Here is a 72089-nt window from a genome sequence, read left to right on the forward strand (position 1 = left end):
CTTTTGTTGATGTTCATCTTATGTCATCCTTTCAAGATACTGTGCATTCCATTCAACTGCTCTTCCCAACTCCTTTGCTGTCTCTGACAGAATTACCAGCGTCATCGGCGAACCTCAAAGTTTTTATTTATCCTCCCAGAACTTTAATTCCAAAATTTTCTTTGGTTTCCTTTTGTGCTTGTTCAGTGTACATACTGAATAACATAGGTAATAGGCTATAGCCCTGTCTCACTCCCTTCTCAATCACTGCTTCCTTTTCATGACCCTCGACCCTTATAACTGCTGTCTGGTTTCTGTACAAGCTGTAAATAGCGTTTCGCTCCCTGTATTTTACTCTTGCTACCTTCAGAATATCAAAGAGAGTATTCCAGTCAACACCGTCAATAGCTTTCTCTGAGTCCCCAGATGCTATAAATGTAGGTTTGCCTTTCCTTAACCTACCTTCTAAGATAAGTCGGAGGATCAGTATTACCCTGTGTGTCCCTACATGTCTCCAGAATCCAAACTGATCTTCACCAAAGTCATCTTCATCCAATTTTTCCTATATTCTGTAGAGAATTCTTGTTAATATTTTGCAACCATAACTTACTAAACTGATTGCTCAGTAACGTCCACACCTGTCGGTAAATGCATTCTTTGGAATTGGAATTACTACATTCTTCTTGAAGTCTGATGGTATTTCGCCTGTCTCACACATCTTGCACACCAGATGGAAAAGTTTTGTCATGGCTGGCTCTCCCAAGGCTATAAGTAATTCTGACGGAATATCGGCTACTCCTGGCAATTTGTTTCGACTTAGATCTTTCAGAGCTTTGTCTAAAAAGATTGTAAGGGTGATGCAGGTTATGGACACTGAAGCGCCAAAGAAACTATTATAGGCATCATTACTGAAACACACAGATACGTAAATATGCAGAATATAGCGCTGGGGTCTACAACGCCTATATGAGAACAAGTTCAAATGGCTCTGAGTACAATGGGACTTAACTTCTGAGGTCATCAGTCCCCTAGAACTTAGAACTACTTAAACCTAACTAACCTAAGGACATCATGCACATCCATGCCCGAGGCAGGATTCGAACCTGCGACCGTAGCGGTCACGCGGTACCAGACTGTAGCGCCTAGAACCGCTCGGCCACCCCGGCCGGCTGAGAACAAGTGTCTAGCGCAGTTGTTAGATCGGTTACTGCTACTCCGAGGTAGTGATGACGTGGGGATTTTCCCTTACGACCATTTCACGAGTGTACCGTGAATATCAGGAATCCGGTAACACATCAAATCTCCGACAACGCTGCGGCCAGAAAAAGATCCTGCGAGAACGGGACCAACGACGACTGAAGAGAATCGTCCAACGTCATGCAAATTGCTGCAGATTTCAATGCCTCGCCAACAATAAGTGTCAGCGTGGGAACCATTCAATGAAACATCAGCGATATGGGCTTTCGGAGCCGAAGGGCGACTCTTGTACCCTTGATGACTGCACGACACAAAGCTTTAAGCCTCGCCTGGGTGGAGTCTCTGTAATGGTGTCAGGGGCGTGCAGCTGGAGTGATATGGGGCCCGTGATACGTCTAGATAGAACTCTGACAGGTGACACTTACCTAAGCATCCTGTCTGATCGCCTGCATTCATTGATGGCCATTGTGCATTCCGGCGGACTTGGGCAGTTCTAGCCGGACAATGCGACACCCTACACGTCCAGAATTGCTACAGAGTGGCTCCAGGATCACTCTTCTGAGTTGAAACACTTCCACTGGCCACCAGACTTCCAAACACGGAAATTATTGAGAATATCTGGGACGCCTTGCAACGTATTGTTCAGAAGAGACCTCCATCCCCTCATACTCTAACGGATTTATGGACAGCTCTGCAGGATTCACGTTGTCAGTTCCCTCCAGCACTACTTCGGACATTAGTCGAGTCCATGCCGCGTCGTGTTGCTGCACTTCTGCGTGCTCGCGGGGCCCTATACGATATTAGGCAGGTGTACCAGTTTCTTTGGTTCTTCAGCGTGGTTAAACTTGATCAAAGCGGAACGTGTATAATTTGGAAATCAGCCCAAACGTACTAGTATTTCAGTCTCGACTCATTCAATACACTTTTATACGTAAATTTTTTTGTTTAAAGCTGAACGTTCCAAACGCGGAAACGGAATGCTAATTGTAAGACTTAATTAATAATTCATTGTATAATGCCGGAAAGAGTTTATACGCTACAACTGTATTGCAGTATACATTACTTATTCATGACTGCTTTTAACACAAGGACTACACATTTCTGACAATGTCGAGAAAATACGTAGGTTCGGCGCTGCGGGTGTCGACATCAAACCGCTTCGTTCTGTACAACAGCGAACTAGTTATGTGCAATGTCGGTACATCAAAGAAAATGGTTCTTTCGTGGGCGCTCTGCTTGTCGTCATTTCTCGCTTTCCTTTATTATTGATGTGCGTGGGCTCACAATGTAACATTGTTGCGCGCCTACGAACACTTTGCTAGAATCTGCAAATTGAAAGAGGTGGGCGTTGTTCCATTAAACAATGTTTTTACCGGGAAAGGTCAAGCATTCCAAAGAAATGCATTACTTGCATTATTCTCTGCCAGTTTCTGTTGACTACTGTCACTTAAAGTGATTACATGATGTTGAACAAATAGTATGAGCCACGAACATTTAACGAAAAGATTAAGATTATCGAGGAGAGTGAGAAAGACCAACTGTCTGTGCGCCAAACTAATTTATGATACTTTAAGAAGCAAGAATAAAATACGAATGAATGGATGAAAGGAAACGGGCAAAGGAAAAGAAAATCGAAGGGAAATAAAGAAATTAACGAGATAATGTGGGAGCGTTTCGTAAGCGTGCGAGTAAAATATTTGCCTTTGTGCGGTCTCATATTGCAGGCTAAGGCTTTGAAAGTCGCTAAAGAGCTTGGAAATACGGAGTTTAAGGTATCTACAGAATCGCTGGTCAGTTTCAAAGCTAGGGACAACATCGTGTGGACTGAAGTGTGTGGAGAAGCTAGTGCAGGAAAGTGTAACAACAGATTGGAGAGCAACAATGGACAACCCAACTAGAACCAGGAAGACGCGTTCAGTGCCACTGAGACGGAATTGTTTTATCGCGCACTGCCTTCAGAATATCCAACAATTCGAGATGAAGAGTACGCCGGTGGAAAAGTATCCGAGGAAATATTCGCCGTACTGCTGTGCAGAAACATATTAGGTGAAATGGAGAAGTCACTGGTGATTGGATAGGCGGCAAAACTGCGTTGTTTCAAAAACATGCAGGTCAGTAAGCTTCCAGTCACATGGCAAAGCAATAAAAAGGCGTGGATGGTAAGTGGTCGTATGGAAGAATACCAGGGCTCTTTCAGTGCCACAACAAAAAAAAAGTAAACCGTCAAATTCTCCTTTTCTTAGATAATGCAACCGGCACCCGAAAATCAGGTTACAAAGCTTGAAGTTGGCTTGGTTCCCACCAGGTTTAGCCAGCCACATAGCACGTGAACAAAGGGGTTATTTACACATGTAAGTTGGAAGAACCACCCACTCGTACTATAGCTCCAGAAATGTCTCAGTGTAGCCGGTAGACGATGGTATAAGGGGCGTACAGGATAACTAGACACGCTTTCCCAACCGAGTTTTGCGATGATTAAGCCGCTCCGTCCTTGAGCTGACTTAGTAAGCCGGCGCGTAGAATTCTTCCCACCTGGTCTATGGAGCTGCTCTAGTGGTTTTACACCCCCTTGCAGAGCCATAGCAGCACCGGCTAATTCTCAAAGTGCAATACTACTTTCTATGTTTTATTTAATGAAGCAGGAAGACGTTTTTTGTGGAAATAATTTTTACATGAGATGCCATTAAGGTGCGTTTAGTTATGAAACACCGTAAAATGAACTTACACTGGTTATATGCTAACTGTTAACAAATTGAGAGCATGGTCTACCACAGAACTAGATCGAAAGGCATCCTATCGACGACTGCCGACTATGGCGTACAGTCTGTAGCTTTAGTGTACAATCGGTATAGTTCATTTAAGATTGTACGTCTTCTGCTATGTCAAAGTTATTAATGCGTTTATTAATGTCAGCGTTTGCTAGCATTGTAAAAATTAGTGCAAAATCATATTTACGACCTTTAGATTCCTTCTAATGTCTGAGTGGCAAATGGAAACTTTTGTTAGCAAATATTTATAAATAATAATTGCTTGTTTCTAGATGTCTCCTAATATCTGAGTGGCAAAAGTAGCTTTTTTGGCAAATATTTATTAATCGCATTTACTTGAATCGCGCTTGAATAAATGTACTTTCGCTACGTATCTCTTTGCTGACTTCACGAGCGATTTCTGCATCGGCGCCTCTTCCCACTGGCTCTGTAAACGCCAGATGGCCAACCGCCTCTGCTAGCCAGTGTGGGAACTTAACGCTCTTTCGTTACTCCTTACGTACTGCAGCCCTGATACATTTACTTCACGTATGTGAAACAGCAAAATTGGAAATAAAGTAAAATGTACTCTTATAAACAATTAAGGGCTACCTTAAAAAGTCCCATTATATGCGATTATTGACGAACTTTCGTATTCTCAGTGTTGAAGAAGCCAGAAGTGCATTTGCCCTTTCACAGTCAGTTTCTGTTCTGAGTGCAGCAAATTGGATTGGCTTGGCAGTAAAGGAAAGAATATACTAGTCCGTTACCAAGTGCTTCAGCAAAGTGGGGCTTGGAGGTCAAGAACAAGACGATTCTGTGGTCATCGAAGCTCAAGAAAATGCAGCAGCACTTGCTGAAGTAATCAAAATGCAAAAATTTCATGTAGACTACATTCGGATTGATGATCTTCTGTCAACGCAGTCCCCTTTCACTTCAGCAACAGAGTTTACGGAAGTCTGCAACAGAGAAGATAATAAGGAAGAAACAAAGGAAGAAGAAGAGGAGCGAAATGACGTCCCTAGAAAAATTAACGCACCTGAAGAAGATATTGCACGCATAAACAATGTTATGCAATCTGCAGTGCTTATAAATTTTCTCAAGTTGGAACTATTGTTCAGTGCAAAAAAATTTTGAACACGAAATTCAAACATGTATCCTTCCTTGGTATGTGGCGAATAGTGAAAGGCAAAGCAAATGAACACGGGAATAATATGTACGTGCATACAACAATAAACGAATTTGAACTCAGAGTAAAAATATAGGAATGTAGTATTATTTACAACCTTCTAGTGTGCTGGAGTAATTACAGGGCAGCAACTTACGTTAATCAGTACAACGGAAAAACAGGCAAAGTTGCAAACTTCACTTTATTTGCTCTGTAACTGTTCATTTGCAATTTTTATGCGTATATTTTTGCTACCGTAACATATTTCTTCTAGTCTGGTAAATACCATTCAGACTGACTGGTTGATTTGAAAGTGAGTTCCGACCTGAAACTATTCATCAAGTAACTGAAGCGAAATTTGCGACTTTGGCTGTTTTTCTGTTGCAGTGCCGTATTGTTTATCAGCTAGTGTTAATAGTCTTGTGTTCTGGTGTACAATATATTGTAAATGAATACGTTCATGCAGGCGTGAAGGTGCATACATTCGTGCATAAATACAAATTTATACTTTTGTACATGATACCTGAATTTTTTTTGTCTAACTTAGTGAGTTTTGCGTAATCTGGACACACACACACATACACACCAACTGACACTTCTCTACCGCACCCAGTAATCTTTACTCTCACCATTTTATTACTTTTTTTTAGAGAAAATGCCAGAGTCAGATGAATTTCTGAAATTAAATTTTCCGATTTCGACAGTAATTGATATTTATTTTCCACTACTGGCCAGTTTCGACTATTACGCCAGTTTCAAGACGAGCATGAGAACGAACCACCAAATTTAATGTCTACCTGACATGTTCGCTCATGCACATCAAACATAGCTTAAAAATGGCGTAATAGTTGACTGAGTGCAATGGTGTAGTGTCAGTGTGTGTGCGCGTGTGTTTGTGAAAAACTTAGATCGTAAGATCCTTTTTTGTACATAATTAGGACACAAGTTTGTTTTCATGTTATATTTTCTACATTTAATATGTTTTATACCTTTGAGAATGAAAACATGGTCCAAGTAGGTTGTATTATTTTTATTATCAGTGCAATTGTCCAACTTCAACCGTGGTCATTTTCAACGACATATTGACACAGAAAAACTTCTTTGTATCTTTGTAAATCAAAAATCTTTAAAAAATATTTTAGGTACAAAAATTGATCACTCAAATGAGTGTCCTGTAGCGCTAAACTGTATGTCTTGCTGTAGGATAATTTCTGTCATTATTTAACAGTAAAAATGTGCCAAGTGTAATTATCGTCCTCCTTAAGCAAAGTTCTGCAAAAGTCAATGTACTTACCTCGCCATTAACAAAAGTGAAATGCTATGCGTATATATATCGTAGTTTTTACGTACATTACCGTGACCAAGAAAGTACTGTACTGTAACGTATTCTTGTGTAACGAAAAATACCTATCTCGTTGTAGCTGTACCACAAAAGTTACTACTAAAACATGTTTTACTTCCCAGAATAATAGAGAAAAACTGTGCAGATACAAAACAGATACAGCGCAAAAGCAATAATGTAAATTGTTACTCATTAATAGCGTCGTGATATAATCGTGTAGCTGTCAAATAAACTAATCACTGTGTCATCTGGTATCTCTCAGAAAGTACTTTAAATCCAAAATGTCTTTTCAAGTAAACCAAAATGTTGCATTAAAATCTCATTAGCAGTATATGTTCTAAGTATGTAAGCCTTATAGTCGTTACGTAATCGTGCAACGAACAAGCAAGGATGTACACACAATAACACTGTGTTGTCTGTTCACTATAACAAAGCATTCGTAATTACTGTCTAAATAAGTTCCCTAGGTTCCTAGCTGAATAGTTGACTTTGAAACATTGTCGCATGTTAACAGTTTCTAAGTGTGACAAAACATACTAGCAACGTGAATTGAAAAATTTTATGGCAAAGACAAGTTAAAAAGCAGATTATCTCTCAATAAACGGGTTTTACATGTGAAATGTGGTGTAAACCTTTACTCTTCCTAGTGCGCAGAGCTTCAGCTTCGACGCATTTATCATGTAGTACACATCGGTAAAGAATGCTCAAATTTTTCTCAGGGCTAGCGTCTATGTTATTTTTCTCTCAGCCAGTCGGCGAACATGGCTGCCTGCGGTGCCAGTCATTGTCTACTGTCTCTTTGTTGGCGCGTGTCGTTATTGGGATTAGGAGACCTACAAATTCACCTTGCCGAGAGGGACCTGCCCTGTTTGAATCCCGCCAGTTCTGATTATATTCTGGTCTGTTGTTAATATTATATCGTCTGTCGTCTTGTAGGTAGTTTCTGTAATTTCTTTCTTGTCGGTCACGTGGTGGAGAATTTCTCCCTGAGTCGTAACTGTGCGGTGGGCTGTTGCGTATCAAATTGTTCTGTCTCCCTTGATAATAATAGTTATGGTTCCTATATTGTCTGTTTTTATGATTGTCTCTGTCATAGTCATTACTGCGGAGAGGTGAGCTTTCCCTGTCATTATTATTACTCTGCCAACGGTTGTCATATGGGTGGTGTCAGTTTTGGTCACGATTTGCGTTGTAAGAATAGCCTTGTTGTGTCCAGTTATTATTTCTGTCGTCGCGGAACTGTGACAGACGTGACCTGTAATGATTGTTTTCCTGTTTTCGCATCCCCCAACTGTCTGTATCAATTTCTAATTCTTATAAAAGCCTCTGAAACCTTCGACGTCGTCTTTGCAACGTCCTGCCAAAATAATATGTTTCAAATGTTCAGGCAATTTGATTAAGCAAATGTGAATAAATTCTGTGGGGCTGTATGGGTTTGACAGATACTGATTCTTGTGCAACATGTCTTTAAAATATTTGACGTGACTAGAGAATGCAGGTTGTTCAAACTGTTTCATCATTATGATGCTATGTTTTACGCGATCTTGAGTAGCTTGAGACCAATATGCTGATAGGAAGGTATGATAAAATTCTCCCTCACTGTGACAATCGTGAATGACCGATCGCATTCTTATAGCTGGTTCTCTAAGTATCCACACATAAATTCTAATCTGTGTTTTAATGATCAGTTGAGAGGAAAACAATGAGAGAATTGATGAAGTCAGGCTTGTGGATGAATGTCGTTACCAGAATTCTTAAATGTTTTGAATTTATATGTAGTAATTAACAGCTTAAGTCAAAATCATCATGTCGGCGAGTCGCATATCGGTCATTGTTACGTCGTGTCCGCTGTTATATATCAAAATTCGGTCCACCTTGCCAATTTCTTTCATAATTTCCGAAATGCCCTTTGTTATTATTTTGTGGTTTTTCCGTATTTCTAAGTCCCTCTTCACATATTGAAGCGCGAGTGTCCTCTGAAATATGTAATTCTTGTATTATTTGTGCCAACTGATCTTGTACTTCCCGGATTTCTCTTCTGTGTTGCATATTAATTTGATTCTGATTTTGTTATTTCCTAATTTGTTCGTACTCTTCTGTGTCAGTAAAGACTACCAGTCTTGTGTCAGTCAGATTATATTCTACCTTCGTAGACAAATTATTTAGCTGATCCGACAGTTCGACTATTTTCTCTGATAATGAACTGATTTCCTCCTTGTGTCTTTCTGAACCAAGTTTCAGAGTATCTACTGTGTCCTTTAGGTTTTCCTGAGTTTTTGCAAGTTGCATAACCAGATCGGTAGATGCAACTGAGTCAATTTTAGCTTGTGTAGTGTTGGGGAGTTGGATGTCAACAGCACGTAGCGTTGTGCAATTGGAGTTCTTTTATGACTGCTTCGTGATTCTGTAATGCATTTTCATGCCGCGAAAAATAGGTTGAAAATGCTCACAGATTTATGTTTTTACGTCATTACAGACTTTTTGACATTTCGATTCGATTTTAAGCAACTCAGCAGTTAAACCTTCACGTGTATGTTGAAGTGTTTCTTTAATTTGTTTCTGATTTTGTTCCATTTGTTGCTGTGATTGTTTTTGATTTTGTTCCATTTGTTTCATTTGTTGCATTAATTGCAATAATAATGTATTAGTGTCTGGAACGTGTTTCTTTGTGTGTATTGGCAGTGTATTTGGACCGGCAGCATTCGTATTTTGAAAAGCAGAAAATGTGTCTTGATTTAATTAAGAAAAAGGTGATGACACAAAACCTGAATCTACGGTATTTGCAAGATTGTGTCCTGTCATTTCTGGTTCCTGGGGCGAGCTGTTGCCGACCGATGGATAGACAATACTACCCTGTTCACTAGCTGTTTCACTGTCTACACGATATTTATTGCCTGGTCCATTTCCCTATGCACAGTTACCAAATTACTATTCTGAGCCGGCCGGAGTGGCCAAGCGGTTCTAGGCGCTTCAGTCTGGAACCACGCGATCTCTACAGTCGCAGGTTCGAATCCTGCCTCAGGCATGAATGTGTGTGATGTCCTTAGGTTAGTTAGTTTTAAGTAGAAAAGCACAATTTGAAGAGGAAAATAAGAAAATACATTATAATAGCACTGAAAATAATATCCAATTAACTGGAAGCGTAGCTGCGAAATGCTTGGTGCAAATCTACATGCATGCCACAACTATTTTGCAGTACAACAATGAAGAACTACAGCTAGAAAGGACATTCTCTCTACAATTACGCGCTAGCAATAAACAGTACCTACACTAATTACACAAACTACAAGAAAAAATCAGAAGATTCCAGTGCGGTATCCTCGGCTAAGGATCGACATATGAAACGTCCCCTTAGAAAAATTATGAATTACTGTGATGGTAAACTTCTACGTTATTTGATACAAAGACAGCTGAGTAAAACTGAACGTACTCAGACAGTTCTCTCTTTACTTATTCTGATCATCACCAAACTGACAGACAATATTTTTTTAGCGCAATGCGATCTGACTTTCCATAATCCCTACAAAAAAATGGCCCTGACTAACAATAACCTATATCTTTCATGAATCACTTACCGCACAAAAATCTTCGTTACTCAAACTACTGCAATACAGCGAGCGCCAATACTGCCATCTAAATAAAAGAATAAAAGATTCTAACTACTGAAGGCACTAACTACTGATAGGCATAGTTAGCAAATGAAAGGTTTTGATAGAGAACAAACAATGTATTTACCTTAATAGCGTTCAAAAGTCAATATATATATAATTTTGTGACATCCAATAAACAAATTTCCTTTTTCTGACAGACACACGTCCAGATTGTCCGCTCAAAACTCTGGCATCTCTCTCTCCACATCCACCACTGCTGGCGTCTCACCTCCAACTGCACAACGCTACGTGCTGTTCACATCCAACTGCCCAACACTTCACAAGCGAATATTGCAACAATGAGTCCAACCAGCCACAGACTGCAAACAGCACAGTCAGTGATTTTCATACAGAGCGCTACGTGGCGTTACCAACATAAAAACGTAAGCAGTCTACTTACAATATCTGAAGCTTCCAACTGCATTTCACATTGTAATACATCGCTGATACATGTGGACAGGTATACATCGTATTTATGTGCATTTCTCAAAAACGATACAATATTTTACATGATTACTACCATAAGCCGACAGACGTCGCTCATGTACCGGCTGCCTTGGCGCATGCATCTTCGCGCCTCTTTTTGGTGCAAAATTAGCGATGTGAACTAGCAGTCTCCAGTGGGAAACACTCCTGAAGATGGCTGAATGGTTGTCAGCCGAAATATAGTGGAAAGAAGTCGACGTTATCACGCTGCAATCCCTAAACTTCATGAAATACTTTTTACGCCCACATACAGTTTTAAGAAAACTTCAAGCGACCCCTCTGCCAAACAATGAAATTGACGCTCATATTTATCCATCGTTTCATATCTTCCTCTTCCCTCCCCATCCTACTCTGCATCCGGGTTTCCCCCTCACTCCCCACCCTCCTGCTATCCCTTATCTTGTCATACAAAGCTCTAGCCCCCACCCTAGTCCCCTACTCCGTTTCCTACCTGCCAACTCCATACCAACTCTCATTTATACGCTGTATCTTTGGAAGTGTCCACGCCCTACGTCCCTGCAGAATCTCAAGCATTCTGTCCCCTCAAAATCATTTTTTTCCGGTGTATGGGTAGTACTTATACTCTTTTTGCGTTATTTTTAACATAAACACAAAAAATTGTTTGTTATACCGTTAGCGAAAAATTGTATTTTCACCCTTTTAAATAATTCTCTGCGATTTATATTTTCTGGAAACATTAGGATGAAGAGCAGAAATCTACTCTGTAGTCCATATGGCGACTTAAAATAACAATCTATATAAACGAAAATGAATAAAAATGTGAATATTCGCTTGTTCCAAATTGTTAATCTCCGAAAGCTTTTTGACACAAACTTGAATTCTAATACAGACGTGTTTATATATACTCAGCCATAGCTGGTCCCACTCCCATTTGAGAAAAGAGAAGGAGGAGGAGGAGAAACATCTCATTAAAAAACTTTGGTTCACCTGGCCCAGATGATAGTACCCTGTGAGAGCCCTTTGCCATGGTAACGACGAAGACCTCACTGTCACTGAAGGTGTGAATTGATCATCGGTGTGGCGGAACTGGCGAAAGAGGAGGCCCAGATCCACTCAGTGGCGGATACAGAAAAACCTCAAGGAGGGGGCGCTAAAGATATCTTGAGATACCTTTACTTTTATCATAATAGAAAATAATCAAGTCACATGCAAAGTTTAAGGAAGTTTTATTTAAACTGACTATACACATATAAAAGACAATGGCACCTCATGATATAAAAAAGTTATAATTGTGGTTTTCTTACTTAAATGATGAATTCTAAGCGCCTATTCTTTCTGACAAATTGGTTAATTACATCGTCAATAGGACAATCAATATCAGGGTGAGTGTTCAACAGAGCTAAGCCATTTAGTCGATCCTCCTTCATTGTCGACCCCAGCCATGTCCCTTTACCCTGCAGTGTTGAAAAACCTCTTTCTACTGTAGCACTAGATGCAGGTAGGCTAGCAAATATTTTGTACAGCGTTTGCAAAGTAGGATAGTCAGATCTTGGACAAACAGACAACGCTTGCAAGATAGAATAACGATCATTAAGGGCATTTATACTCGTTTGCTTGTATTGAAGAATCTCTCCCATTACTCTATTTTTAATCACAAAGAGTGATTCTTCTTCAAAGAACGGTAGTTCAGTTAAGCACTGATTCAATTTATGTGCCACATCATTACCGTCATGTTTCAGTAGTAAGTTGAACTTTAAACGACAAATATTCTCTTCAACATATCATTCTTTCATGTCAGTCGTAACATGGTCCAGTGTTGGAACAAAATTCTTCAATCTTAATATTTCTGCTTCTGAATATAAACTAGCTTTCAATTCGGCGAATAGTCCGAATTTATAACGTTACGTATCGAAGGTTCTCTGTACAAGAAAACAGTAGAATATTCGTGACGTTTCTCGAAGAAATGCCAAACAGAATAACGTATCAAGATCACTAGAATGTCTGCGACTTTTCTCGTAGGTATAAATAGTTTAGACAAGAAGAGAATAGAAGCTTTCGAAATGTGGTACTACAGAAGAATGCTGAAGATTAGATGGGTAGGTCACATAACTAATGAGGAGGTGTTGAATAGGATTGGGGAGAAGAGAAGTTTGTGGCACAACTTGACCAGAAGAAGGGATAGGTTGGTAGGACATGTTCTGAGGCATCAAGGGATCACCAATTTAGTATTGGAGGGCAGCGTGGAGGGTAAAAATCGTAGAGGGAGACCAAGAGATGAATACACTAAGCAGATTCAGAAGGATGTAGGTTGCAGTAGGTACTGGGAGATGAAGAAGCTTGCACAGGATAGAGTAGCATGGAGAGCTGCATCAAACCAGTCTCAGGACTGAAGACCACAACAACAACAACATGTCTTAGCTATCTATGTTTCAGAGAGAAACGTTTAAAATGCGATGAAGCGAACGCGCGTGCTACCTTGGAAAGTACAACTACTAGATAACTCGATTCATTCGAGTCGACTGACGAAATAAAAGAACCGAACGAATAGCCTGCGGGCTGACTGACTGGCGGAGGCGGCGCGGGTGGCAATAGGGTCAGCTCCGCAGTGGGGGGGGGGGGGGGGGGGGTGGCGCCGCCCATATGTATCCGCCACTGAATCCACTAGTGTCTGTTTTGCAACGAGTGGCGCCTCCAATATGTATCCGCCACTGAATCCAGTACCGTCTGCTTTGCAACCAGTGGCGCCTCCCATATATATCCGCCACTGAATCCACTAGCGTCTGTTTTGCAACCACTGGCACCTCCCATATGTAATCGCCACTGAATCCACTAGCGTCTGCTTTGCAACCAGACACATATGGGAGGACATCGAAAGGGTGCAAAAAAGGACAGCTCATTTTGCATTATCACATAATATGGGAGAGAGTGTGGCAGATATGATACGTGAGTTGGGATGGAAGTCATTAAAGTTAAGACGCCACTGGTTGCAAAGCAGACGCTAGTGGATTCAGTGGCGGATACATATGGCAGGCGTCACTGGTTGCAAAACAGACGCTAGTGGATTCAGTGGCAGATATATATGGGAGTAAGTGTCTGTTCATATAGCTGGTGCGACTGATGCATGCCCTTCTTGATCTCAACAATCACGTCGTAAACAAGATCACTAACTACAAATGTTCAAATGTGTGTGAATTCCTAAGGAGCAAACTGCTTAGGTCATCGGTCACTAGACTTACACACTACTTAAACTAACTTATGTTGAGAATAGCACACACATCCATGCCTGAAGGAGGACTCGAACCTCTGGCGGGAGTGGCCGCGCAGTCCGTTGACATGATGCTTCAAACCCCACGGCCACTCCACGCTGCACTAACTACAAAACAAGTTTAGTCTTGCATAGGCATGATGGAACAATACAAAAGAATTCCACTACCATAGGCATCAGTCTCTATTCTGAATTTTCCTAGTCATTGGATTCTGGGGGACCAGGAACATCACGTGCAGAAGACTCTAAATCTCTAAGGCCAAAACAGAAAAACTTTATAGGAACTCCCCACACAAACACTTTCTCCAAAGTAGGTAAACTCGAACAGCTAACAAACACGATGGAAAAATTTCACAGAAAAATTCTTGCGATAGAAGAAGCAAAATTTAGCGATGAAAATAATTTTGATTCAGGAAACTTCCCAATCTACAAAGGAAAACCTGCAGTTCAGCTAAACAAGGTACCCAACCAATTTAGCGCAGCTTTTGTTGTGCAACAAATCAATTATGAATTCAGTAATAAACTTTCACTCAACATCAGAAAGAATCTCCACAATCTCAGTAAAATGTGGAAACAAGGCATACACACTGATAAATGCACATGCTCCCACAAATGGCTACAACAGCAGAGACCCATAAATAATAGATGACTTCTGGGAACTTCTGGAGGAAATCTGAAGTAAAATCCCTGCACATTACTAGAAAATTCTATTGGAGATTTCAGAGTGTGTGACACTTGCACAGAGTGACACTTGTGTGGAGAGAAAATGTGTTGATATTCGCACAGAGTGCGGAACACTGTAGGTAGAGGACAGAATGGACAGTATATTCCAGTAGTAGGATACACCGGCCTGTCCACCAGTACCTGCGATGTATATTAAGGCCAAAGCCCAATTCCTGCACTAAGTTCCCTGTCCCCGCACCAGTTCGTAGTGTGCGTGGCTTTCTCCCAGAGTTCAGTACTGCAGTTGACCTCTGACTGGCAATTGGTATTTCGTATGTTAATGCTGAAATAATTGAATACACCGAGACCACTAAAGTGTTTTACTGATTTACGACGGGCAGGGAACTACACAAGACCCCACCGATTTTGGAGGAAAATTCTTCCCAGAAAATAATTTACTAATGAACGATGGCAGCAATATTTTACTTGCAAATGATACTCGTAACTGGGGGCTGAATGACAGAATACTGGTGTTTGCCAGCGAAAAGGGAAAAGCTTGTCTATCAAATTGCAAATAATTCTTTCTGGACGGTACGTTAAAGAGTTCGAAGAAGCAGTTGAGACAGTTGTTTATACTCCTTGCCGACCTTAATAGTTCTTGGGACCAAACAAACACCATTCCAGTTTTTTACGCTTTGTTGCCAAATAAACAGTTTGTTTCCTGGAACAGAGATTACTGGTTGCAATTATCATTTTAATCAATGTATGTGGAAACAAGTTCAGTGTTGCGACTTTATTCCATCCAATAAGAGAAATGAGGAAATTCCCTGCGTTCTGGTCTAGTACATCTTCACTTGAAATGTTGGCTGATGATTGGCTGCTTATTCAGTAGAGCACGCCACAGACCAAAAGCTTCGGGACATTAATGATTATTTTCTGGACCAATGGCTGGATAACTAACATATGCAACAGAGATGTGAAATTGCACTAATAATTTCTCGGAAGAATGACACCGAAGAGCAAATACATTAATATCAAAACTTCATCCGAATGTTTACTCACTAGTGAAAAAACTTCGAGAAGATGCAGAGTACCACGGCCACCAATTAGACCAAAAAAAACACAAGCGAGAAAAAAAAGAAAAAAAGAGTCAGCAATGAAGACTGACGAAACAGTAGCAAAGGCTTTAAAGAAAATCCAGACTGATGGAAACTTAAAACCTTCCGATACACCAGCATGGGGTCAACCACCCACTCACTGTCACTCATCTTAAGGCAGCTGGAGGCCGCGTCCCGTTACCGCTTTCTCAGAGCTTGAGCCGCCCTAAGCTGCCTATTGTCGCTTCCCTTCACTGCTCCCCAGCTGGCCACGGTCACTCAAATACTTCCCTGGGATAAACTAGCCTCCAGTAAATCGACGCATTTCCACAAAGTTTTCATATCGTGTGAATTACTTTAAAACCATCAACCGACATTAAGACATAAAGCTGGTTAAGTGTCTCCTGAAATTTATAAATATTCCCTAATGAAGACTAACAAGACTATCACAAAGGCTACAGCTTTTCGAGGGATATTCGCAGAATTTGGCTTGGGAGGTTCTTAGAATCAAACTTTTTGTGGGTGAACATCGAATGCAAAATCTTTGCAGCAGAAACGCAGGCAAATGATATGCAGTTAAATTCATACTTCTCCCTTCGTTAGAATTTGCTAGGATATGACCAAACCAGGATGAAATTGGTAAACACCAAATAAAGTATCATAAAAAAGTGACCGGTCGTAGTTTTGCAAAATATCAGCATATGCTGTAACACATGTCATAGACAACAGCGGACTGTTGACATTGTGGCTAGGTGAGCAACACCGCTCACGCTCGCTCGCCGCCTGGGTTGTGAGCGCTCGCGGTGGAATGACACTATCACACTTCCTTACGTAGTGTAGCACGGCCGACTGGTAGCACAGGAAGAGTGCAAACAATGTGCTGCCTTCAGAGGAATGGCAATAAATAGGGTCGGAGTAGCCTTATTGTAACACCCCACCCGTCACTTATCTGGTTTTGGCGTGTGTTCGCCACAGGAAGTTGACTAACAGATCAACAGAGAGTGCAAAACTGCCGCAATATCGGATAATGCAAAGAAAGTAATAAGGCCCTGTGTGACTGCGGTGGCAGTGATTTTAACTCACGACCTTCCATCATCACATTACATGACTCTCCTAACAGGCAGTGGTAATAAATTGCGTTTGCGTGGAGTAAAGTGCGATAAATCAAAAGTAATTCCTAGCAACTGACCCAGGCGTAATGCGAAGTGCGAGAAGAATTCTACAATACACGGCTCATGAAACCCTCGTGGAAACTTTGCCGACGTGATCCAACAAATTAATCAGTGGCCGGAGCGGGCGCAATATCACCGAATACAGCATGGCGGAGTGGCGTCGTTTTGTGGACGTCGGCCGCCCTTGTGGTGCTGCAAGGCTGCGCTCGTCTATTCACTCCTAGCTATCTTGCTCAGTACATAGCTGAACCAAAACTTCCTATCTCCAAGCTCAATCGTTCCATTTGCTAAGTCCTAAACTGCAGAGATGCTCACTCTTTCTCAGGCAAGCTGAGTAAAGAACGTCACGTCCACACTCTAGGCAAGCTGGGAACGGAAGATTACTATGGACACGTCTCCCAGTCTGCTCTTTGCCTCGGTTTCCCCTCCAGCAAAATCACTTACGCCAATTGCAGCGCAAGTCGCATTAATTATGCATCGCTTCCCAGTGCCGACCAATGCCTGCTCTGGGAAGTGAACAAATTCCCACAAAATTTCCCTTCCTCTCAACTCCTGCTATTTAGCTCCTCCCAGGCCATCCATCAAGGTTAGCGTCTGCACAAAACACCAATTTTTCCGGAATTCTGACTCCCAGGAGAGTACTTCAGATTCCTTGGTCCTACGTTCCCATCGGAGGCTGGCGTATTTCATTCTGTCGCTCTTCACCTGATTTACTTCAGACTCTGTGGACCGCGAATTCAGCGTGAAGTTGCTATAGTCACAAACATGCATATTTTGACCTCTGTTGACCGCTCCTCCGTAGCTTTGCGCGGCTTTCTCACATGTTTCACCGAAAACGGGATGGCAGACATTTATCAACAGGTGTACAAGTTCTCCATCTGCTTCCGATACACCAGCATGGGGTCAACCACCCACTCACTGTCACTGATCTTAAGGCAGCTGGAGGTCGAGCCCTGTTACCGCTTTCTCAAAGCTTGAGCCACCCTAAGCTGCCTATTGTCGCTTCCCTTCACTGCTCCCCATCTGGCCACAGTCACTCAAATACTTCCCTGGGATAAACTAGCCTCCAGTAAATCGACGCATTTCCACAAAGTTTTCATGTCGTGTGAATTACTTTAAAACCATCACCCGACATTAATTATTCCAATGCGTCCATACTATACCCTCTACAAAATGCATTGTGCCTTGTCAGTCATTTTTGTTCAGCTCTAATGTTTGCTCTACGTGAGTTAGGTGATCTTTAATGATTTCATGTAAGGGGCATAGTTCTTGCCATCTTACATTATATACGAACATACAGTATATATGGTACAGTGCCCAAGGAGAGACTCTTCTACTTTGCCAATTACAAATTTTAACGTAGTGTCTATTGCGTAAAGATGTAGCAATAACCAAGTTTTGAAGTCCATAACTTAATTGATTTTCGAGTTTTGAACCTTAAACATGTTTTTAATTGTATTCTTGAAAATCAAATTTTGGTACTCACACCACAGTTTTCACATGCCAGATTTTCTAGGTACATTCATTAGACATGTTTCAACAGTTCTGTGTATTCATTTTATGAGAAATATTAACAATGTGTTCCCAGTTTTCGTTTAAAAATCTCAGCTTGAAATTTTCTTTAATTATAGGTACATAAATGTGTTGATAATAAACAAATTACATTTTCTATAATATTAAGGCATTAAATATGCAAACACTTCCTGCAAAAATTTCATTCAGACTGGTTAATATTTATGATAAAAAAGTTGACAGCGAATTTAGAAAAATATTATGGTAAAATGGATTTCAACAGTTTATCAGAAACTGAATGTTGCTACAAGACACACCCATTAAAATTCACCAGCATGATAACATTTTCCATTCCTGATTATATGTGGCTTCATCTTGTAACTTCAAGATCAGGGTAGCCTTTTCCTTGAATTTTCTAAATAAAAATCTACTCTCAGTCTTCTTGAGGAGGTGCAGTGGTTGGGATATCTCATTGTAGGCCGATGCCTGTTTTGTTGCAGTGTGTCGATTGTACTGACCAGGACTTCAGTGTATTCCATAAATTTATATTTACACAGTCAACAGGCAAAGCAACTGCTTTCCAACGACTGGAACAAAGATTGTTCTATTTGATCGTGGTGATATAAGTAAAAAATTATCTTTGGCATCAGCGTGTCACAGCCCCTTATGCAATCCGTATTTCAGACATTTTTCTTAGACGTACTTGTAATACGAATACAGCCAAATCGTTTCGGGATTTGAGAGTAAACACTCTAAAGATGTGAACTAGCAATTAATTTGTCTTAAAAAACTGAAGTTTTGGGGTGGAGTCTCCCCTTAAAATGGAGCGTAGCTCTTTTGAAAGCGATGAAAAGTAGCATGGCGGTCGGGTTAGTAACTTCAAAGCTGCCGGACACATGAACGTCAACGTATCACGCGGGAAACCGAGTCTACATGTTTGTTATCTGTGATGATGTCTTGACATTCTTAGTGTTCTGTTCATGTGCTTCAGAACTTGGAACACAACGGAAAAATTCAGTTTACAAGAACATTACAATCCATTCCTTGTAAAAGATAATGGTTACTTGGAAGATGAACAGGGGAAGCCGATGTGAAAGAGAGGGAGACAGCTTTAAACTGATACGACTGATGAAAATATTCATCACAAGGGAACAGAGAAATAAATGTGACTAATTTTCCCAACATTTCCAGTGTGAAACTATATTTTTGTTTTCAGGAGGAACACTCAGCGAATGAATCTGCAATTAGACCTAGTTACAAATCTTTGCGTTTCAACCTGCAAAGGGTTGCACACTCAAACTGATTTCCAGTTTATGTTGACACTGTGGAAACTCGGCTACAGTCATAACTTACACATCTACTGTGTAATGCCTGTGTGATTAGTTTCATAGCAAAATTAGTCTCATAGGCCTCTGCTTCCTCAACGTAAATTTTCACGACTTTAGAAGTCTGCAGCTACAATGATATCGATGTTTAGACTTACATGTACGCACTGCCTTTTTTCGCAATGAAGAGAACCAAATCCACATCCAACCACAGAGCTCACTGGCAGACTTCGACTTGAGAGTTTGTCTTCGAATTAGCATTAATCGAAAATTGGTATCCCACATTGCTCCTCTAGTGAAAATTATAGGTAGTATTCATTGGCGTTCTGTGTTTTATGTTTAACGTTTAGATAAAGTGATAACGAAATATAAATCTACATTTCGTCTTAAAACGACAGTGATCATAAGGATGCAACAGGTGTAAGAAACACCATTTTTCTTACTTAGCTGCCCTCCATTCCTTGAAACATCGAAATATTAAAAGAGGTGCTGAATTTCGTTGTCAGTTCTCATTATGTTAAATTTCATTGTCAGCTCTCACTAATAAAACAGTCACAAAAATAAATTATCAGCGAAACGCGTTAATGAGCCACCTTGAAGCGATAGATGGTTGCTCAGTGCTGTGGTGTGAGTGCAAACCAGCTCACACGAGCAGCTGTGCTGAGCTGCCTGTAAGTAGTAGGTTTGTTTCGCTCCACATTGCGGTTTGTCTACGTCAGGGGCAAGTATATATTCAGGGGCATGCATTATTGTTCTCTTTTGATTGACAGCTCTTTAACCTATTGTTCTGCTAAGAGGAATGTGACCCCCTACCGATAATCCGTCCTTTTAATTGACAGACCCTTAACCCATTGTTTGGTTAACTGGTTTTCCAAGAAACTCTCACCTATCCCCCTACCCCTGCTCCTCTCCCTCCTCCTCCCCCATCTCCCTGGGAACTCCACAAACTGATAAAAGCACACTTTTGATGTCAGTTTGACTGACTAATTAATTAAATCGATCAATTAATCAACCCCACTGCGCCTGAAATATCTCTAGCCCCCTTCCTCACCTAACCCACCAGGAAATTGGTGGGAAAAAGACTTAGTTGACTGGCCATTTGGCGGGAAATCGATTGCAGTGTGTGAAATAGTGTTTAAATAGTATTGACAATGTGTGGAATATTATTCAATTAAACAATTTATGCAATACAATGTGGTGTTTTGGATATAGTTTATTTATTTATTTAAGGAGTTTGCCATGAAATTGACAGAATTTAAACAATTTACAGGATACACGCTGGTGTATGGAACAGCATTTAAAGAATTTATCACGAAATCTATTGTATATGGAATATTTAAACAGTTGCGGCGCTTTCAGTTCTGATCGCACATGGAAACGCTGAGTAGGTTTGGTTGATATTTCCTGCCAGACTCAGGGATGTCAAGGTTCTTATTTTTTATTTTCCTCTCTCTTTGGAGCACATTAGTGTCTAATCACAGATGGGCACATCAGAACGATTGCGTATCTAAAAATTCATCACTTATTTCAAGTCCCACAGTCACTTTCTGCAGATGGACAGATTACGAGAATTTCAGAAGCAAACTGTTCTGTGCAGATCGAGAAATATAAAGCAATCATATTGCACTGACAGTTAAACCCTGAAAAATGGGTCTACAGATCAAGAATGGAATGAAGTGCAGTGTAGTGCCCACTGTTTGGGGTCTCTCGTACATGTGTCTGTCGTCAGGGTGCTGCCACAAAGGTCAAAACTCCCCAGTGTCCTAATTGCAGATCACGTTACTAAATACCACCAACCACGGACCACATATCGATCTCCTTTGATCTCACAACTCCCAAACAAAGCATGAGGTGGCGACATTCTGTTGAGTAGGAAAATCCAAACTTGCTTCCTCTACCTGTCTTTTTCAAGAGGCCACTCCCTATTTGTCTGTGTGAAGCAATGTCCCAGAACATGTATATGGAGGTTTCCATCTCTCCTCAGAATACAGTCTTCCTACTGGCTAATGCTAGAGACAAAGGGAGAGCTGACGCAATTTCAGTATAAAAAATAGAGTGAAATAAGCCCTTTGTGCTGCCCTATCAAATTAATTGTTTAACAATTTACAGGAGTCAAATAGATCGCTTAAAGCACTTACCTCCACCTTACCATCATCCTTCTTCTTAATAAAACATATTTTCAATGCCTGAGTATCACACACAAACATTATACAAATCAAGAAATGAAATTTCCACCACAAATAGATCCTAACGCTAAATATATCTGATATCTTGTGTGCACCAACATTTGAGAGCAGAAACACCCTCCTCCACGACAACGTTCCACTAAAAGTATCTGGTGAAAAAAAAAAATCCTACCGATCGCACGAACTATCGTTCGCCATCAACAGGGTGGACCCTGTCGGCAACAGCTGGGAGAGAGAGTCACACCAGCACAGGCCATGCCTGCCTGAATGCATGCATGCATGCAATACAACTATTGGAAACACGAATGGGTTTTAAAAAGTACTATGGAATTGCTTATCTGGTTCCCTCTGTTACAATTGGAAGCAGGGAGGAAGGTTCTACTGTATGACAGAACAGAGACAATAGCAAGTACCACTGCAACACAGAGTCCAATGCAATGTATTGAGAAGCACTAAACATGACATACTTAAACTGCGATCCAATCAATAATAATAATTTTTTCATCACTAGATCTCAGAGATCACTATCAATCAGGAATCTGACGTCGCAATTAGGTTTTTAAAGCACTATATAGCCCCTAAGCTGCTTCTCTCCACTACGTTCAGAAGAAGGAGGAGGAGGAAGGTTCTGCTGTGTGACAGAATAGAGATATCGGCAAATACCATTTCAACACAGATTCCACTGTAATGTATTGAGCAGCACTAAACACAAAACACTCAAACGACGATTCAGTTCATAGCAGCAGTTGCTATGAGTAGGTGTTGGAGATCGCTGAAACACTCTTACATCCCATGTACTCACCTTCCAGATGCCCAAGCACACCAAGCTGCAGTTCATTACCAACTATCAGAAGTCAGTGAGAACTGCCGCCATGATTGCAGCCGCGGTTGTGGATACACGTGTGTGCCAGAGTGCACTACCCCCAGACATGGAGGGCATCTGGGAATGATATGGAGTGATAGAAATTTGGACGTTATCAGTATGTCCATTGCAAATACCCATCTTTTGGATCTTCTCCCACGCAACACACACCTCAGCTTTTGTCACGCTCACACTCCGCACTGATCACTTCTCCAGTATTCGTAGCTGTGCGCACGATCAGGCAGATTGGTGCATTCTGTGTATCTGTCTCAGGTTGAGCTAATCTGTCACTTCAACTCATCGGCTCCTCGTGACCGCCCTTCCAGCCAGATGCAGTGCACTGCAAAAGAAGCACCTGCAGCTTGGACATATATGTGCTGTGAACGCCCACCCCCCCTACCTCAAGTTTAGAAAATCTACTTTACCCAACCCGATACAGCGATGTTGTTGACTATAAACCCTGAATTTCCCACTCAAAATGTAGATTTCTCCCTTTTATACATGTCACTTTCGAAGACAGAAAAATCGAGCCATACACGCTTTTCCACATCACTGAAGTATCTTTACTTGTTATGAAGATCCTGTAACAGTATGGCACAGGCTATATTTCCTCTAAGCATTCTCTTATCAGAGAGGAAAAAAACTTTTCTTGTCTATTAAGTCATGCATCACAGGATTACAACACTGAACTCATTTTTGGCTGCTAAGATTTACCACTGTCACAGGACGGCACCTCACTTTCGAACTCTGTCTTAAGATAACCAAATGCCTCGTCACATACGAAATCTCTTAAGGTAAAAGCACAGTGAGGTTGTAAAGGTCATTTTTATACTTTGTATCGCTTTATAAATTGTGTAATACATCTTATTTTGTCACTATGGTCGTCTCTCCCCATCTAGGTGGAAGACTGAAATATAGTTAAAAGATACCGCCGCAACAAAAAAAAGTCGGATCAAGAATAATATCTGTGGTACCCTAGCCATCACTCCACCCACCAGGTGGCATGTCACTGATATCAAGTTAATTCACTAATTAATGAAGTTGATCATGAGAGTCTCTTTGCATGGCGAGTAATTTTTCTTTTTCAGTAGTCAGTTTACACTCACCAGGTAGTTCTAGTATGAATTTCTGGAGGGATGATGATACTTTTAGGAACACTATTGAAGAATGAATTTTGAAGCTGACCACAGAAGGATTCTACCTCTGGGAACATACATTTTACATAAGGACTGTACTACTAAAAACACAGTAACAACAATTATATTGTTGTCACCGTACATAAGAAGCGGTCCTGGCTGTACAGGCACACACAAGACTTTCTGACAGTGTTATACTGTCTGGTAGAAATGCTGTCTGTGATTTGGAATCAAGTCTATCCATTCAACCAAATATTTACATTGGATTCTATGGAAATGTCCTTTAATAATTACAGCCACTGGTAAATCATATTCTTGACACTCTCCCATCTCGAAACAAGACACCTTTTTCGAACCTATGTGCTACAGTAAAACTCCAACGTGGTTTTAGACAGTCCCACTGCATCTTGTAACTGCTCCTCATTCTCTGCCCCCCCCCCCCTCCCGCCAATCAATGCAGCTTTGTCCACGTAATTGCCCCAACTTAACTCAGAACTGAATGGAAGTCAGATAGTGCTATATCTAAGACCTTCTGCGTCCCATAGAGAAACAGATTGAGCTGAGTTAATGCAACAGGACCACGTTTTGACCACTTGGTTGAAATTGGAACATGTTGTTGTAGCTATTCCAACCGTATACAGTGTGCAAGACCAACGCCAAACGAAGCTTACTCCTGCAACATGAGGTAGTAGAAAAGATACTATAAGCAGTTAGGTAACTGGAAGACGATTGACACTTTTGGTAATATATTATAATGCATATGCAAGCTACATACAGTTACTGCAGTCCAAAGGGGATCTGCATCCCTCAGGGTGCATTCACGTCTGTCATCCAAACATTCTCTCTATCATCGTTATTTCGGAACATCCAACAGAGAAAATCTACGAATTATAAAAACTCCACTTATGTCATCTATCAGAGAACTCAATAAGATATTACTACATCTCTCTCTTCCAATATATATATATATATATATATATATATATATATATATATATATATATATATATATATATATCGAAAACAAACACCATCTGTGTGCTGGCACTGACCATATGTGGCGATCCTATTAAATATACAGATTCACTGAAGCAGGTGGCTCGTGATCGAATTTGCTTCCACAGACCAATATAAAGTTTTGTCACTTGTACTGTAGGAGGACCATATCCCACAGACTATTAGCCACGAAAGATGGTCTCCGTTTTGTTATTTGATACATTGTTTTTTCTGCTGATGTAACTCATCCAAGCAGTGTATGACTACAGCTTTGTACATTGCCATGTATCTTGCTCTTTCCACCATAATTTCGAGGTCTGTGTCAGGTTCTAAAACGAAATTGACAAGCTTCGATCCACTACTCTTACAAAAAACAGGACATCGCACAGTGAAAATTATGCTGCTGCCCCCACAACATACAGACAGAATGGTTGAAATAAAAGATGGTTGCAACATATGGAAACCGGAAGAGCGTTGCGGCATTGTATACCATTTCAAAAGAGCAGTGTAACTGATGACCTCCACATTAGAATCATCTGTCACAGTGGCGGGATACCTGATGTCTAGGTGTTCCATTTCAGTTGGTCCCTCATACTGCAGTCATGTACGAGTTTTGGTGCTAGCTATCCTGGGAAGGTGGTGCTTCTCCACCAAGACTCTCTCTCCAACTCAAACAAGTGATGTTAATCAATCATTAAGTGCTAATCAACAGCGTACCAGTGGAAGGACGGGATAGGAAAGACACCATCAATGTAGTGTAACAAGCATAAATGTTGACAATGCGATCAATTTTAGCAGTTTTACCAATTTTTCCGTAATTTCAACACTGACCAGTGACGTGGCAGCATGCTTCCCAATTTCTGTGTCATTGCTAAACCACCCCTCCTCAGCTTTGCAAGTACCGTGTACTAGATTGCGAATGTAGGCAGATGACGGTCCAGTACGTCCAGTCATTGTTAATTCTTGGACATATATTTGTATATATACAGACAGTGTCCTATAACAATCTATATATTTCTAGCACTTCGATCATAGTGCTTAATTTACGATTGCCCATCTCTCCCTACAAATATGGGAGTCATAGACCATTATCACATCCTTAGGATAAAATCAGAGCTTGAAAGATCTCCTCACATTGACTAACCCTCCCTGCAACACTGTCATCCATTTAATCTGCAGTTGGCCTGAAGTAGACCGCTACATTTCATGTCTCGTGAAGGCGCAGAGCGAGCTGAGTCCGTGACCACTGTTTCACACCAGACTTACTCACGGCACCCATCCAAATTCACAAAATCTCTCCAGGTACTCTCATGTCGAGGAGGTTACTTCCCCTTATCGGTGTATAGTAGGTATGAGAATGTTGTGATAATATAACTGACTCTTATGAAGGAGAGGCGTGTGGTTTTTATGGTTGATGGAGCTCCAATAGGATGGAGTTTGAAGCATTTTACGTAAATCGACTGCACTATCAATTCTTGTGTTGGGGTCAGTAACAAGAAAGTATTTGTAAGAGAGAACATAAACACAGGCATTCCGATTGCTACTCAGTTCTGCACTTAAAACACATTATAATGCTAGAGCGGTGTGGTTTCTGACCTATTAGTTGTGTGGAATGCAACACTGTTAACATTCCAATGTAATAAATATATTCCCATCCCATGACCTATTTTCTCCATGCAAGTTTCACTACGATAAACTATGGTGACAAGCTGTAAACGTCGAGAACTACTACAATGCGCACTAAAAGAAACATCGATTCTTTGTAACACAGACACTACATAGGTTTCTAGAGGTGCATGGCGCCTTCTGTTTATGAAGTTCAACCTGAATACGGTTTGGAAATTATGATAGTTCACAACAAATGATCATTGACAGCCGAAAATGCGCAGGAAGAAACAGTGAAATCTTACGAGGTAGTAAACAAATGTTCAAATATGTGTGAAATCTTATGGGACTTAGCTGCTAAGGTCATCAGTCCCTAAGCTTCCACGCTACTTAATCTCAGTTATCCTGAGGACAAACACACACACCCATGCCCGAGGGAGGACTCGAACCTCTGCCGGGATCAGACGCACAGTCCATGACTGTAACGACTTAGACCGCTCGGCTAACCCCGCGCGGCGGAAATAAACACCACGATCAGTAGCCAGAGGAGATGTAACAGTCCTACTGCAGTTTACCACCACGCTTGGTAACCTTCCTCTTGCACACAGAAGTCATGGCCCCATGTTAGGCTGTACTGCTCATTTTCGAGGTAATATTGCCTCTTTTTCTTGACGTCATGTATCTAGAATGCCTCCTTACTCCACTATTAAGGTGTGTACATGTAGCATCAATCTATTCTCCTCCTCCAGAACATACAGTTTTATTGATTTTCAGAGCTACTTATTTCATGATATTTTTTCTCTAATTTTATGTATTCTCAGTCAATTTCCATAATTTTGCTATGTTTTCGCGATTTTGTCTATTTCATCGTATTCGTAGTGTATGTTTTTAGCATCAATTTCTCACCATTGTGATATATTTTCCTCCAATTTTACGGATTTTATGTCATTTTTCATATTTTTTGACAGTTTTTCACTTGTATATTGTCGTATTTCTGACATTTCCAATTTTTGTTTGATTTTCCATGAGAATATTTGCGCGTCTAATACACCAACCTACTAAAAACTCCTAAGACTTGCCATTGCTGTGATGATCCACTTCCATCCATTTAGGTTATCATGAACATGAAAAGTGTAGTAACAGCTATATCGTACCTATATGAAACTGAAGAGTCGATTTACATCCAAGATGTGGCAGAGAAATGGGCTGCTTCACATAAATCTTCGTTCATCTAGAGGAGGGTACAAAAGAAGACGGACACATTTCATCACACATGAGCTGGAAGTCCTCTGATGACTGGGAGGTTTGTTGTTAACGATCGCAGGAAGCTAGTACTCTAAGTCACACACAGAACATGCAGTTGTATATGAGTCGAATGCAGGTTATGTCACACAATTGATGCATCCCAACAGAACAATGGGAAAAAGTGGTTAAATGACCTGCAGCATCATCTCCCTCTCAACCGATCACTCCACTACTTTCTGTCATCCTGTAAGGCAGATGCAAGTCACTTTAAAGGTAGATGGCTCTCCTTTTTGCAGGAAAGCATCAAAGACAACAGTCAGCTTGCATGTACCACCATTATCTCAATAGACATACAATAGAATGTTGCCATACAGTAGCTGTTTGTTAGGTGACACCGCAAGGATGTGATTGGCGGAGAGTACAGAGAAGCACATTGTAAATTCTGTTTGTTATGGTTTAAAACACATAATCACGCCTGCTGTTATTGCAATCACCCCAGCTGGTAAAACAATGTTCTTTAGCTGAAGACACTTTACAAAAATTTATAAGGTGGCTGCCGATGACTCTGGGGTCACACCTAGGTTGTGATCCGTCATATAAATTTATTACTCTACATTTAGTGGTCATTCTCGTTAAACATCCTATTCCAACCGTCTTATCGCTGTCGACGAAAAATGACTGCTTCCCTGGTTCCATGTGCTTCCAGGTGAACTTTTTCTAGTATTCATTTTGCAGAAGACAAGCAAATACTCCCTCAATTTCCCCGCATTTCTGCGTATTTTCCCTCAATTTATACGTATTTTCCGAAATTTTGTTGATTTTATGTCACTTCTGTGCATGAGATCATTACATCACTTCTCGCTCCATAATCTAAAATTGATTGCAAACGTAGTACAGATGTCAACACCTAGCGCAAATACAATATTTCTTCTGGTCAGACGGCATAGTATAGCATTGTACTCAAATGCATCCAGTCACCTCCAACCATATTTTACAGCTGCAGTGGTTTTGCTCTATTTTCTGTATGACTGCGTCTGTACATGTATTGTGGTTGGCTCCCATGACACAGTCATCCCGCTGGTGGATTCAGCTTCAAACATAGAACACATCTCCGGATGTAACGACTGCATGGTTGAAAGATGTGCAGTCGTAATGGTAAATTAAACACTATGATCAAAGTGCTAGAAATATGTAGATTGGTATAGGATGCTGTCTGCTGTGTATATATGTATGTATGTATGCATCTACATATGTTTGTAAAATCATGTATCTACATTCGCAATCTAGTACATAGTACTTGCAGCATGGTGGTGGTGGGGGAGAGGGGTTTAGCAATGATACAGAATTTGGAAGCATGCTGCCACATCATGGAAAAACTGGTAAAATCGATAAAATTGTTTGTACTATCAACTCTGATGCTTGTTACAGTACATCAGTGATGTCTTTTCCATTCCATCTGTCCACGCTGTTGATTTCCACATAATTACTGACTGACATCGCTTCTTTGAGTTGGACAAAGAGTCTTGGTGGAGAGTATAATGGTCACCTAGTCGTAGATATTGCTGTAATCGCACTATTTCACTCCCATTTACGGAGCTTGTTAGCACTTGATGTTAGGTTGGCGCCATTAAAATGTGTTGTGGTAATCGCTGCTGCTTACTGGATCGCTGCTGTGTCTCGATGCTAATGCTGGCTCTAAATCTGGTTGTCTAGGGGTAAAAAGATGAGGTCCCGTGTTTTTGATGTGCTTTTGATTATAAATAATGAGCGAAACCAACGAATATTTAAACTTCAAATATTTATTACTCTGGTGGCCATCTTAATTCCACTGTCCACCAAAGACAATGACACAACACAAAGTAGCACTTCTTTTACAAGTTCTTTGCCATGTTTATCCACCTCGAACAATAGCACACATACACTTTACCAAAGTGACATTCAGACTCCGCCCCCGACCCTTCTTGCTGTTTGTATTTATAACCTTGTCAAAGAACTACTAAAAAGAGATATAGTTTATAAGTCACATGTACATCTGTTATCGTAATTTGTGCAGAAAAGTTATTAGTTTATATCGAGTGACATAATTTAACTGGTTATTAAAATGATAGACAGATTTGTTGACTTGACAGAATAATTCTTTGTTACAAAAGGCCGTTTTTTAGAAGTTTGTCAATTGACTAGTCTAATTTGCATAAATAAGTAAATAACATGAATTATTGAGAATTACATTGGTTTTCGTCTAAAATAGGAGTGTTTACGTGAATACTGAGTGAAAACGGTCCTAGTGAACAAATAGGTTTCACTGGGTGATTTTTATTTAAGGAGATCCAAAATATGTAAGTTGGCCACTATTTTTCGTACTTCATATTAATTATTTAAGATGAACTTAGTGTTTTTACATGATGACATTTGCTGTATCAGTGATCAAGTGATATTAACTTTTGTGTGGGTCAGTTATTCAGTATAATTTAATGGGTTGACTGTTTATGGAGACATGTTATGCAATCATTGTTAACGTACACAATTACTTTTCTATAATCATAAATACTCGTTAAACTTGTTGAATTTGGAGGGTATCGCATACTTCGGTAAAGTAAAGCCTTTAATAGTTTCCGTTACAAGGGGCACCACCTTCCGGGGATGGTTAGCACTGAAACCGTGGTCGCTACATGACTACAGTACGAGCGATCATTCAAAACAGAACACCTAGACATCATCAGCTATCTCATCACTTTTAAAGATGACTTTAAATGTAGAGGTCATCAATCTCCCTCGGACAGCTGTTTCAAAACGCCTTACAAAGCCACAAAGCTCTTCCAGTTTCCCCATGTTCTCCGATAGTTACGTGGACGTAGCTGAAGGGACTGCGGGGCAGAGACTGAGGATCAGGTACAAGATGCAGAGGGTCTGTTTAAAACCACGTTGGAGTATTACTATGGCCGAGAAGATCGAAACAGGTGACTCATTTCGAGATATGAGAGTGGCATGAATTTGATTCACCAGTGACTGTAACCATTAAAAGACGTTTCAGTAGGATCCAATGCAAGATAGACTTGATCCCAAATCACAGACAGCATTTCTACCGGAAAGCGTAACTCTATCGGCAACTCTTGTGTGTGTCTGTAGATCCAGGACCGCTTTTTATGCAGGGTGACAGTAACACAGTTGTTGCTATCATGTTTTTAATAGCACGGCCCTTAAACGTATAATGCCGACAGTAGAATCCTTTCCTCAAAAAGGTCATCGTCTTCCCTCCAGGGGATCCTATTTGAAATACCTGGTCAGTGTAAATCAAATACTGGAAAAGAAAAATTATTTGCCATGCTAATTGACTCTCTAATCAATTAGCCTATCAACTTGATATCAGCGGCGTGCCACCTGGCGGGTAGAGGCGTTGACTAGGGTATCATGGATATTATTCTTGACGTTTTCTTCATTGCAGCGATTTCTTTTGGAACAACATTTCAATCTCCCACCTACACAGGGAGAGACGAGCATAGTAATAAAGTATAATAGTAATATTACCGAATTCATAAAGTGACATGAAGTATAAGCCTGATTTTACAACTTCTCTGTGTTGTTACCTTAAGAGACTTCGTATGTGGCGTGGCATTTGGTTACCTTAAGAGAGAGTTCGGAAGAGAGGAGACGTCCTCTGACGGTGGTAGATCTTGGCAGTCCATCATGAGCCAAAAATGAGTTCAATATTCTAGCACTGTGATGCATGACTTAACAGAGAAGAAAAGTTTTTTCCTATCTGATGAGAGAATACTTAGAGGAAATATAGCCTGTGCCATACTGTTACAGGTTTTTCATAACAAGTGACGATACTGGAGCGATGTGAACAAGCACGTATGGCTCGATTTTTTCTGTTTTCGAAAGTGACTTGTATAAAAAAGGAGAAATCTAGATTTTGTGTGGGAAGTTCGAGGTTTAAAGTCAACGACATCGCTGTATCGGATTGGGTAAAGTGGATTCTTTAAATCTGAGGCGGAGGGACATGCTGGGGCGGAATTGGCTAGAACTACCATATATGTCCAAGCTGCAACTGCTTGTTTCACGGAGTACTGCGGCTGGCTGCAAGGGCAGTCACGAGGAGCCGAGCGAACAGAAGTAATGGATTAGTTCGACCTGTGATGGGTACACAGAATGCGCCGACCTGTCTGATTTGCCCACAGCAGCGAATGCTGGTGAAGTGACCAATGTGGTGTGTGAACGCGACAGAAGCGGACACGTGTGTTGCGTGATAGAAGATTCAAAATGATGGGTGTTTGCAATGGACATATTGATAATGTCCGAATTCCTACCACTACAGTCGTACCCAGACGCCCTCAATGGCTGGGGGTGGTGCACTCTGCACACATATGCATCCACAACTGGAGTTGCGATCGAGGTGGTAGTTGTCACCGACTTCTGATGTTGGTGCTGTACTGTGGCACTGAGTTTGGGCGTCTGAAAAGTGCGTACCTGGGATGTAAGAGTGTTTCAGCGATCTCTGACATCTACCCATGGCAGCTGCTGCTACAGACTGGATCTCTTGTTATGTGTGTCATATTTAATGTTTCTCAATACACTGCAGCAGACTCTGTCTTGCAGTGGTATTTACTGTCTCTGTCCTATCATGCAGTATGCCTTCCTTTTTCCGAATGTGCTGGAGAGAACCAATTTAGAAATTCTATGGTGCTTTAAAAACCCAATGATGACATGAGTTTCCCGATAGCGACCTCTGACATCTAATCACGACAACCTATTAATACAGATTGGATCACTGTTTAAGTGTGTCATGTTTAGCGCTTCTCAGTACATCACATTGGACTCTGTGTTGCAGTCGTATTTGCTGTTGTCTCTATCACGCAGCAGAACCTTCCTCCCTCCGTCCGAACGTTGCGGAGAGAACTAATGTAGGAATTCTGTAGTACTTTTAGAAGCTCAGTCGAATTTCCGATAGCTGTATTTGATGCACACATGCGTTTGGTACAGGCAGGCAAGGTCTGTGGGGGTATGGGTCTCTGTCCCAGCTGGTGCAGATGGGGGCTACTCTGTAAACAGATAAGGTAGGACTTTTTTTCATCAGGTATCTTTGGTGGAACGTTGTGGTGAAGGAGGGTGCTTGTGTTCTCAAACGTCGGTGCCTACAAGACCAGAGATATATTTAGCGGTATGATCTATTCGTGGTGGAATTTTTCATTACACAAACGCTGAAAATATCTTTTATTACGAAGAAAGATAATTGTAAAGTGGAGGGGAGTGTTTTAAGTGATCTATTTGACTGCTGTAAAATGTTAAACAATTTATTTGATATGGTAGTGCAAATGGCTAATTTCACTCTATTTTTTATATCGAAATTGCATCAGTTCTCCCTTTGTCTCCAGCATTAGCCAATAGGAAGACTGTATTCTGAGGACAGATGAAAACCTCCAAATGCATGTTGCAGGACGTTGTTTCACACAGACAAACATGGAGTGACTTCTTCAGAAAGACAGACACAGGGAGCGAGTCTGGAATTTCCCAGTCAACAGAATGTCGCCACCTCATGCTTTGTTTGGGAGCTGTGAGATCAAAGGAGACCGATATGTGGTCCATGGTTGGTGGTATTTAGTAACGTGATCTGTAATTAGGACATTTGGTGGTTTTGACTTTCGTAGCAGTGCCCTGACAATAGATACATGGATGAGAGACCTCAAACGTTGACTGATATACTGCACTCCATTCAATTCATGATCTGTAGACCCCGTTTGCAGGGTTTAACTGTCAGTGCAATTTGACTGATGAATCTTTCTCGATCTGCACAGAACAGTTTGCTGCTGAAATTCTCTTATTTGTCCATCTGCAGAAAATGATGGTGGGTCTCAAAATATGTCATGTACTTTTAGATATGTAATTGATATAATTTTTCTCTCTGTGCTTAGACACTAGCGTGCTTCGAAAAGTGAGGAAAATAAAAAATAGAGTCTTAATATCCCTGACCCTGGGCAGGAAATATAAACTAACCCTATTCAGCACTTCCATGTGTAATCAGAACAAAAAAGCGCCGCTTTTGATAAATATTCCATACTGCAATCAATTTCGTCACAAACTCTTTAAACAAACTATAATCCATACACCAGTTTGTATCCTGTAAGTTGTTTAAATAAACAGTATTTCATATACTTCAGTCAGTTTTCCAATAAATTCTTTAACTAAATAAATAAACTACGTTCCAAATACCGTCTTGTATCACATAAATTGTTTAAATAAACAATATTTCACACATTGTCTAAACTGTTTAAGCAATATTCCTTACACTACAACCGATTTCCTGCCAAGTGGCCAATCACCTGAGTCTTTTCCTCGCCGATATCAGGATGGGAGAGGTGAGGAGGATGGGTGTGGGTTTTTCAGAGGCGAAAAGGTTGATTAGTTAATCGATTTAATTAATTAGTCAATCAAACTAACATAAAGAGTGTGCTTATATCAGTGAAGCGAGTTCCCAGATGGATCGGGGAGGAAGAGTGTGTGAAGGAGTGGGAGGAGGAGGGGTTCCTTGGAAAACCACTTAACCGATTAACAGGTTAAGGACTCATCAATCAAAAGGATGTATTACTCTCAGGGATTCATAATCCTCCTAGCAGAAAAATAGGTCAAGGACATGTCAATCAAAAGGGAACAGTATGTTTGCCCCGAATGTATACTTGCTTCTGATGTAGCCAACTCACAATGTGGGGTGAAACGAACTTCGCCCTACTAATCCTGTACCTGTGAAAAGCCGGTTAGCCCAGCATGAGCCCTAGGTTCTTTGCAATTGTCACTCCGTGCAGGTATCACTCTGTGCAAGTGTTCCAACCCCAGATCTTAATGGACAACTCAGCGAAGGGAAGAACTTCAGGAAAACGATAGAAATTCACTCAACTCACAAGAGGACAAATAAAAATGGTGAAAGATTAATCAACCTTCGCGAAAATTTTGATCTTGAAATCATGTCCATACAATTCCTTAAACCAGCAAACGAACTTACAATATGGACATCACCAAGCTCGACCGTGGATGAGTTTCAGATAGATCATGTTGTTATATCCAATAAAAATACCAAAGAAATACTCAATGTACGAACAAGAAAGGGATTTTTTTTTAGCGAGACCACCATTTGCTGCAAATTAAGATTAGATTTCAACCTAACAGGAAGAAACCACGAATGAATAAAACATTTAGAATTGATCCAGATTTCCTTAAACGCAATAAGAAGGAAATTGTTGAGGAAATTGGGTAATCAAACAGAACGAATTAGAAGGAACTTGCAGAAGTACTGAAAAACACTACAAGATTAGGCAAAAGAGAAAGCAGGACGTGGAACAGAGCATGTGAGCAAGCGAGGGAAGAGAGAATTTGGCAAGAATGGTAAACTTTCAATAACAACAAAGCCCCAGAAAAATGGCAGGAATTTTGGAGAATACAGAGAAGTTCATATAAGGTAATACGAAGAGAAAAACGTAGTTATGGTATAAACTAGCTTAAAAAACTGAACGAGAGTTTATCACGAACAACACCAGAAATTTTTACAAAATTTTCAGAGAAAACGTGACAAGATATTAACCACCTAATCTGTGCTTTTGCTGGCCTGGCAGATCACTGGAAACCAGCACAAGGAAAGCTGTCAAATTTTAAGTAAGTATTTTCACTCACTTCCAAACTGCAAGCCTCCGATTGAGCAACTAGATTTTCAAAAAACCCCATTCAAACGTGATTCAAAACAACCATCCCTGAAAGAAGTAAAGGAAATAATCAGCTCTTTGAAGAACAAGTTTCCCGGAGAAGACGGAATCATAGCAGAAATATGGAAATTAAATGACAATAATCTCACACAAGCGACTCAAAGAATTATATCAAACATTTGGGAATCTGAACAAATACTTGCAGAGTGGAAATGAGCATTAATTCATCCTCTCCACAAAAAAAGAACGAAAACCGATACAAATAATTACAGGGGAATCCCACTGCTGCCTGTAGTATACAAAATTCTTTCATATGCCCTGTTAACTCAACTAGAAGAATAGGTGGACCAATTAATAGGACAGTATCAGGCAGGGTTTTGCAAAGTTAGATCTTGCACTGAACAGAAATGGAACCTAGAGACGGTCTTGAAAATGAGAAGGTGTAGAAATACGTTGGTGACCTTTGTCGACTTTAAAAAAGCATATGAATCAATAGATGACCAAAAATTATTCCACACTTCAGAGGACTTCAAGACTGACTGGAAAAAAAGATAAGTTATCCAACAGACATTAATCTCGATCGGGCGCGCCGTTTTTCATAACAAGAGCGGGCGCGCGGCGCACTTTGTACACATGAATAGAATAGCTTTCTTTATGTTACCAAGGTAAGTCATGTATTATCAAAATCAGAATTTAATGTTAGTTTATTTAAAAAAAGGAGAAAATAAACTTACATAATATGAGCTAAACTACTATTTTATTAAACAATAATGAAATAAATGTTCACTATAACTCTCTGTTGCCAAGTACAGGTGTTAAAGAGACAGTAATGACGCATTCGAAGCACTAAGCAGTGCAGTGGCATCAGATCTCGGTCAGCTGCTTATTCGATCACTAATTATCTCGTAGACAACTGCCTCAATGTGGGATAATGTTGCCAGTTCGTAACTGGGGTAATTTTTTTTAACTAATCGTAAATCTTTTCTCGCATAGCTCGCTTTGTATTTGATATTACTGCTGCTCACCTGGGCGTACGACAACACAATTTATCGCTGTGTTACCTGAAGCAATACTGAAGGAATGGGTATAGGTTTGCAGTTGTGAAACAAAAATGTGAACAGACATAATCACTTTATTTTTGGTTGGCGCACTTTATACACAGGCGCGCCCGCTCGAGGGTTAACAGGCACAGTCGTCAAAGTTAAATTCGTGGGATATACGCCAGAAACATTTCATACTGATATTGGTGTTCGTCAAGGAGATGGCCTGTACCACCTTCTATTTAACACGATTCTGGATAAAATTGTGAGTGTATGGGGAAAGTACACAAGGGGAACTTCCTGGCAGAATAAAACTGTGTGCCGGACCGAGACTCGAACTCGGGATCTTTGCCTTGTGTGGGCAAATGCTCTACCAAGTGAGCTACAGGTCCTCACAGATATATTTCCGTCAGTACCTCGTCTCCTACCTTCATTGTGGATACACAAAGGGAATTCAGCTCGGCATTAAAACAGAGCTGAGAACGAATGTGAAATGTCTGGCTTTCGTGGACCATCTTTCCATTCTAACCAACAACAGAGAAGAACTCAAACTTGCACTGGAGAAGCTCCACAAAAACTCACAGAAAACTGGCCCACAAATCTCCCAGAAGAAGACTGAATATATGGAAAGCAAACCTGCAGATAATCTCCTCATTACAGCTCAGTATGAGAAAGTACCACGAGTTGCGCACTTCAAATATCTAGGAGAGATAATTCAACAATCAGGACTGAACTCCATAACCGATCGAGAAAGAATCTCTCTTGCAATCAATACTATATAAAATCTATTCCTGTCAATGCGAAACTAAGGCATTTCAACACAGTGGTTCTACCAGAGGCACTCCCCGCTGCAAAAACCACAGTGATTCATGGTCATACCAAAATCAGAGAGATTGGAAAGCAAGAAAGAAAAATTCCAAGGAATATATATGGACCTGTGTTTCATGAAAGGATTTGGATAAAGAGGCCAACAAGAGAGATGTACAAAGAGATAAAAACAACAACGCACACCTTTAGAAAGTGAACGATGAAGTTTTATGGACATATCAGCAGGATGAACAAGAACAGGCTCACAAGGCAAATCATTGACATGACAGACACTAGCAAGTGGTCTACTGAAACAGAAAAAGACATTAAGGAACTGGGAATCACGCAAGACACTCACAAGACAAATCATTGACATAACAGACACTAGCAAGTGGTCTACTGGAACAGAAAAAGACATTAAGGAACTGGGAATCACGTAAGACAACATAAACAATCGAGAACAGTTCAGGAACATCATAACGAAACACACGATTGGACGAAAACTCACCGAAAAAAGAACAGGAAGTAAATAGAAGAACGCAAGAGAGAGCACAGTCACAGTGAGCGTATGGGAAGAACGAAGGAAGAAGAAGAAATCATGATTACTCAAGTTTAATCGTCCTCTTAAAAGTGAATGATCGAAATACTGTAAATAGAAATTTTTGTACCAAGGTTTCCGTATTATTAAATTTATAAAGATTTGTACATTACATACACAGGATGATTATAATTAAACTTTCAAAAAGCTGTAGAAAAAACACCACTGGTCAGAATGATGTCAAATTACAACGAATACTATCGGAGAAGGGAGAAAACGTATGGCAGAAGAAAAAAAGGAGTGTGAAAATTGATCAATAGGTGGCACTGTATGTGTCATCATACGTAACTGAAAACACCTGTCATGCGCACGACCTATTGAAGGTGGTATAAACACGCCAGGTACACGGCTTTTCCTCCTTTCGCGTCTGCACGTTCGCCATGACTGTCTCAGCGCACGATCGCGCTCTTCTTGTAAAGCTGTATTACAAGAATGATGACTGTGCTCACGTCGCTCTTCAGAAATTCCGGACATTGAAGGGTCTGATAAACGTGTTGGTCCGATGACTGCTGTGGGTCTGGAGAAAATAATTCGGAAATTCGAAAAGACTGTTCTTTTCGTGTGCAACCTGGTAGAGGGAGGACACGAATTGATTAGACGTCAGTGGAAGCAGTGGCCAGGGCAATGCGGGAGGAGACGAGTGGTGTTGTGCAAATGTGTAGTGCACGAAGAATTGCCCGAACATTGGACATACCAATGAGCACGGTGTTTAAAATCCTACGAAACATCCTTCTTTGCTATCCATTCAAAATTACCCATGTGCACGAGTTGCTTCCTGTCGACCTGCCAGAAAAAAGACCTTTGCTTTAGAATTTCTTGCTCTCACGTAAGTGGATAATGATTGGTCATGCAAGATTTTGTGGACAGACGAAGCCCGCTTCCATCTGACAGGATATGTCAATACACAGAATTGTCGAATATGGGCAAAGGAAAATCCACACGCAAATCAGCCAGTATCACTTCATCCTGAAAAGGTAACTGTGTGGTGTGGTTTTATGGCGTCGTTTATCATAGGGCCATATTCTTTCCAAGAGATAGATGCTTCCGGTCCTGTTAAATGTATCGTCACTGGTAAACGCTATCCACGTCATTTCACCACCCCAACAGCGTGGATGTGTGGATGGTATCATTCTTATGCAAGATGGCGCACCTTCGCACATTGCAAATCCAGTTAAGCAGCTGCTGAAGCGCCATTCGGAAATGCTAGAATTATCAGTCGCCATTTCCCTACAGTCAGACCGTCCAGATCATCTGGGGCTATCTGAAAGATGTTGTGTTCAGTGTTCCGATTGCAGGCTCAGCTGCACTGAAAGCACGCATTGCGCAGCACATTCTGAACGTGACCCTAAACTTGCTGCAGAAAACGGTGGACAGCATATTGAACATGTTTTTCGCCAGTCACACGGAAATTAATAATTCGATTTGATTGTTACTGATGACTTGTATGCGGCTTTTGGCCTCAGGTAAATTAAAAACCGATTTTTCCCATCGAATGTGATATGTATGACCTTGCCATGGTGGATGGGCGTACGCAACTAACAGGATCACACCTGTACAACCATGCACACTGAGTAGTACAGTTTGTTTAACGCCAAACGTACACCTTAGGTATTGCTGAATGATTCATTTGTCATTTGTAGTCGACCAATATTAAATTAAGATGCTTACTGCACCATCTATTGCTATATTCTATAACCCTTCTTTTTATCTTCTGCCATACGTTTTCCCCCTTCTCCAATAATATTCCGTTGCAATTTGACGTCATGCTGGCCAGTGGTGTTATTTCAAACCGGTTTGAAAGTTTAATTATAATCACCCTGTATTTAAAAAATAGTTGTATAAAACCACACGCCTAATCCAATGCAACGTTGTGTCAAATTTTCAAAGCATTTGGTCAAAAACTTCGCAGATTTGCGATTAGGAACATTTACGGTTTCTATAGTCCGCAAGTACAAATGTGCACTACTGGCCATTAAAATTGTTACACCAAGAAGAATTGCAGATGACAAACGGGTATTCATTGGACAAATATATTATACTAGAACTGATATGTGATTACATTTTCACGCAATTTGGGTGCACAGATCCTGAGAAATCAGTACCCAAACAGCCACCTCTGGCCTGGGCATTGAGTCAAAACAGAGCTCGGATGGCCGTGCACAAGTACAGCTGCCCATGCAGCTTCAACACGGTACCACAGTTCATCAAGAGTAATGACTGGCGTATTATGACGAGCCAGTTGCTCGGGCACCATTCACCAGACGTTTTCAATTGGTGAGAGATCTGGAGAATGTGCTGGCCAGGGCAGAAGCCGAACATTTGCTGTATCCAGAAAGGCCCATACAGGACCTGCAACATGCGATCGTGTATTATCCTGCTGAAATGTAGGGTTTCGCAGGGATCGAAAGAAGGGTAGAGCCACGGGTCTTAATACGTCTGAAATGTAACGTCCACTGTTCAAAGCGCCGTCAATGCGAACATGAGGTGACAGAGACGTGTAGCCAATGGCACCCCGTACCATCACGCCGGGTGATACGCCAGTATGGCGATGACGAATACACGCTTCTAATGTGCGTTCACCTCGATGTCGCCAAATACGGATGCGACCATCACGATGCTGTAAACAGAACCTGGATTCATCCGAAAAAATGACGTTTTGCCATTCGTGGACCCAGGTTCGTCGTTGAGTACACGGTTGCAGGCGCTCCTGTCTGTGATGCAGGGTCAAGGGTAATCGCAGCCATGGTCTCCGAGCTGATAGTCCATGCTGCTGCAAACGTCGTCGAACTGTTCGTGCAGATGGTTGTTGTCTTGCAAACGTCCCCATCTGTCGACTCAGTGATACGAGACCGTTGGGGTCCAGCACGGCGTTCCGTATTACCCTCCCGAACCCACCGATTCCATATTCTGCTAAAAGTCATTGGATCTCGAACAGCGTGAGCAGCAACGTCGTGATACGATAAACCGCAATCGCGATAGGCTAAAATCCGACTTTCATCAGAGTCGGAAACGTGATGGTACGCATTTCTCCTCTTTACACGAGGCATCACAACAACGATCCACCAGGCAACGCCGGTCAACTGCTGTTTGTGTATGAGAAATCGGTTGGAAATGCCAGCACATTGTAGGTGTCGCCACCGGCATCAACCTTGTGTGAATACTCTGAAAAGCTAATCATTTGCATATCACAGCATCTTCTTCCTGTCGGTTAAATTTGGCGTCTGTAGCACGTCATCTTCGTGGTGTAGCAATTTTAATGGACACTAGTGTAGATGTTTGTTTCTTCAGAGTCTCAAATAGCAGAAAGTTCTCATGGATTGCTTTGAAATTTTGACGCAACTTGGCATTCGAATACGTGTTATATATACAGGATGCTCCATTGATCGTGACAGGGCCAAATATCTCACGAAATAAGCGTCAAACGAAAAAGCTACAAAGAACGAAACTTGTCTAGCTTGAAGGGGGAAACCAGATGGCGCTAGGTTGGCCCGCTAGATGGCGCTGCCATAGGACAAACGAATATCTACTGCGTTTTTAAAAATAGGAACCCCCATTATTTATTACACATTCGTGTAGTACGTAAAGAAATATGAATGTTTTAGTTGGACCACTTTTTCACTTTGTGATAGATGGCGCTGTAATAGGCACAAACATGTGGCTTGCTATTTTAGACGAACAGTTGGTAACAGGTAGGTTTTTTAAATTAAAATACAGAAAGTAGATACGTTTGAACATTTTATTTCGGTTGTTCCAATGTGATACATGTACCTTTGTGAACTTATCATTTCTGAGAACGCATGCTGTTACAGCGTGATTACCTGTAAATACCACATTAATGCAATAAATGCTCAAAATTATGTCCGTCAGCCTCAGTGCATTTGGCAATACGTGTAACGACATTCCACTCAACAGCGAGTGGTTCGCCTTCCGTAATGTTCGCACATGCATTGACAATGCGCTGACGCATGTTGTCAGGCGTATTTGATGGATCACAATGGCAAATATCCTTCAACTTCCCCATAAAAAGAAATCCGGGGACGTCAGATCCGGTAAACGTGAGGGCCATGGTATGGTGCTTCGAGACCAATCCACCTGTCATGAAATATGCTATTCAATACCGCTTCAACTGCACGCGAGCTATGTGCCGGACATCCATCATGTTGGAAGTACATCGCCATTCTGTCATGCAGTGAAACATCTTGTAGTAACATCGGTAGAACATTACGTAGGAAATCAGCATACATTGCACCATTTACATTGCCATCGATGAAATGGGGCCCAATTCTCCTTCCTCCTATAATGCCGCACCATACATTAAACCGCCAAGACCGCCGATTCTCGCGCAGTTTGTGTGCTACTGATGTGCAGATTAGCGGCGACAGCAGCTTCAACACCTACTTGGGCATCATCATTTGTTGCAGGTCGTGGTTGACGTTTCACATGTGGCTGAACACTTCCTGTCTCCTTAAATAACGTAACTATCTGGCGAACGGTCCGGACACTTGGATGATGTCGTCCAGGATACCGAGCAGCATACAGAGCACACGCCCGTTGGGCATTTTGATCACAATAGCCATCAACACAATATCGACCTTTTCCGCAATTGGTAAACGGTCCATTTTAACACTGGTAATGTATCACGAAGCATATAGCATCCGCACTGGCGGAAAGTTACGTGATACCACGTACTAATAGGTTTGTGGCTACTACAGCACCATCTATCACAAAGCGAAAAGGTCCAACTAAAATATTCATATTTATTTACGTACTACACGAATATGTAATGCAAAATGAGGGTTCCTATTTAAAAAAAATTAGTTGATATCCGTTTGACGTATGGCAGCGCCATCTAGCGGGCCAACCATAGCGCCATCTGGTTTCCCCCTTCAAGCTAGACAAGTTTCGTTCTTCGTAGCTTTTTCGTTTGATGCTTATTTCGTGAGATATTTGGCCTGGTCACGATCAATGGACCACCCTGTATGTAGATAAAGGAAAACATTGCTTCCAAAAATCTCGAAAGCACCTGTCCGATTTGCTTCAAATTTTTTTATACATTTTAATATATACATGTATGTGTATGTAGTATACCAAGTCCCGTGGTCTTAGCGTAGCGTCTTTGATTCATAAACAAAGCGTCTTCGGTCCTACGTTCGAATCTCGCCGCTGCCTAGATTTCGATTAATAACCAGCATTGGCGGTCGAAGACTTACGGCTTAAGAAGTCACCCTCATTCTGCCAACGGCCTGTCAAAGAGGGCGGTGGAGCGGACAGAGGTTCAGGGCAACCTCTTGTCCTAGGATTGGGAAACTGTCCCTGAAAGCGGAAGAATCAACAAAGATCAACGACATGAGGATGCAGAAGGCAATGGAAACCACTGCATTAGAGACACGTAACGTGTATCCACAGGACATGGGGCCTCCAATTGAAGGAGTGTCATGATGATCTCTCCATTGGCAATAGATGCCGGAATAGTCCCCCATTCGGATCTTCGGGAGGGGACTGCCAAGGGGCAGTTTACCATGAGAAAAAGGCTGAATAATCAACGACATAATAACATTCTGCTAGTCGGGTATGGAACGTCAGACGCTTGAACGTAGAAGGGAAGCTAGAAAATCTGAAAAGGGAAATGCAAAGGCTCAATCTAGATATAGTAGTGGTCAATGAAGTGAAGTGGAAAGAAGAGAGTATAAGGTAATATCAACTGCAGCAAAAAATGGTATAACGGGAGTAGGATTCGTTATGAATAGGAAGGTAGGGCAGAGAGTGTGTTACTGTGAACATTTCAGTGATAAGGTTATTCTTATCAGAAGCGACAGCAAACCAACACCGACAGCGACAGTTCAGGTATACAAAATGGTTCAAATGGCTCTGAGCACTATGGGACTCAACTGCTGAGGTCATTAGTCCCCTAGAACTTAGAACTAGTTGAACCTTACTAACCTAAGGACATCACAAACATCCATGCCCGAGGCAGGATTCGAACCTGCGACCGCAGCGGTCTTGCGGTTCCAGACCGCAGCGCCTTTAACCGCACAGCCACTTCGGCCGGCTCAGGTATACATGTCGATATCGCTAGCTGAAGATGAAGAGATAGAGAAAGTGTATGAGAACACTGAAAGGGTAATACAGTATGTAAAGGTGGATGAAAATCTAATAGTCATGGGAGACTGGAACGCAGTTGCAGAGGAAGGAGCAGAAGGAAAGGTTACAGGAGGAGTGGGCTTGGGGCAAGGAATGAGAGAGGAGAAAGACTAATTGAGTTCTTTAATAAACTTCAGCCAGTAATAACGAATACTCTGTTCAGGAATCACAAGAGGAGGAGGTATACTTGGAAAACGCCAGGTGATACGGGAAGATTTCAATTAGATTACATCATGGTCGCCCAGAGATTCCGAAATCAGATACTAGACTGTAAGGCGTACCCAGGAGCAGACGTAGACTCAGATCACAACATATTAGTGATGAAGAATAGGCTGAAGTTTAAGACATTACTCAGGAAGAATCAATATGCAAAGAAGTGGGATGCGGAAGTACTAAGGAATGACGAGATACGGTAGTAGTTCTCTAAGGCTATAGATACGGCAATAAGGAATAGCTCAGTAGGCAGAACAGTTGGAGAGGAATGGACATTCTAAAAACGGCCATCACAGAAATTGGGAAGGAAAACATAACTACAAAAAAGGTAACTGCGAAGAAACCATGGGTAACAGAAGAAATACTTCAATTGATCGATGAAAGGAGGAAGTACAAAAATGTTCTGGGAGACTCAGGAATACAGAAATACAAGTCGCTTAGGAATGAAATAAATAGGAAGTGCAGGGTAGCTAAGACGAAATGGCTGCATGAAAAATGTACAGAAGTCGAAAAAGAAATGATGGTCGGTAGTGTAAGTAGGCCGTTTAGGTTTTCTTATCGGTAACGTCACGTAGCACTCTGTGTGAGAATCACTGGCTGTGCTGTGTGAAGTCTGTGGCTACTTTGCATTGTTGTCTGCCATTGTAGTGTTGGGCAGCGGCAGCTGGATGTGAACGGCGCGTAACGTTGCGCAGTTGGAGGTGAGCCGCCAGCAGTGGTGGATGTGGGGAGAGAGATGGCGGAGTTTTGAAATTTGTCATGAACTGCTACATATACACTCCTGGAAATGGAAAAAAGAACACATTGACACCGGTGTGTCAGACCCATCATACTTGCTCCGGACACTGCGAGAGGGCTGTACAAGCAATGATCACACGCACGGCACAGCAGACACACCAGGAACCGCGGTGTTGGCCGTCGAATGGCGCTAGCTGCGCAGCATTTGTGCACCGCCGCCGTCAGTGTCAGCCAGTTTGCCGTGGCATACGGAGCTCCATCGCAGTCTTTAACACTGGTAGCATGCCGCGACAGCGTGGACGTGAACCGTATGTGTAGTTGACGGACTTTGAGCGAGGGCGTATAGTGGGCATGCGGGAGGCCTGGTGGACGTACCGCCGAATTGCTCAACACGTGGGGCGTGAGGTCTCCACAGTACATCGATGTTGTCGCCAGTGGTCGGCGGAAGGTGCACGTGCCCGTCGACCTGGGACCGGACCGCCGTGACGCACAGATGCACGCCAAGACCGTAGGATCCTACGCAGTGCCGTAGGGGACCGCACCGCCACTTCCCAGCAAATTAGGGACACTGTTGCTCCTGGGGTATCGGCGAGGACCATTCGCAACCGTCTTCATGAAGCTGGGCTACGGTCCCGCACACCGTTAGGCCGTCTTCCGCTCACGCCCCAACATCGTGCAGCCCGCCTCCAGTGGCGTCGCGACAGGCGTGAATGGAGGGACGAATGGAGACGTGTCGTCTTCAGCGATGAGAGTCGCTTCTGCCTTGGTGCCAATGATGGTCGTATGCGTGTTTGGCGCCGTGCAGGTGAGCGCCACAATCAGGACCGCATACGACCGAGGCACACAGGGCCAACACCCGGCATCATGGTGTGGGGAGCGATCTCCTACACTGGCCGTACACCACTGGTGATCGTCGAGGGGACACTGAATAGTGCACGGTACATCCAAACCGTCATCGAACCCATCGTTCTACCATTCCTAGACCGGCAAGGGAACTTGCTGTTCCAACAGGACAATGCACGTCCGCATGTATCCCGTGCCACCCAACGTGCTCTAGAAGGTGTAAGTCAACTACCCTGGCCAGCAAGATCTCCGGATCTGTCCCCCATTGAGCATGTTTGGGACTGGATGAAGCGTCGTCTCACGCGGTCTGCACGTCCAGCACGAACGCTGGTCCAACTGAGGCGCCAGGTGGAAATGGCATGGCAAGCCATTCCACAGGACTACATCCAGCATCTCTACGATCGTCTCCATGGGAGAATAGCAGCCTGCATTGCTGCGAAAGGTGGATATACACTGTACTAGTGCCGACATTGTGCATGCTCTGTTGCCTGTGTCTATGTGCCTGTGGTTCTGTCAGTGTGATCATGTGATGTATCTGACCCCAGGAATGTGTCAATAAAGTTTCCCCTTCCTGGGACAATGAATTCACGGTGTTCTTATTTCAATTTCCAGGAGTGTATTATGACTATTGAGGTAAATACATTGGTTGTTCTCTACATAAAAAAAAAAGCCATTAGCGTGTGCCTTCCAGAGGCACAGGTGGAAAAAAAAAGGTAGGCCATTATCCTCGCTATTGACGTTCCTTTGTAGAAAGCATCGGAAAAACGACGCGGTCGAACTTGATAACATATGATTACACTGTGGAGCTCTTAATTTATGATTTACTGAAATGCCTAATGAAATGACGAGAAATGTTTTTATGTCTATACACCTGATTATGACTACTGTCTCTCTAGTTGAGAGATTTTTCTACTAACTTATGAAATGCCTAATGACAACTGAATGATGTTCTTATGCTTTACTTTGTACATAGTTGCTTATTTCATTTGATATCTAGTTTCTAGCTGCACTGCAGCATTGGTTAAAATAAAATTTTATAGATGTACTAATATAAATATTTTCCGTCTACAGATCGAGTAAATAATAATTTTCTTCAAAAAAATGAGGGAGCACAAAATGACATTTACCTTCACAGGAACTGCATTCATAATTTTCTTTTCAAGTACTTGGTAATTTCTTTTGTAGAATAAATTGTGATGCATCACTCTAGTATTAAGATGTGACATAGGTATTAGACATGGCCATTTTTAGTGTACTATTTTTTATGCTTGAGCTTTGTCATGTTTAGGTATAAGTTATTACGTTTCAGTAGGACTGACTCACCATACAGGAAAGTCAAAACAACCTTCCATAACATTAAAAGTAAGAGTGATACCATTAAGAGTGCAACGGGAATTCCACTGTTAAATGCAGACGAGGGAGCGGATAGGTGGAAAGAACACATAGAAAGCTTCTATGTGGAGGAAGATTTGTCTGATGTGATAGAGGAAGAAACAGGAGTTGGTTTAGAAGAGACAGGGGACGCGGTATTAGAATCAGAATATAAAAGAGCTTCGGAGGACTTAAGATCAAATAAGGCAGAAGGGATAGATAACATTCCATCAGAATTTCTAGATCATTGGGGGAAGTGGCAACAAAAGGACTATTCACGTCAGTGTGTAGAATGTATGAGTCTGGCGACATACCATCTGACTTTCGGAAAAACATCATTCGCGCTATTCAGAAGACTGCAAGAGCTGAGAAGTGTGACAATTATCGCACAGTCAGCTCAACAACTCATGCATCGGAGTTGCTTACAAGACTAATATACAGAAGAATGGAAAAAGAAATTGAGGTCGCGCTAGATCGGTTTGGCTTTAGGAAAAGTAAAGGCACGTGAGAGACAATTCTGACGTTGCGGTTAATAACGTAAGCAAGACTAAAGAAAAATCAAGATACGTTCGTAGGATTTGTCGACCTGGAAAAAGCATTCGACAATGTAAAATGGTGAAATATGTTAAAAGTTCTGACAGAAATAGGGGTAAGCTATAGGCAGAGACAGGTCATATTCAATATGTACAACAGCCAAAACGGAATAATAAAGAGTGGGCGACAAAGAACGAAGTGCTCGTATTCAAAAGGGTGTAGTATAAGGCTGTAGCTTTTCGCTCTTACTGTTCTATCTGCACATCGAGGAAGCAATGGTGGAAATAAAAGAAAGGTTCAGGAGTGGAATTAAAATTCAAGGTCAAAGGATATCAATGATACGATTCGCTGATGACATTGCTATCCTGAGTGAAAGTGAAGAAGAATTACATCTGATGAATGGAATGAACTGTCTAATGAGTACATAATATGGATTAAGAGTAAATCGAAGAAAGACAAAGGTGAGGAGAAGTAGTAGAAATGAGAACAGCGAGAAACTTAATACCAGGATCGATGGTCACAAAGTAGAAGTTAAGGAATTCTGCTACATAGGTAGTAAAATAACGAGTGACGGGCGGAGCAAGAAGGCCATCAAAAGCAAACTAGCAATGGCAAAAAGGGCATTGGTGGCCACTAAAATCAAATATCGACCTTAATTTTAGGAAGAAAGTTCTGAAAATGTGGGTTACGTCTGGAGTACAGCATTGTATGGAAGTGAAACATGGATTATGGGAGAACCGAAACAGAAGAGAATAGAAGCATTTTAGATGTGGTGCTACAGACGAATGTTGAGAATTAGGTCGACTGGTAAGGTAAGGAATGAGGAGGTTCTGTGCAAAATCGGAGATGAAAGGAACATGTGGAAGACACTGACAAGGAGAAGGGACAGGGTGATATGACATCTGTTAAGACATGAGGGAATGACTTCCATGATATTAGAGGTGTAAGTATCCTGTTTATATGTTTGTATGTTGGCAGCGCTATAGACTGCATTAATATGACTGACAGCGCTCTGCGCCCTCGCTAAGAGACTCTGTGGCCGGACAGACTTGCAGTTGGAGGTTAACGGTTAGCCGTGATGGAGGTTAGCAGTGTTAACGTGAGCGGACGGTGTGGGCGTGTGTCCTTGATGGAGATTTATTATTGGTTGGACATGGATTGCAAAATGATGTATTTGCTAATGCTCGGATAATGGAATTATTGTCGATTTTATAATTTTTGAAACTGGATGCCTCATGATTAGGGTAAAATCGGCTAAATACATTGTTTGCTCTGCAACAAAAATATTTCCTTTGCTAACCACATGCCTATTAGTAGTTAGAGTCTACAGTAGTTAGAATCTTTTTAATTAGCTGGTTTTAGTTGCTGCCTGTTGCTATTACTGTAGTTCGTGTAATGAAAATTTTCTGTGAGGTAAGTGACTTATGACATGTATGGGTTATTGAAGGCTTTCTTCTGATTCAGGGCCATTCTTTTGCGTTAATTATTTTCGGTCAAATTGCGTTGTGCTTGAATATTGTGGGTAATAAATGAATAGATTAAGTTTGAGTTATATTTGTCAGGGAAAATTCTGTAGGTCAGTGAAATGATAAAGAATAACAATGAGACACTACGTTTAGTTGCATTCTGTAGTTTAAGAAATAAATAAAGAAGTTTCAAAGGGAGCCGTAGAAGGCAAAAACTGTAGAGGAAGAGAGAGATTGGAATACATCCATCAACTAATTCGGGACGTAGGTTGCAAGTGCTACTCTGAGACGAAGAGGTTAGCACAGGAGAGCAATTCGTGGCGGGCCGCATCAGACCAGTCAGAAGACCTACGACGCAAAAAAAAGTAATATACAACATTGAAACGTTGTTGGCAAACAGGAAAGTTGTATTTATGGTTTATTGGTTTACAATTAGAGTACTACTGAAGAATCTGAATTTGCAGTAACCGTAAACTAGGCTCTAGGTCAGAATGAAGGGGGGCGGGGGAGGGGGGGAGGAAGAGGAGATGGATAGAGGGATGGGAGGAAACGAACATAGAAAACGGGAAGGAGGAGATGGACAGAGACGGGGCAGGAGGAGATGGGGAGGACGAGAATATGGCAGAGAAATGGGGCAGGAGGAGAGAGGAAGAGGGAGCAAGAGGAGACAGACAGAGAGAGGGGGAGGAAGTGATGGGGAGAGAGAGAAGAAATGGACAAAGAAAGGGAGAGGAGGAGATGGACACAGACAGGGGAGAGAAGGAGATTAGGACGTACGAAGTCTGTTCAAAAAATTCCGAAACTTTCTCCATGAAATTTTTCTACGCTTGCCTTTTTCTTATTGTGCATAGTCTCCTTCGAAATACTCTCCTCCACAATTGGTACACCGCTCCGAACACCGTTTCCATTCCGGCAGCAGTCTTGACACACCTCTTGCTAGACCGCGCGAGACGCCGTCTGCGAATTTTCTTGTACCTCATCCATTGTTGAAAATCTTCGTCCGTTCCACGGGGTTTTCGACTTTGGAGACAGAAAAAATTCCGCAGGGGCCACGCCTGGAGAGTACGGAGGATGAGGTAGCACAACGGTTTCGTTTTTTGTGTAGTAGTCACGGACCAACAGGGATGAGTGCGACGGTGTGTTATCGTGATGCAAGCGCCGTTTCCTTTCACTTTCTCTCGAAGGCCTCGCAACACGTCCCGATAGTACTATCGATTAACTGCTTGTCCCTGTGGCGCGAATTCATGTTGAACTAATCATTCAGATTCAAAGAAAACTATCACCATGGCTTTGACATTTGATCTGACCTAACGAGCCTTTTTTGGTCTTGGATAACCTTTCCCGAACTATTGTGAAGATTGAATCTTGGTCTCAACATCATAACCTTAGACCCACGTCTCGTCACAAGTTATGATTCTCTTAAGGAACATCTCGTTCTCATTTGCGCGAGGCGAACGTCTTTCTGGTTTTGACTCATGAGCCGTGGGACAAACTTGCCGCGCGGGATTAGCCGAGCGGTCTCGGGCGCTGCAGTCATGGACTGTGCGGCTGGTCCCGGCGGAGATTCGAGTCCTCCCTCGGGCATGGGTGTGTGTATTTGTCCTTAGGACAATTTAGGTTAAGTAGTGTGTAAGCTTAAGGACTGATGAACTTCGCAGTTAAGTCCCGTAAGATTTCACACACATTTGAACATTTGACAAACTTGGCGGCAACACGATGCATTCCAAAATGCTGTGCCAGGATTTCATAACATGATCCAGCTGATATGTTTCATTTTTCTGCGATCTCTCGGATAGTCAGTCAAGTATAATTTAATTTCGTTGACATTCTGACATGAGCGTCGTTGGTATACGTCGAAAGGCGCCCTGAACGAGGGTCATCCTCAACTTCCGTCCATTCATTTTTAAACCGTGTGAACATTTCCCCTAACACCGAATACGGGTTAAGCACTCATCACCGTACGCTTCCTGCATCATTTGGTGTGTCTCTAAAAAGTTTCTTGAGTTTCACGCAAAACTTAATGCAGACGCATTGCTGCTCGAAATTCGCGAACTGTGCGTCACAACGTTCTATTCAGTACAGCACAGAACAGTAACTAATAGACATACAACAATGAAACTTCCGTCAGTAAAGCTTCCGTCAGTTACACATTAAACACAGGTGTGTGCAAGGATGCCAACCGTATCTCGCTCCAACATACTATTGGCGCGAAATTACGAATGTTCCGGAATTTTTTAAACAGACCTCGCATATGCGATTCCCACACATGTTAGAAACGTGTACATTCTCTTGTCTTTCTTTTCCATTTAAGCAGACCGAGCCGCAGCAAAGCATGGGCAAGTACAGCTGTGCTCTGCTCATCATAAAAAAATCCTGATGTAAATATTACGCCATACATTCTTCCTCGTTTGCTTGAATCTCACGGGATTTCGTTTCACATGGAGCGGATGCAAAGCTGTGTTCAGTACAGTCAAGTAGGATCATAGGGATGCGTTTCATTCTTTGTTACACGCACATAGACTGCGCGATAATGCGGGACAACAACTTTACCGGTGCATTCAACTTGGACTGCATTGGCCAGCCAAGTAGTTCAGGTAACCTACAATGATGTGAGCAGTAAAAAGAGACGAGCAAAGAAACACTGTAGCTTCGAATGTTATTTAATTTTTAAAGAGAGTGAAATAATATTCGGCGAAACTCCAGCACTACCGCACGCCTCTTAGCTGACCAGACGGAAAGCAAAAATTGCTCTTGTCCTCACTTAACATAGTATTCTAATAACGAACAAGAGTGATCAAAATTCCTAACTTAAACACAGGGTAATTTTTCGGAGCGAGCTAAGAGTGATGCAAAAGCAAACTGGAGGGATTTGACCGTACCGTTGAATACTGAAGCCACGGAAGGATTAATTACAGCAAGTTGTCTGGTAATCACTTAGCTTCTTCGCTATCCGAATCCGAAAAATATATTTCAGTTCTGGAACTGTCATCTGCTACGTTGATAGCAGGCTATTCAACAACAGAATCCACGAAGCCACCCAGGCGCCGCATTTTCTCCTCTTCTTTTATGACGTACTTTTCTAATCCCACCAGCGGTTGGCAGTCAGATGTGAAAAAGCTGCCTGCATTTGGCAGTTTAGCAGTCATGTTATTTCTCGGGCCAAATCCCTTAACTTGGGTCCAGATCAGTTCTATTGGGTTCATATTGTAATGGTACAGCGGAAAATGTAAGAACGGAGCATTTGTGTGGTGTGCTTCCTTTTCATGTTTCTACTACGCTTAAATTCCGGTTCGTGTGAGACTACATCTGTGGAATGAAACAGTGGACGTAGACCAAATAAAAAGTATTTGGTTTTTCATTTTTGCCCTAAAAACTAAATTGATGTGTTTTCTTAATTTAAGCAATCTTTGTTATCGATATTCATAAAATATCGATAATTAAACATTTATATTTGAAATGAAAACTGGAATTTCGCTTGCAATATGCAGTCACAAGCAAGAAGCCGTCTATTACTCATGAAAATGACGATGAATTTCACAATTACGAGGTGTAGCTATTTGAAATTGAACGAAAAAAAGATGACTAAGACGAGATTTCAACCAGCGACCCATGAACTGCACTACGTTATCAGTCTACTACGTTACCTATTCCGCGGTGCATAAAATGTGTATTTGTGTCTCAGCTGTATCAAATACACTCATTCGGGAAACTTCGAAGCCGATTTTTCCTGTTAATTTTTAAAAATAATCAAGAAAAACGTATTTCCTCGCACTTTTTAGTCGTGTTCCACACGCGAGTTTCAGTACGGAAAGGAAGAAGCCTCAACCATTTTCATACTGCGTACTAACAGCGCGTCAATCTGAGCTCAACAGTACGGAAACAGTGACTGTACATGGTTTTTGAAATAAAAACTACACAGCTAAACAGTGATTAAGAAAAACTTTGATGGCTGTTAATACCTTAGAATATCTTAACGTTTCTTTTAACGTAACTTAGTATCAACTGCTGTCAGAGCAAATGTAATGTGACATCTCCCCGAATGGCACCACCAGTACTAATGTATATTAAGGAAGGTATTGTTTATAAGACATATTGGTCAAGGAGATCGACACATTACAGTCGAACATGATAACAAATATCTGGTCATTCCTTCGTTGGCACGTGGCACTCCGTGGACAGAAAACCGCAACAAGACCTCGCGAGTGGCAGTGGAGCTGCGACGTGTGATCAGACTGCAACAAACTGGTTACGAGACGTGAATTACGACCCAGACGTCCTGGCAGAGTGCCCCGTTTAAGGCGACACCAGCGCACTGCAGTCTTCCTTTTCGCGTGTTGCACGTCAACCACAGACTTCGCCTCTGGAGGCCTTCGTTACTCACAAGCGTTCGGTCCTTCACGATGCTAGGTGATGGAAATATACAGGATGAAGCGAAATTCGCGCACTCGGGCTTAGAAGCGCGACTCCTCACATGTCAGCGATGAAAAAATATCTCTCACAAACCTTTGGTGATATGTGACATTGGCAACGGATCCTGCCGTTGTCTGTAGTGGTATTACAGCTGGAGTATACATCGAGCAGATACTGTTAGCATACACTGCATGCCAAAAGTCATGCGATACCTCCTAATACCATGTCGTATCTCCTTTTGCACGTCGTAGTGCAGAAAATCGACGTGGCATGGACTCAAGAAGTCGCTGGAAGTCCTGTGCAGAAATACTGCTCCCTCTATAGCAGTTTATAATTTCGGAAGTGTTGCCAGTGCAGTATTTTGTGCACGAATTGACCTCTCGAGTACGTCTCGTAAATGTTCGATGGGATTCGTGCCGGGCGACCTGGGTGGTCAAATCATTCGCTCAAACTGTCCAGAAAGTTCTTCAAACCAATCGCGAACAAGTGGTTCCGTGAGATGGCGCACTGTCATCCACAGAAATTCCATCGTTGTTTGGGAACATGAAGTCCATGAACGCTGCAAATGGTCTCCAAGTAACCGAATATAGCCGTTTCTAGTCAGTGATCTGTTCAAGTGGACCAGAGGACGCAGTTCACTCTATGTAAACACAGCCCACACCATTATGGAGCCACAGTGCCTTGTTAACAACTCAGGTCCATGGCGTCGTGGAGTCTGCGCCACACTCGAACCCTACAGTCAGGTCTTACCAACTGAAGTCGGGATTCGTCTGACTAGGCAACGGTTTCCCCGTCGTCTGGTTTTGTCACGCACCCAGGAGTGGCTTTGCAAGCGATGTCGCACTGTTAGCAAAGACACTCACGTCGGTGGTCTGCAGTCACAGCCCATTAAGGCCAAATTTGGCCGCGCTGTCCTAACGGATATGTTCGTCCCAAAATGGTTTCTGTGCTAATTTCACAAAGTATTGCTTGTCTCTTAGCACTGACAATTCTACTCAAATGCCGCTGCGTTCGGTGGTTAAGTGAAGGACGTCAGCTACTGCGTTCTCTGTGGTTAGAGGTCACACCTGAAATGTGGTTTTCTCTGCACACTCTTAATGCTGCGGATCTCCGAATAATGAATTCCCTAACGATTTCCGGAACTGTACCATGCCTCTAGGTAATTACCATTCTGCGTTCAAAGACTGCTAATTCCCTCCATGCAGTCATAATCACGTCGGAAACATTTTCATATGACTCACCTGAGTGCAAGTGACAGCTCTGCCAATACATTGCCTTTTTATACGTCGTGTAGGCGGTACTACCGTCATCTATAAGTGTACATATCGCTATCCCATCACTTTTGTCAGCTCAGTGTATGTGGTGGCTGCTACATTTGTACTCAAGTGGTTGGTGTGAAAAAGTTTCCGATGAGACTACGGCCACGCAACGGGAATTAACAGACCTTGAACGCTGAATGGCAGCTGGAGCTAGACGCATGGAATTCAATATTCCGAGGTCCTCAGTGTCAAGAATGTGCCGAAAATAACAAATTTCAGGCATTACGTCTCACCACGGACAACGCATTGGCTGACGGCCGTCACTTAACGACAGTGCGCAGTGGCATTTGCGTAGAGTTGTCAGTGCTAACAGACAAGCGACACTTCGCGAAATAACTACAGAAATCAGTTTGGGACACACGAGGAAATTTGGCGTTAATGGGCTACGCCTGCAGACAACACATTCGACTATCTTTGCTAACTCCACAACATCGCTTGCAACGCCTCTCCTGGGTTCGTGACAAAATCAAGTCGACCCTAGACGACTGGTAAGCCGTTGCCTGATCAGATGAGTCTCGATTTCAGTTGATAAGAGCCGATGATAGGGTTCGAGTGTGTCGCAGACCCCACGAAGCCGTGGACTCAAGTTGACAACAAAGCACTGTGCAAGCAGGTGGTGGCTCCATAATGGCGTGGGCTGTGTTTACATGGTATGGACTGGGTCCTCTGGTCTAATTGAACCAATCATTGGCTGGAAATGGTTATTTTCGGCTACTTGCAGACCATTTGCAGTCATTTATGGGCTTCATGTTTGCAAACAACGCTGGAATTCTTATGGATGATAATGCACCATGTCACCGGGCCACTATTGTTTGCAGTTGGTTTGAAGAACTTTCTGGACAACTCAAGCGAATGATTTGGCAACCAGATCGCCCGACATGAACCCCATCGTACATTTATGGGACATACTCGAGAAGTCAGTTCGTGCACAAAATCCTGCACCGGCAACACTTTCGCAATTATTGACTGCTATAGAGGCAACATGGCTCAGTATTTCAGCAGAGGACTTCCAGCGACTTGTTGAGTTCATGCCACGTCGAGATGCTGCACTATGCCGGGCCAAACGAGGTCCGACACGGTATAGGAGGTATCCCATAATTTTTGCCACCTCAGTGCATATGGCCACCCTTAAAGGTGTGACAAGTCCTGCTTCCAGCAAGTTTTGTTTTGTATTTTGTGCATCTTTATATTCTCCACAGCAGATACGTAAGGCACTACGAATTAAACCAACAATAGGCATAAGGAATGCAGAAGAAGACACGGAAAGTTTTATATCCACGGCTTTTCTGTCTTACATGGGGAGCCTATCGTCAAGAACTGTACGGATCGTCTGCAAACACAATGTCAAAGCGATTTTTCGCCTTCCACCAAAGACAGCAGCACTCCTGCGTCCTGTTAAAGTTGATTTGGTTCTTCGGAAACCTGGGTTTATAAGATCCCCTGTGAGTGTGGCGTTCATACATCGGACAGACGACACATACAGTCCATGAGAGATGCAAAGAGCACCGCAGGTAGACCAGGATCCTTACAACCTAATAAATCGGTGGTGACAGAGAGCACTATATTGACTCTGGGAACTTTATGGTGTATGATAAGGTCGAAATTTTATTCTCGGCTACAGCTTTCGGGGGCTCAGTAGTGAAAGAAGCAACTGAATCTCGGTTCGCGACTATTTAATTAATAGAGATATCGGCTTCAGTTTGGACAAATCGTGGATTCCGTTACTTTCTATAAAAACTTCCAAAGACGTCGCAACGGTGCAGCTCACAGTGATACATCGATATCATCGTGTGGCTCGACTGTGCAGCCGTAGATTTAATTTCAAGCATATGGTCTCTGAGTATAAAACTGCAGCGTGTCTGCAAATTCGTGTGCTTTGCATCGTCCGCCATTTGGCAAACAAATTTCCATCGGTCTGTACGTGACAAAGAATTGCAGACTGATTTCTTTTTTTGAACCTTATGGCAACATGTGATGGGCTGATGTGGGAACGGAATCGAAAAGTATTTTCTGTTCGTGTTCTAGTGACATTTTCTAGCAGCCAAGGTTGTAATTTGACAAAAAACGAAATATGGGCGTCTACGGCCAGCATGATCAGACAGCTGAAGCTCAACATCCAAGTAGTATAGAGGTCACACTGGCTGTACCTCTTTGCCGCCAATCAGCGTCTCTGGCGCCTTGTATACCTGTGGCCGAATGCGCAGTTTGCGCTGTCCTCTGGTTTAGAACGACGAAGCAAGTGCTGGAGCATCAGTCAACTCGGCTCATTCTGAAGATGGCTGGACGTTATACAGCCAAAAAATCAGAAGAGGAAGGGAAATTTATGCGTCTGCACGCCCAAAATTTATGTCTTTTTATTTTGCATCTCTTTTTCATTTGAGTCTGGAACATTTTTTATCACCGTAATGTGTATTCACTCCCATTTCAGATACTGCAACTCATGCGGTTGAGTTGCATAAGGTTACGCAGGTCATAGGCCTATATTCCGTATGTTAGCAACACCTATCGCGACAGTTGGCACGCAATCGCCGTAGGTGGGCTATACCCGGCGTACCTACACGCGACACTGCTGTGGAGAAGCTCCTCATTGTAAGATGCGTCCCACGAGGAACAGATGCTTAGGGCACACTTCTTACGTAAAACTTCGAGGCCGAAATGTTACCAAAAGTACGTTTACAGGAGATATATTTTATGATAATGTGTGGTCGTAACACTCCTGCCATCAATGTTGGTGCAGTGTGGCTGCACTGCACCGCGATATTGACGTACGATCCTGCAATGCTTCTAACAGGCGCGAATCCAAAGGTGCCGGAGGGGGGGGGGGGGGGGGGGTCATAGGACAGTCCGTTCATCATAAGAAAAAACCTGACGTAAATAAGAAAAACGCGATGATTGGTCAGAAGCCGTAGCACACGCACTGGGGTTGCTACGCTCTTGGAAGTAGGTACTACTTTGTATGAGATATATTATTACTAAGTTACGTTAAATGAACCTCTAAGATATTCAAATCTATTAACAGCCATCAACGTATTTCTTAATCACGCTTCAGCTATGTAGCTTTTATTTCAAAAAATCGTGTATAGTCACAACCTCTGCACTGTTGTGCTCTGATTATCGCGCTGTTAATACGCAGTATGAAAATCTCTGAGGCTGCTTACTGCTTCGCAGTGAAACACGCGTTTGGAACACGGTCAAAAAGTGCCGAGAAATAGGTTGTTCTTAATGTTTTTCGTAAATTCACATACGTAATGGGCTTTGAAGTCTTTCGACGGGTATTACATACAGTTGAGACGCCAACGTAAATTGTATTTATAGCGGTATCGGTAGCGTTGTATACTGAAAAAGCCGGCACGGTAGCTCAGCGTGTTCTGTCAGAGGTTTAGCTGTCATCTGTAATTTAAAAAAACGGAGTTATGGATCAACTATGAACTTCAACGGATGTCAAGAGACGTCCGTCTCCAACACATGCAACGAGAAATAACGAACAAAATGAGATCAACGAAAAAATACATACAAATAATAAACTGCAGGTCATGGTTCGTTGGCTCAAGTCTTTCCTGTGTCATTTTCTTTTCTCGTTCAATTTGAAATACCTACATCTCGTAATTGTAAATTCATCATCATTTGTTATGAATAATGCAGTCTTTTTGTTTCTAATTACATATTGCATGCAAAATTCCTGTTATTACTACAAATATAAATTCTTAGTCATCGATATTTTATGAAATCCTTGCAGTACGCTTTTGCATCATATTGTTTCTTTGCTCGTCTCTCTTTACATCTGAACTCCAAATGCTCGCACCATTGCACGTTAGTTGGACTGCTGGCTGAGCAACTGTGTCAAAGTTTAATGCTCCGGTAAATCCAGTGTCCGGCGTTATCGCTCAGTCTATGTGCGTGTAACACAGCATAACCTACGATCGTACTTGACTGGTACTGTTCACAGTTTGGGAGCCCGCATCTCGTGGTCGTGCGGTAGCGTTCTCGCTTCCCACGCCCGGGTTCCCGGGTTCGATTCCCGGCGGGGTCAGGGATTTTCTCTGCCTCGTGATGGCTGAGTGTTGTGTGATGTCCTTAGGTTAGTTAGGTTTAAGTAGTTCTAAGTTCTAGGGGACTGATGACCATAGATGTTAAGTCCCATAGTGCTCAGAGCCATAGCCAGTTTGGGTTCCACTCCACGTGAAACGAAATCCAATGAGATTCAATATTTACATCAGATTTATTCTTATGATGGACAGCGTATAGTCATGGGTCATGAAACTCCCCTCCCCCCTGCCGCTCCTCAGCTCATAAGAGAAACACAATGGTAATCGAAGCGTTTATGTTTTCACATATATCAGTTTCTAAAGTTCACAGTTGACTTTCCAAGAATATAACAGTAGCATGAAAGACACGTGTCTCGAAAATGGCAAGGTATTCTGTAACTTAATATGCTACACAGATTTCATTCATTACAAGAAATGGAAGATGTAATTAAAATACAAAATGCAAGAAATGCCCAGGAGCTGTGATGGGATCAATATAGAGTTCATTAAACATAGCAGACTACTGCTTTGGAATTGTACATCTGACCAATAGCTGCTAGGTAAATGAGCCGTGGTAAAAACTGCTGTTTTGCAGAGCGCGCCGCAGCGCGTTGTGTGAAGCAGTCGTCCACCGTTTCTGGCGGTGGCGCCGCTGTGGCAATCATATCTTTGATGTCTCCCTCTGGTAGAAAAGGGGAAAGGTTGCCTGTTCATGTGCATTTAAGGGGCGCTATAAGCTCGCCAGGGGGAGTCACTCTGTCAGTCTGAGTCGGGGAGTCTGGTCAGTTGGTCAGCCGGGTCAGTGTGTGGCAGTCAGTGTCTGTCTGTCGTCCGGAGTGCTAGTATGTGTTAGGCCGCCAGTCTGCTCGAATTTGTTCAGGCAATGGTCATTGGCGGTTGGATTGATCGGTTGGTCGGTCGTGCCCTGGGACACAAGATGACTTGTCCGTTTTGAGCGTCGGCGCATGTGAGGTCGCCTCGTTAGTCCAGTGGGCCGCGCCGTATAGCGAGGGGCAGTGGCTTCGCGGCCGACACGAGAGCAACAGGAGTCAACCCACGACATCGGTCTGGCCGGCGCGAGCTGCGACGCCGTGAGACGGGAGATCGGCGCGCCTTCCTGCGTCCGTTGAAGCGGCTGGCAGCGTTTTGGGCGTGCTGCGCCAGGTCTTCGCCATTCATCTCGCAGTTTATTAAAAGTTAAATGGTTCGAGATATGTTGTTTCATTTACTTGTTCAATTCTACTTATGTTCTTGGTCAGTCTCTCGTCCCCAGCTTGCTCGTCTGTCTCCCGTCCGCATTTCTTAGGCAGTTAGTGTCTGTCTGTCTCTCTCTCTCTCTCTCTCTCTCTCTCTCTCTCTCTCTCTCTATATATATATATATATATATATATATATATATATATATATATATTGATTGTTATTTCTACCTCTGAATAAATTGCAACTTGATATTTACAGCGTGCTTTCTGATTATAATTTTAAATCCGTTTTAAAAAAAAAGGGCTTTTAGGAATAAAATTTCCATTTATTGAAAAAAAAGTTTTTAATTTGTCTCATCAGTTACCCATTGGCAACTACTTCCACGCCCACATAGTGTGATTAAATGTGTTAATGTTCTTGATGAATCGCTAATAAATAAATTCTTAAGAAAATGGTTTGACAGTAAATTCACGGTTCAGTAAAAACTAAAATATCCAGAAGAATTAATTACAGCGATACTGTACCACTGTTTAAAAAAAGGAATTGCAGCAAAACCTGAAATTATATAGTGTCAGTTTCGTTAAGCACTGCCTACAAAATAAAGTAAAGTGCATTAAATAACAGGTTAAACATTAATACAGAAGTGCTACTTCCAGAAGAACAACGCAGGTTAATAAGAGGAATGTCATGTAGCGGTAATATTCTTCGCAGTGAGACAAATAATACAGAAAAGAAGGGAATTTAATTTTGACACCAATCTAGCTTTCATCGATATTAAAAAAGCGTTACAGGATGGAATGTGATATCCTGTGGGAAATTATGGCAAAACGTGGTACCCAAATCACTTAATAAATTGCTTTAAGAGTCTATATAATGCTACTTATAACACAGGGGAAACCATTGTAAGAAAACAAGGTGTGAGATGAGGGTATACTTCATAACCTACTCTTTTTAATTTTTATGTAGACTGTGCCATCCCGAAATGGACAGAAAGAGCACCAGGGGGATCCATATACACAAGAGTAAAAATATACTATTATATACCGTATTTTACGGACTGTAAGATGTCCTTTTTTCTTCGATTTAAAATTCCCGTCAGTCTTAAAAACGGCCAGGTGTTCGATGCCACGGGAAACCTATCTCTATCTGGCATCATTGGATTCATCTGGTTGCAGCAGTGCAGCGGTGCGACGAACATGAGCTGCGAAGTTTCACAAGCTTGCTAACACTGTCTCCCTCCCGCTCGATATCACAAACCCGGAATACTGTCTAGGCTATGTTACGTCACAGCAGTCTACGGCGCCAGTGAACTTGAACTGAAAGTAATTTGTGTTATCAGTAACACTACAATAATTTTTTGGTAGCTGGTTTCGTAATGGAAAAAAAATTTGTATGATGCGGGCTCTAAATTGAAAGTAATAGCATATGCAGAAGAGCATGGAAACAATGCAACTGAGCGGCGTTTCGGTCCTCCACCAACAGAAAAAAACCATTCGCGGTGGACGGGCTAGTAAAGAAGAACTGAAAAAAAATCAGGAAGACTAAATGTGCAAATAGAGGACTGAATGCAAAATGGCCAGACTAGATGATGACGTATTGATTAATAAAAACGTGATTGAAATACACTCTCGTCAGCTAACGACACAGTGGACCTTAACACACTTTAAGGGTGGAGTTGGTTGGTGCTACAGGTTTATGAAGCATCATGGACTTAACACGCGAACCAAGCCGTAACTATCTCAAAAATGCTACAAGAGTATGAAGAGAAAATATCATTTTCCATCACTTTATTATTCGCAAATAGCGAATTAGGACGGAACATCTCTGACATTTGATGTGCCGAGTAACGGAACTGTTGCAATGAATGGTGCAAAAACTGTACCTGTAAAAACAAGTGGACATGAAAAAGTACACTACACTGTTCTCTTTTCGAGCTGTGCTGATGGCAATCAACTTAACCCAGTGATCATTTTCAAGAACAAAAAAATTCCAAAATCTGAAACACCGCCAGGTGACACTTCACGTACATGACAAGGGTTGGATGGACGAGGCTGGTATGAAATGATAGATTAACGGAATGTGGGAGAGAAGGAAAGATGCTTTACTGAAGAAGAGTTCTCTTCTTGTGCTAGATCAGTTGAGTAGTCCTTTCAAAAATTCTATTAAAGAGAAAGTGAGATAGGGAAATACAGAGCTTGCTGTTATTCCGGGAGGACTTACCTCACAACTGAAACCTCTTGATGTCCCTATAAATAAACCATTTAAGCTGTATATGAGACAGAAATGGAAAAAATGGATGATGGATGAAACCCAACATGAATTTACGCCGATGTGAGCTTTAAACCGACCTGCGATCAGACAGGAGTGTCAGTGAATAAAACAGTCGTGGTCTAGAGTGAGAGAAGCCATTATTGTTAAATCTTTCAAGAACTGCGGCGTAAGTAACGCTCTCGATAGCAGTGAAGACCATCTTACATATGAAGAGGATACCGATGACGACGAAGAGGAAGAAGAAAAAGAAGAAAAGAGTTCAAATGACGATTTTCAGGGATTTTAAATGTCAGTTGGGCCTTACAAACTAAGAATTTTTTAGGCTGGCTTTGCAATCTAGCAATAAAAATGGCAAAAATGTTGTTTTAAAAAATGGTTAAAAATTACGGTGCGTCTTATAGCCCGTAACGTCTTCGTAGCGCCTTATAGTCCGTAAAATACGATATTGATGACAATGTATTAATTGCAGATTCTGAAGCTGAACTTCAAAAATCAATCCATCTTTGAAAGTAAATTGGAAAGGATTATAATTTTAAGTTAGCAATAACTAAAACTATGCGAATGCCATGCCATGGGAAATATGCAGTACGCATCAAAACTGTCATCGAAGATCAGATTTTAGAACATTTTCAGCACTTAAAGTACCTAGGGTGGTACATTAGTTTTAATTAAGATAAGGATGTAGATACTAAATTACAGAGGTAATAGAGTACATATAGCATTCTAAGGAGAACATTAAAAAATAAAATAAGACACAAAAATAAAACTGAATAAGTGATGGTTGTACCTGTTGTAATGTATGGCAGTGAATCATGGATTTTGAAGAGAAAAGATTTTAGCCATATTCAGGCGGCTGAAATGAAATTTTGGCAGCAGTTAGACGCTGCACTATGTTGGACAGGATTCCTAATGAAAATATTAGAAAAGAATTCAACACTTTTGCAGTAGATCCCAAAACAGAGGAATATAAACGGAATTAACATCTGGAGTGAATGGAAGAAGCAAGAATTCCGAAGATGGCCTTACGATACAAGTCCAAAGGAAAGAGGGACATAGGACGGCTAGTTAAAAGACCGAACTGGGACCAGAACACGTCAATCTCTGGATGACAGGGGGTGGAGATTTCTTCTGAACAGCACGTTGCAAGGCATCCCAGATATGCTCGATAATGTTCGTATTTGGGGAGTTCTGTGGCCAGCGGTATTGCTTAAACTGAGAATGTTCCTGGAGCCACTCTGTAGCAATTCGGGACGTTTGAGGTGTCACATGGTCCTGCTGGAATTGCCCAAGTCCTTTGGAATGCACAATGAGCATGAATGAATGCTCACCTGTCAGAGTCGTATCTAGACGTATCAGGGCTCCCATATCACTCCAGCTGCACACGCCTCACACCATTACAGAGCCTCCACCAGCTTTAACAGTCCCCGCTGACATGCAGGGTCCATGGATTCATGAGGTTGTCTCCAAATCCGTACACGTCCATCCACTGGATGCAATTTAAAACGAGACTCGTCCGACCAAGCAACATGTTTCCAATCATCAACAGTCCAGTGTCGGCGTTGACGGGCCCGGGCGAGGCGTAGAGCTATGTGTCGTGCAGTCACCAAGGGTACACGAGTTGATCTTCGGCTTCGAAAGGCCATATCGGTGATGTTTCGTTGAATGTTTCGCACGCTGACACTTGCTGATGGCGCAGCATTGAAATCTGCAGCAGTTTGCGGAAGGGTTGGACTTCTGTCACGTTGAACGATTCCCTTCAGTCGTCGTTGGTCCCGTTCTTGCAGAATCTTTTTCCCCGTTTTATCGCTACCTCGGAGATGCTGCGTCCTATCGCTTGTGGGCCGACTATAACACCACGTTCAAACTCACTTAAATCTGGATAATCTGCCATTGTTGTAGCAGTAACTGATTTAACAACTGCGCGAGACACTTGTTGTCTTCTATAGACGTTGCAGACCACAGCGCTGTATTCTGCCTGTTTACGTATCCCTGTATGTATTTTAATGCGCATGCCTATACCAGTTTTTTCGCGCCTCGTTATATATAGTTCTTACATAACAGCGTGACAAACACATATTTAATACTCAAGCTTTCGGACATATACTGTTCAAAGGCTATATATTTCTAAATCGCAGATTCTAGGATGTTGCACTAATGCAATTTACAATATATTTGATGTAAACGAATTATTATTGTTACACTAAACCTTTTATATGTTTTTGGTAAGCAGACGACGTATTTTCGTAATTATCGCATCCTATCGGTATCAAGATCAGCAATTCAACACTCGTAATTTATTAATTAAGGTTCCTGCCAGAGTTTCAAATGATATTTTAATTAGCGACTGCTTTCGAACATTTTCATTCATCCTCAAACGATTACCGATATTTATTACAGCGAATGTTACTTTACTGTATTGTGATTGCCTGGATACGTTCAAAATTCTTGATAGGCGTTAGTTGTTTGTACACAAAAATTTTACAGCCGACGTTAATTGTTTATTATGTGCCCAAATGCTCTGTCTCTCAGAGATCATAATGTTACAACTAAATACGTAGATCAGTAGTGATAAAGGAGCTCTACAAATCGCTGAACCAACAGTCCACATTTAAATTCAATAATTTTTTTTTTTTAAATCGTTCATGATTCAGTAAAGGAGATAGCTTATGACATATCGGTAACTTAAAAAGTAGCGCGATAATATCCGAGACCCTTACCAATACAGCATTTGTGTATTTACTTGTAACACAATCTCTGAAGGTGCCTGTCAAATGTTTATGTATAAACAGCTAAAGACGCCTATCGAGACTTCGAATATATCAAGACAACTGTAGTGTAATCAAGTGGCTCTCTCTTGTTATTCTGCTCAGATGTGAAAACAGATCTATTATGCACAATGAAACATTGCAAATACAGGTATGTCACAAAATACTCATTTCACTACTATATTCTATGGACACAAAATGTTTGAAGATGATGTGATTCATGTTTTGTTAATAACATTGTACCTTCTAAGATAGGTAACACTTTGAGAAGGAACGAAAATGTTCGAAATTAGTCACTAATAAATACAGGGTGTCCCACTCAAAACTCCTTGATTTCAAGGACCCAGGAGAGAAAAACCACATTAGATACTACAATGAAAAATGTACCACATTATAGAGCATCTTAAACAATTTATTTTCCCGCGTCAGAAGTGTCACGTATCGTCGCCAGAGTGCAGCATGGTCGCATGAACTGAAAATGGCGACTCTGCAGCAGCGCGTGCAAGCAGTAGTGTGGTTTGCAGAAACAAAATCACCGATTACTGTGCAAAGAAATTATCGTCGTGTGTATGAATGTGACCCACCTGATGTGAAAACAATTAAGGAAAGGTACACAAAGTTTCTGGCTACTGGAATTGTTCTGAAACATTCTGGTGGTGCACATTACGGAGTTTCAGACGAGACAGTGGAGGACATCAGACAAACGTTTCTCAGAAGCCCACGTACGTCAATTCGTCAAGCATCCAGGCAACTTGATGTACCTCAATCAACATTGAATCATTTTGTTCACCAGCGTCTTCGTATTTGTGCTTACAAAGTGCAAATTCTGCAGCATCTGACGCCAAACGAGAAACCATGCCGAAAAACCATGCCGACAACAATTTGCTGTGGGTATGCTGCAACATATTGATATGCCCTTCGCGGGTCCGGGGTAAGAATAGGCCCGAGGTATTCCTGCCTGTCGTAAGAGGCCACTAAAAGGAGTTTCAACCGTTTCGGCCTTCCATGTGATGGTCCCCCTTGGGGTTTGACCTCGATTTTTCAAAATTCTACAGAAGTACGAGCCTTTTGGGGAAGGACACCTTACATGGTGTACCACTGGTCCTCAGTGCACTAAGACCTTGGCACTCAGCATTGTACCGGCGTTGTAACCATACCCACTATTCCTCAAATTGGGCCTAAACGCCTGATGGGTTGTACAAGTTACGCACATAGTGCGTCCCCATCTGCACCTACGATCATGATGGACTTTCCATGGCACCAGAAATCCAGCACGGTAGCCAGCCCGTTGTGGTGGGGTCGTCATGTACCCTCTAGGTTGTAGCCCCCTGACAACACAGGGATCGTACTGCCGATACCTGAGCTGCACCCTCCCCACGTCGGCCAAGGAGTAGATGCCCGTCTCCTTGGGGCATCAGGACTCCCGGCAACGGTCATCCTGCCAGGTGGCCCTAGCTGAGGCTGGGTGGCGCCCGTGGGAAGAGCCCCTGGTCGGAGTGGGTGGTATCGGGGCGGACGTTTCGCAGATGAAACGTCAACACGTATCAGGTCGCTCTGCGGCCGAGTCTTTCAAAAGGAAAGGTACTGTCTCTAGTTCTGGTTCTCCTGCCCTTTCCCCCTTGGCCACTCCCTGGGTGGAGGGACAGGCCCGCCGGCTTGGGGCGAAGTTCTTCCCCCACTATTTGCTCTGTTCTCAAACCGATGGGGGGACGTTCGCCACCTCAAAGCCCATGTTCTTTGTTCAGCACATTGAGGACATCTTCGGGGATATCGAGGCTCTCAGCAAGATGCGTTCGGGGTCCGTTCTTATAAAGACCACCTCCGCCACACAGTCGGCGGCGCTCCAGGCGTGCGACCGCCTAGGGGACGTCCCAGTGTCCATTGTCCTGCATCTGGCACTAAAAAGGATGCAGGGGGTTATTTTTCATTGGGACCTCCTGCTGCAATCTGATGAGGAGCTCAGGGCCAACCTGGAGCGCCGAGGCGTGCATTTCGTCCGGCGAGTCCAGCGCGGCCCCAAAGACCGTCGCATCGACACCGGGGCCTTTATCCTCACCTTTGAGGGGGACGTTCTCCCGGAGAAGGTACAGGTGATGTGCTACCGGTGCGACGTGCGACCTTCCGTCCCGCCTCCTATGCGCTGTTTTCGGTGTTTGCGCTTTGGGCACATGTCGTCACGGTGTGAGGCTGAGCCCCTTTGTGGCGATTGTGGACGTCCTCTTCATGAGGAACATACATGCACCCCACCACCTCGGTGCGTTAATTGTCCTGGCATCCACTCATCTAGATCCTCAGGCTGCCCCGCATATCAGAAGGAGAAGAAGATACAAGAACTCAAAACTTTGGATCGTCTCTCTTATTCTGAGGCCAGGAAGAAGTATGACCGCCTCCATCCCATGCCGTTGACCACTTCATTTGCCTCAGTTGTGTCCACTCCTTCCGCAGTATCCTCACCCCTATCCTGTCCTCCCTCCGCCTCCTCCCCGCATCCGGGGTCTCTGCCTCCACCTCCCAAATACCTCCCTTCCAAATCCTCCTCCCCCGTGGCCCCCGCCCCCTCTGCCCCAGGGGCCACCCTTCCTCCTCCTCCTCCTCCTCCCTCCCCGCCGCCTGAGAAGCGATCCTCTTGTCAGGTGTCCATCGGGGAAACGTTCCGGACCCCAGCTTCCGAGGTCCGGCATTCCAAATCGGACCCCGCGGGTGAGGACCTTCTTCGGGTCCAGCCCACCATCCCTGTGCCTCCTCGGACTTCCAAGAAGGCCTCCAAGAAAAAGTCTCTATCCCCCTCTCCACCCCGGCGCGTTTCATCTGATGCTCCATCCGTGAGTCGCTGCTCCCGGCCGTCCTCAGTTTCGCTGACCTCTCGTCGGCAAATGATGCTGCCCCTCCTACACCACCAGGGACAGCGGCCGCAGCTGGCGACGACTCGATGGAACAGGATCCGCCTCCCACCAGTTGTAGCGTTGTTCCCTCGAAACCTGGCCCTCCGCGGCCGTCGAGATGACCAGCTCTTTCCCTGTCTCGTTCCCCCTCTTTTTTGACTAGCGATGGCCTTGTTACATTGGAACATAAGAGGTATTCGATCTAATCGGGAGGAATTACAACTGCTCCTCCGCCTGCGCTGTCCGCTCGTCCTTGGTCTCCAGGAAACCAAGTTGCGCCCGACTGACCGTATTGCCTTTACCCACTATACCTCGGAGCGGTATGACCTCACCCCTGTGGACGGTATCCCAGCTCATGGTGGGGTCATGTTGCTCGCTCAGGACGATGTCTATTACCATCCCATCCCATTGACCACCCCACTCCAAGCAATAGCTGTCCGTATTACTCTTTCTGCTTTTACTTTTTCAGTTTGTACCATCTACACTCCATCATCATCCACTGTTAGTCGGGCTGACATGATGCACCTGATTGTTCAGCTTCCTCCGCTGTTTTTATTGTTTGGCGACATCAATGCCCATCATCCCCTTGGGGCTCTCCTGCATCCTGTCAAAGAGGCTCACTCTTGGCGGATGTCTTCAACCATCTCAATCTTGTCTGCCTCAATACTGGCGCCCCGACTTTCCTCTCGGACTCATACCTACTCCCACTTGGACCTCTCGATCTGTTCTACCACTCTTGCCCATCGGTTCGAGTGGTGTGTCCTTTCTGACACCTAATCGAGCGACCACTTCCCCTGTGTCGTTCATCTCCTGCACCACACCCCATCCCCACGTCCTTCGAGCTGGAACATACCGAAAACTGACTGGGGACTTTACTCCTCCCTGGCGACCTTTCCGGACCACGATTTTCTCAGTTGTGACAGTCAGGTCGAATACCTCACGGCTGTTATCATCAATGCTACCGAACGTTCCATTCCTCGTACCACCTCTTCTTCACGTCGCGTTTCCGTCCCCTGGTGGAACGAGGCTTGTAGAGACGCTATCCGTGCTCGACGACATGCTTTACGCACCTTTCGCCGCCATCCTACGTTGGCGAATTATATTGGATACAAACGACTCCGGGCGCAATGCTGTAGAGTCATCAAAGACAGCAAAAAAGCTTGTTGGGCCTCTTTCACCAGCTCCTTTAACAGTTTTACTCCCTCTTCTGTCGTATGGGGTGGCCTGCGCCGGCTGTCGGGCATTAAGGCCCAGTCCTCGGTACCTGGTCTGACCTCAGGTAATGAGGTCCTCGTTGATCCTGTGGCTGTCTCCAACGCCTTCGGCCGGTTTTTCGTGGAGGTTTCAAGCTCCGCCCATTACCACTTTGCCTTCCTTCCCAGGAAAGAGGCAGAAGAGGCTCGGCGACCTTCCTTCCACTCGCTGAATCTGGAAACTTATAATGCCCCCTTTACTGTGCGGGAACTCGAACGTGCGCTTGCACTGTCCTGGTCCTCTGCTCCGGGGCCAGATGCCATTCACGTTCAGATGCTGGCACACCTTTCTCCGGCGGGCAAAAGCTTCCTTCTTCGTACCTACAATCGCGTCTGGACTGAAGGTCAGGTCCCCATGCGTTGGCGTGACGCCGTCGTTGTTCCTATACCCAAACCCGGGAAGGATAGACACCTTCCTTCTAGTTACCTCCCCATTTCTCTTACAAGCTGTGTCTGTAAGGTGATGGAGCGCATGGTTCATGCTCGGTTAGTTTGGATTCTTGAATCTCGACGGCTACTTACCAATGTCCAATGTGGCTTTCGTCGCCGCCGCTCCGCTGTTGACCACCTTGTGACCTTGTCGACATTCATCATGAACAACTTTTTGCGAAGGCGCCAAACGGCAGCCGTGTTCTTCGATTTGGAGAAGGCTTATGATACCTGTTGGAGAGGAGGTATCCTCCGCACTATGCACAGGTGGGGCCTACGCGGTCGCCTGCCCCTTTTTATTGATTCCTTTTTAACGGATCGAAAGTTTAGGGTACGTGTGCGTTCCGTATTGTCCGACGTCTTCCTCCAGGAGAACGGAGTGCCTCAGGGCTCCATCTTGAGCGTAGCCCTTTTTGACATCGCGATCAATCCAATTATGGATTGCATTCCACCTAATGTCTCAGGCTCTCTCTTTGTCGATGACTTCGCGATCTACTGCAGTGCCCAGAGAACATGCCTCGTGGAGCGCTGCCTTCAGCGTTGTCTAGACAGCCTATACTCATGGAGCGTTCCTTCCGCCATCCTTACATCTCGGTCCCGTTGTTCTCCCATTCGTGGAAACAACTAAGTTTCCAGGGCTCACGTTGGACAGGAAACTGTGTTGGTCTCCGCAAGTCTTTTATTTGGCGGCCCGTTGTACACGTTCCCTTAATATCCTCAGAGTTCTTAGTGGTTCATCTTGGGGAGCGGATCGCACTGTCCTGCTTCGCTTGTATCGGTCCATAGTCCGATCGAAGCTGGATTATGGGAGCTTCGTCTACTCGTCTGCTCGGCCATCCCTCTTACGCCGTCTCAACCTCCATCCACCATCGGGGGTTACGTCTTGCGACCGGAGCCTTCTACACTAGTCCTGTCGAGAGTCTTTATGCTGAAGCTGCCGAATTACCATTGACCTACCGGCGCGACGTACTGCTGTGTCGGTATGCCTGCCGGCTGTTGTCTATGCCCGACCACCCCTCTTACCGGTCCTTCTTCGCCGATTCTCTCGACCGTCAGTACGGGTTGTATGTGTCTGCCCTGCTGCCTCCCGGACTCCGCTTCCGTCGCCTGCTTCGACAATTGGATTTTGCCCTCCCTACCACCTTCAGAGAGGGTGAGAGCCCGACACCACCTTGGCTCCAGGCTCCGGTTCATATTTATCTCGACCTCAGCTCACTCCCAAAGGAGGGTACTCCGGCTCCAGTGTATTGCTCATGGTTTGCCGAACTTCGTGCTCGACTTGCCGGTCACACCTTTATTTACACCGATGGCTCCAAAACTGACGATGGTGTCGGCTGTGCCTTTGTCGTCGGGGCCGCCACCTTTAAATACCGGCTCCTCAACCAATGTTCCAGCTTTACGGCCGAGCTTTTTGCTCTCCATCAGGCCGTTCAGTATGCCCGCCGCCACCGCCATTCAGCGTATGTACTCTACTCTGACTCACTCAGTGCTCTTCAGAGCCTTGGAGCTCCCTATCCGGTCCATCCCTTGGTTCAACGGATACAGCAGTCCCTCCATTCTTTCGCTGATAATGGTTCTCCTGTCAGCTTTCTGTGGGTTCCCAGACATGTAGGAGTGCCCGGGAATGAGGCTGCGAATGCTGCAGCCAAGGCTGCAGTCCTCCTGCCTCGGCTAGCCTCCCATTGTGTCCCGTCGTCTGACGTTCGTGGGAATGTTTGTAAGAGGCTTGTGTCGTTGTGGTGGGATGCTTGGTCATCCCTCCAAGGAAACAAGCTCCGGGCAGTAAAACCGCTCCCAACTGCTTGGACAACCTCCTCCCGACCATCTCGGCGAGAGGAGGTCCTTCTGACCAGGTTGCGGATTGGGCATTGCCGGTTTAGCCACCACTACCTGCTCTCCGGTGACCCAGCCCCGCAGTGCCCTTGTGGTCAGGCATTAACAGTGCGCCATGTTTTATTGTCGTGTCACCGCTTTAGTGAAGCTCATGTTGTCCTGTCCCTGACATCTACTTCCCGGGCACTCCTACATGTCTGGGAACCCACAGAAAGCTGACAGGAGAACCATTATCAGCGAAAGAATGGAGGGACTGCTGTATCCGTTTAACTGATGACGCTCGAGCAGCTGCTCGTGTTCTGCGTTTTATAACTTTGACTGGCTTGTCCAAAGACATCTAACCTTTTTACTTATTTTATCTGCATCTTTGTCAGGTCTTTCTGGTGTCCTCCCCTCCCCTTGAGTTTTACTAGATTCCATGTGCTCTAACAACAGTGACTGGGCGCTAATGACCTCAGTAGTTGAGCGCCCTTAAACACCACAAAAAAAAAAAAAAAACATATTGATATGGATGCCAGCTTCCTGGAAGGATGTTTATTGTCAGATGAGGCAACCTTTCATCTATCAGGAAAGGTTAATAGGCACAGTGATCGGATTTGGGGTTCGCAAAATCCGCACATTGTCATTGAACATGTTCGTGATAGCCCAGAACTAAATGGCTGGTGTGGG

This window comes from Schistocerca piceifrons, chromosome 3 (assembly GCF_021461385.2).
Source record: "Schistocerca piceifrons isolate TAMUIC-IGC-003096 chromosome 3, iqSchPice1.1, whole genome shotgun sequence".
In the NCBI taxonomy this organism is placed as follows: Eukaryota; Metazoa; Arthropoda; class Insecta; order Orthoptera; family Acrididae; genus Schistocerca; species Schistocerca piceifrons.